This window comes from Rutidosis leptorrhynchoides, chromosome 2, assembly GCF_046630445.1.
Source record: "Rutidosis leptorrhynchoides isolate AG116_Rl617_1_P2 chromosome 2, CSIRO_AGI_Rlap_v1, whole genome shotgun sequence".
Taxonomy (NCBI): Eukaryota; Viridiplantae; Streptophyta; class Magnoliopsida; order Asterales; family Asteraceae; genus Rutidosis; species Rutidosis leptorrhynchoides.
The window spans coordinates 26204926-26277014 of NC_092334.1; the positions used below are offsets into that span (position 1 = coordinate 26204926).

General features: G+C 35.1%; 2 protein-coding genes and 1 non-coding gene across 3 annotated transcripts; 1 reads left to right on the forward strand and 2 right to left on the reverse strand.

Moving 5' to 3' along the window:
- Positions 1-25915: 25915 nt before the first annotated feature.
- Positions 25916-30834, forward strand: LOC139890645 (diacylglycerol kinase 4-like). Its single transcript, XM_071873549.1, has 12 exons — positions 25916-26414; positions 27251-27373; positions 27577-27714; positions 27942-28027; positions 28194-28281; positions 28389-28464; positions 28606-28688; positions 29114-29184; positions 29372-29449; positions 29765-29852; positions 30013-30129; positions 30505-30834. The coding sequence occupies exons 1-12, from the start codon at positions 26085-26087 to the stop codon at positions 30661-30663; spliced, it is 1437 nt and encodes a 478-aa protein (XP_071729650.1). The 5' UTR covers positions 25916-26084; the 3' UTR covers positions 30664-30834.
- A 1453-nt stretch (positions 30835-32287) lies between these two features.
- LOC139887722 (glutamate receptor 3.1-like) lies at positions 32288-35901 on the reverse strand. Its single transcript, XM_071870784.1, has 7 exons — positions 35772-35901; positions 35556-35572; positions 35104-35442; positions 34702-35017; positions 33216-33595; positions 32452-32769; positions 32288-32350 (listed from the first exon to the last, which is right to left on the reverse strand). The coding sequence occupies exons 1-7, from the start codon at positions 35899-35901 to the stop codon at positions 32288-32290; spliced, it is 1563 nt and encodes a 520-aa protein (XP_071726885.1).
- A 6788-nt stretch (positions 35902-42689) lies between these two features.
- On the reverse strand, positions 42690-42795 carry LOC139895299 (small nucleolar RNA R71). Its single transcript, XR_011775757.1, has one exon. It is a non-coding gene; the product is annotated as a small nucleolar RNA R71 (small nucleolar RNA).
- Between the last annotated feature and the right edge of the window lie 29294 nt (positions 42796-72089).

Below are 72089 nucleotides of genomic sequence, written 5' to 3' on the forward strand. Positions count from 1 at the left end.
AAAATATGCCATGAATGACTCCAAGTAATATCCTTAAAATGAGCTAATGCACAGCGGAAGATTTCTTTAATACCTGAGAATAAACATGCTTTAAAGTGTCAACCAAAAGGTTGGTGAGTTCATAGGTTTATCATAACAATCATTTCAATATATTAATAGACCACAAGATTTCCGTTTATAAATATATGTACACTCGCAAGTGTATAAAAGTATTCTATAAGTTGTAGGCACCCGGTAACAAGCCTTAACGTTCATGTTTTACCCTCTGAAGTACACCAGATCAGGTGTGTTTAAAATAACCTCGAAGTACTAAAGCATCCCATAGTCAGGATGGGGTTTGTCAGGCCCAATAGATCTATCTTTAGGATTCGCGCCTACCGTACATAGACAAGTAGTTTAATGTTACCAAGCTAAGGGTATATTTCTGGTTTAAACCCACGTAGAATTAGTTTTAGTACTTGTGCCTATTTCGTAAAACATTTATAAAAAACAGCGCATGTATTCTCAGTCCCAAAAATATATATATATAAGGGAGCAAATGAAACTCACCATACTGTATTTCGTAGTAAAAATACATATAACGTCATTTAACAAGTGCAAGGTTGGTCTCGGATTCACGAACCTATATTAATTATATATATTTATATGTTGGTCAATATTTGTCTAACAATTTTTGGTCAAGTCATAGTGTACCACAATCCTAATGCTCGAGACTAATATGCAAAAGTCAACAAAAGTCAACTTGACCCAAAATGACTTCTAAAATTTATATGTGTTTATTATATAACTTAACTATAGTCGTTTTATATATTTAAATATATTTATTAGATTTTATAATAATAAAAGTCATTTATTAATAAAAATTTATATTAACGTTTATATATGATAAAATATACTTTTATATATCTTAAGTAGTAAAATTTATAAAGTTCACTTAATATCGTAAAACTATAGTGGTATGTATTATTAATGTAATTATATTACGCGTGGTGAAAAATATCTTTGTATCCCCTATTTATTTGATAAAATAATATTGATCATAATAATAATAAGTAAAAGTTGTATTATTTTGTAATAATAATTATTATTATTCTATAAAAAAAATAACAATATTTATATTTACTAAAAATGTTATTATGATAAAATGATAATACTAACATAATAGTAATAATGATATTTTATAATAACAATGATATTTCTATTAAAATAATAACGACGATAGTAATAATAATCATTTTAACAATAATACTAAAATTCAGTTGACTATAACTTCAAATCCGTTCATCGAAACCATTCGATATCTAAATGAAAAGTTCTTAATTTTTCGCTAGCTTTCCAATGACATGCATATCATATACCCTATCTCAGTAGCATATGTATCTAATTCAGGATTCAACAAACCTATCTAAGGACAATATCGAATGTACAAGCATGCATAATCCTATATACTCGAGCACTAGTCAGGGATACACTATTGATATATAAAAGTTAAGTTATGAGTGCTCACGTATCAATACTGAGATTCAATATTGCAGGAAAGTACGTAGACGCAACGGAGATGATAAACACTAGATTGACCTCACGAGCATACCCATGAACCATACCCATCACCTCCATAGCTATAACCCATAATTTCCTTAGCTTCGACTCATTCAAAAAAACTATTTTGAAATCACTCGGACATCACTCCATCGTAATATTTTATGTATACTAATAATATCTTGAAATAATACAGAGCAAATATAGATATATATATATATATATGTAAATCGATTGAGAGAGTTTAGAGAAATATATTTTCAAGTTTCTATGAAATAATGAAACCTATTGAATTCTATTTATAATAGATTTTTGAATTATTAAAGTGAATTATTAAAGTATGAATTATTAAAGTGAATTATTAAAGTATGAATTATTAAAGTGAATTATTAAAGTATGAATTATTAAAGTGAATTATTAAAGTATGAATTATTAAAGTGAATTATTAAAGTATGAATTATTAAAGTGAATTATTAAAGTATGAGTTATTAAAGTGAATTATTAAAGTATAAATTATTAAAGTGAATTATTAAAGTTAAAGTAAAGTAAAAGTAAAGTAAATGTAAAGTTAAAGTATAGTAAAAGTATAAAAACTATGTATGTATAATACGCGTATAAATATATATAATATTAATTTAAATCGTTATATATATTTAATGAAATAAAATATAAATATCGTTATATTTATTATACTGGTTAAGTAATGAGTTGTCAAAAGTGATTCTAGATATTTATAAAAGTTATATACGTTTTAATAATAAAGTTCTTTTTAAACTGAAAACGTTTTTGTACGTTTGAAAATAGATTAATAGAATATTATGGAAACCAATTCTCCACTAGCTTTTGTCTAACTTTCGTAAATGACACTTTTTATTTTTATTTAAAAATAGCTTTACAAATTATTCCGAATATCGTTAAGAGAAATAGATTTTCTCAAATTATAGTGGACCTCTCAACAGAGACTTGTAATCATAATTCAATGTTTCTGATAATTCAATCATTTAATATTTTTTTTTTAATTTCGTCGATAATCATATTGAAACAAATACGTTCATATAAAGCATTATACGTTTAAATACTTTGTGGACATTTTCAATTTATAACATATACACATATACATACATATTCATATATGTTCATTTAATGGTTCGTGAATCATTGGAATTTGGTCGAGGTTTAAATGAATGTATAAATATAGTTTAAAATCCTTGAGATTTAACTTAACAAACATTGCTTATCGTGTCAGAATAATATAAAGATAAAGTTTAAATTTAGTCAAAAATTTCCGGGTCGTCACAGTACCTACCCGTTAAAGAAATTTCGTCCCCGAAATTTGATAGAGGTCGTTATGGCTAACAATGAGAATGTTATTATGACGATTATGAAGTTTTATCATGTCTACGAAGTATGGATAAAATAATTCGATTACTCAAAGCGTATGAGGGAAGTTATCATAAATGAAGGAAATAAGATTATAGTGATTCGTCATATCTTTTGACGTCATCACAATTAATCTCCGAATTTAAAGAAAATCTTTGTAATCTATATTGGATTTGATGCTTCGGTGATTAAGGAGATTATGATTCTCTTCGAATTAATACGATAATCCATCTTGATTTCTCTGTCGGGTATTTCACTATAAATCCACCTCCTTCGTTTCCTTACAACTCACACCTTCTATTCTTTCTCCCTCAACTCATATTTTAAAGTATTTGTCAATATGCTTCATCCAGTACTGATTCTCGATATACTCCTCACTTTCATATCTGTCGTTCTTCTTTTTCATCTGTCTCCGGAAGAATCTATTTACTTCTACTATACTCTCGGTTTTATAGTGTTTTTAGTTCTTCCGTGTCTTTATATTGCTATATGCATCGATATATACGGTTTATAATTTTTGGGTGGTTGTTGGGTTTTATATCTTCCCTTATATTTCAAAGCCCCTGCTTTTGTCTTCTATAATCATTGACATCCACAGTTAATGCTCACTTCTATTTGCTGCGATTTATACTCCAATTTCTATTTTGGAGCTTTGTCCTTTCGTTTCTTCTTCTTGCGATTAAGTACCGCTTGTAATGGTCCAGAATTCGCAGATATAAATTTCGGATGAACATTGTTAATGTTCTAGGAAGGAAATTGTAATGGCACGATCTTGACTTGTCAACTTACCAGAATACCTCGGAAAAGGCCGAATCATCAAGAAATATTTTCTTGATATTTAGAGATCAAAGAGAATACAAGAGTCGTGTAACATAGCACATGATGATGTTATGATCTGTGAATTATCATGTTCCATTTAGAAACTCAGCATGAATTACTGTAATATAATCACGTTGATCAAGTGTCATTATATTATACTAACTTATGCTTCAGCTCCCAACACTTCTTCAAGAATATTCCTATTTTAAACTCGAATGTTTCAGAATTTAGAAACTAAAATAGTTTCTTTTATGATATAATACAGATAGCGCGAAGAGGTAAATGATTTCATATAAGAATAATTATAAAAATATCTTCAGAAGTATGGATGATACTTATAATGAAAGATACGATGATATCTTAGAATGTCTAATATCAGAGGATGATGAAGGATATGGTCAGCAGGGGTTTAGAGTCAGGAGCAAGGTATTCGTTAATGACTTCAGTAAGTACTGAATCATTTGAATTCTTTGAAGGCAGGTTCAGCCTTTGTGATTTGTCCACAGCCTCCTTCATACTTTGCTCAATCCGTTTTTTCCAGTTCCAAAGCTTCTCTTTTTCTGAGCTTTGCCAATATACTATCATTTATTATCCAATTTTTTACTGTTAAGGTCGTTTACAGTTTTTGCTGCTACATCAGCATTTTTCAAAATTTCGAGAACTAGTTCGCAGTTTAGGGTGTTTTTCAGAAATTTCTCATTCAAAGAATGTAAGTCTTGGAGGTAGACGTTGTGTGTATATGTAATTGTTGATGTAGACATGCTGCGAGGTTTCAAAATACTGATTGCTGATTCTCAATAATTGGTATGGCCATTCTTGTTATAAGGTACGAATGAGTATATGATAGGGTTTCGATAATTATAATGATTTTTTTTTTTTTTTGAAAGTCAAAGATCAGTGAAGTTGTTGGTAAGTTTATTGCTAATGTGGTGAATATAAACGATTCCCCGGTAACGTTGGCGAAAGGGCAATGTATCTATCGAGGTTATAATAAGACTGTTTTGATTGAGAAGTCGAAGTTGACTTGCTGGAGCTGTGACAAAACTGTCTATTTTGAAACGAAATTGAAAAGTTATTTTAGCTAGTAAATGCCAAAGGGTCTAACACGGATACGTGTTGAACTATGACTTGGGTTTTGAGAGTTTTTCAGGTGTATAACTGTGGGTAACATGTGGTTGGATCATCATCTCGATTGTTCCTTAGTTGAAGTGTCTCCAGGAATTTCGAAGGCTTTGAGCACATATTGTAATCGTTAATACATATGATGTTCTAACATAGTTTTGAAGTCAAAGTATAGCTTTGAAAGATATAAGAATCTAAGAGTGATGATACTGGTTATATTTCGAATTGAATTATGCGATTTCAAAATCAGAATATGTAATTGAATTTGAATGAGTATGATTGTTTTGATTTATATAAAAGAATGGATATTGTTGTGAAAGTAGGGAGTATAGTTGATGATTGCTGAATCAGTTTCGAAAAATGTAATATATTAATTGTGAATTTATATATCTCTCGGGTATTACCTACCCGTTAAAAAAAATTTCACAATTAATATTTTGTACAAAAGAAGTTTATTACAGTCTTTATGAAAATATATGTGTATATTTTCTTTAGATGTAATATAGATTTAATGAGTTAATATTAAATTAAACTCATTTGTTTTATGGTTGGAACTAGAATTGAGTAATCCCTAAAACTTTATAAATTGCATAAGTATTTCTTCAATAATATTGAAATTATGAATCATTACTTTGTTATTTGTTGGTTTTCGTGAAATTCTTGTGAACTTCGCAAGGTACGAATGATGTTATTTGAAAAGTTTCGAGTACATCGATGATGAAAGTGTAAAATCAAACATATATTCGAATAATACACTTGATTTATTATGAATTGGATTTTTATTGAATTGAGACAGAGATTGTAATTAACGATGGTTAAGTTGCGGACGAAGGACGTACATCATTGCATATTTGTAATATGAATTAACTGAGTAGTTAAGATTCACACATAATAGCTTAGTACGGGAAGATTTATTATGGTTTAAAAATTTATACATATAAAATATACATATAAATCTTTCGATTGAAAATGAGTTAATACTTCATAACTCGTTGATACAATATATTTGTTGTTGATTCGTAATGATGTCCACAACGATTCTTGAACTGACAGAGTTTGTGATGTTACAGGTGCTGTTGATTCTGACGATACTGACTGCACTGACTGTGTTGATGATGCTACGGTCCTGTTGATGCTGTTGGTAAAACAATTATAGCTTGTAAATCGTTCACCATTTTCGATCAAAGTTTCTACTCTACCATCTCCGTTCACTCATCCGATTTACGGTCAGAATTAAATAATCTCTAAGATTTTGGAGATTACATAACTGCCGCAGAGATATCTCTTCAATGAAGTTTATGAATTAATACTTCATCGTTTGTTGTTGCTGATATTCCTGGATATTTACAGGGTGTATGACGTTGATGTTTGAGATACAGATTGTGATGTTGCGGTGTGGGATGTGGATGTTGTTGTTGGTGGTGGTGATGGTACTGTTTATGCTGCTGGTGCTGCTGCTGGTGTTTGTAACCTTTGCACCATATTCTCCAAAGCCACTACCCGAGCGTGAAGCTCGTTGACTTCTTCTATTACACCGGGGTGATTGTCGGTTCGGACGAGCGGATAAATAAAATCTAGAATTTGGTGTAGTATGTAATCGTGACGAGATACTCTAGAAATAAGAGAGAAAATAGTGTTTCGGATAGGTTCACCGGTAAGTGCTTCAGGTTCTTCGCCAAGAGGGCAATGTGGTGGATGGAAGGGATCACCTTCTTCTTGTCTCCAATGATTAAGGAGGCTACGAACCCATCCCCAATTCATCCATAATAGATGATGACTAATTGGTTGATCCATTCCGGTCACACTGCTTTCGGAACTTGAGTGGGATTCCATTTCGGAATCCGAGGGACTTGAACTAATGACAAATTCCATTTCATTCGATTGAATAAAGGATTTTTCGATATGAAATGATTTTTCGGCTATCGGGTGGTATTCTAATTACATAGAATATCTATATATATAGCGCAAAAGATTTCATAGATTACGGAGGAAATTACGGGATATGTCAGGCAAAGTTTACAGTAACAGATACGCTAAGATATGAATTAGCAGATACGCTAAGATATGAATTTTGTCTATACACTATTCATGCAATCAATGCAATAAGATGTGTCTAGACTTAGAATGATAAGCAGGTAATTTCCGACAAAAATGATAAGCAAAACTTTTGACATGCAGACACGGTCGAAGTCCAGACTCACTAATGCATCCTAACGACTATCAGTTAGACACACTAATGCAGACCTGGTTCGCTAAGACCACCGCTCTGATACCAACTGAAAGGACCCGTTCATATACATTATAAACGATTCACAATAGTTGATTACATCGCGAGGTATTTGACCTCTATATGATACATTTTACAAACATTGCATTCGTTTTTAAAAGACAAACTTTATTTACAACGAAAGTTGATGGCATGTGTAGTGACCCGAACTTTTCCATGTTTATATATATTAATTGAGATTGATATTTACATGATTAAATGTTTCCAACATGTTAAGCAATCAAACTTGTTAAGACTTGATTAATTGAAATATGTTTCATATAGACAATTGACCACCCAAGTTGATCGGTGATTCACGAACGTTAAAACTTGTAAAAACTATATGATGACATATATATGGATATATATATATATAGTTAACATGATACTATGATAAGAAAACATATCATAAAGTATATTAACAATGAACTACATATGTAAAAACAAGACTACTAACTTAATGATTTTTAAACGAGACATATATGTAATGATTATCGTTGTAAAGACATTTAATGTATATATATCATATTAAGAGATATTCATACATGATAATATCATGATAATATAATAATTTAAAATCTCATTTGATATTATAAACATTGGGTTAACAACATTTAACAAGATCGTTAACCTAAAGGTTTCAAAACAACACTTACATGTAACGACTAACGATGACTTAACGACTCAGTTAAAATGTATATACATGTAGTGTTTTAATATGTATTTATACACTTTTGAAAGACTTCAATACACTTATCAAAATACTTCTACTTAACAAAAATGCTTACAATTACATCCTCGTTCAGTTTCATCAACAATTCTACTCGTATGCACCCGTATTCGTACTCGTACAATACACAGCTTTTAGATGTATGTACTATTGGTATATACACTCCAATGATCAGCTCTTAGCAGCCCATGTGAGTCACCTAACACATGTGGGAACCATCATTTGGCAACTAGCATGAAATATCTCATAAAATTACAAAAATATGAGTAATCATTCATGACTTATTTACATGAAAACAAAATTACATATCCTTTATATCTAATCCATACACCAACGACCAAAAACACCTACAAACACTTTCATTCTTCAATTTTCTTCATCTAATTGATCTCTCTCAAGTTCTATCTTCAAGTTCTAAGTGTTCTTCATAAATTCCAAAAGTTCTAGTTTCATAAAATCAAGAATACTTTCAAGTTTGCTAGCTCACTTCCAATCTTGTAAGGTGATCATCCAACCTCAAGAAATCTTTGTTTCTTACAGTAGGTTATCATTCTAATACAAGGTAATAATCATATTCAAACTTTGGTTCAATTTCTATAACTATAACAATCTTATTTCAAGTGATGATCTTACTTGAACTTGTTTTCGTGTCATGATTCTGCTTCAAGAACTTCGAGCCATCCAAGGATCCATTGAAGCTAGATCCATTTTTCTCTTTTCCAGTAGGTTTATCCAAGGAAATTAAGGTAGTAATGATGCTCATAACATCATTTGATTCATACATATAAAGCTATCTTATTCGAAGGTTTAAACTAGTAATCACTAGAACATAGTTTAGTTAATTCTAAACTTGTTCGCAAACAAAAGTTAATCCTTCTAACTTGACTTTTAAAATCAACTAAACACATGTTCTATATCTATATGATATGCTAACTTAATGATTTAAAACCTGGAAACACGAAAAACACCGTAAAACCGGATTTACGCCGTCGTAGTAACACCGCGGGCTGTTTTGGGTTAGTTAATTAAAAACTATGATAAACTTTGATTTAAAAGTTGTTATTCTGAGAAAATGATTTTTATTATGAACATGAAACTATATCCAAAAATTATGGTTAAACTCAAAGTGGAAGTATGTTTTCTAAAATGGTCATCTAGACGTCGTTCTTTCGACTGAAATGACTACCTTTACAAAAACGACTTGTAACTTATTTTTCTGACTATAAACCTATACTTTTTCTGTTTAGATTCATAAAATAGAGTTCAATATGAAATCATAGCAATTTGATTCACTCAAAACGGATTTAAAATGAAGAAGTTATGGGTAAAACAAGATTGGATAATTTTTCTCATTTTAGCTACGTGAAAATTGGTAACAAATCTATTCCAACCATAACTTAATCAACTTGTATTGTATATTATGTAATCTTGAGATACCATAGACACGTATACAATGTTTCGACCTATCATGTCGACACATCTATATATATTTCGGAACAACCATAGACACTCTATATGTGAATGTTGGAGTTAGCTATACAGGGTTGAGGTTGATTCCAAAATATATATAGTTTGAGTTGTGATCAATACTGAGATACGTATACACTGGGTCGTGGATTGATTCAAGATAATATTTATCGATTTATTTCTGTACATCTAACTGTGGACAACTAGTTATAGGTTACTAACGAGGACAGCTGACTTAATAAACTTAAAACATCAAAATATATTAAAAGTGTTGTAAATATATTTTGAACATACTTTAATATATATGTATATATTGTTATAGGTTCGTGAATCAACAGTGGCCAAGTCTTACTTCCCGACGAAGTAAAAATCTGTGAAAGTGAGTTATAGTCCCACTTTTAAAATCTAATATTTTTGGGATGAGAATACATGCAGGTTTTATAAATGATTTACAAAATAGACACAAGTACGTGAAACTACATTCTATGGTTGAATTATCGAAATCGAATATGCCCCTTTTTATTAAGTCTGGTAATCTAAGAATTAGGGAACAGACACCCTAATTGACGCGAATCCTAAAGATAGATCTATTGGGCCTAACAAACCCCATCCAAAGTACCGGATGCTTTAGTACTTCGAAATTTATATCATATCCGAAGGGTGTCCCGGAATGATGGGGATATTCTTATATATGCATCTTGTTATTGTCGGTTACCATGTGTTCACCATATGAATGATTTTTATCTCTATGTATGGGATGTGTATTGAAATATGAAATCTTGTGGTCTATTGTTACGATTTGATATATATAGGTTAAACCTATAACTCACCAACATTTTTGTTGACGTTTAAAGCATGTTTATTCTCAGGTGAATATTAAGAGCTTCCGCTGTTGCATACTAAAATAAGGACAAGATTTGGAGTCCATGTTTGTATGATATTGTGTAAAAACTGCATTCAAGAAACTGATTTCGATGTAACATATTTGTATTGTAAACCATTATGTAATGGTCGTGTGTAAACAGGATATTTTAGATTATCATTATTTGATAATCTACGTAAAGTTTTTTAAACCTTTATTTATGAAATAAAGGTTATGGTTTGTTTTAAAAAGGAATGCAGTCTTTGAAAAATGTCTCATATAGAGGTCAAAACCTCGCAACGAAATCAATTAATATGGAACGTTTTTAATCAATAAGAACGGGACATTTCAGTTGGTATCCGAGCGTTGGTCTTAGAGAACCAGAAAATTTGCATTAGTGTGTCTTATCGAGTTTGTTAGGATGCATTAGTGAGTCTGGACTTCGACCGTGTTTTCTTTAAAAATGATTGCTTAACATTTTTGTTGGAAACTATATATTTTTAACATATGAATATTATGTGATATATTAATCTCTTAACGTGTTTGATATTATGTGATAGATGTCTACCTCTAGAACAAGTCCCATTGACTCACCTAATAATAATGAAGAGTCAAATGTAAATTGGAATGATTTGTGGACTGATTCACAAGTTCCCGAAGAGGAACCGGAAGAAGAGTCGGAACCGGAAGAAGAATCGGAACCGGAAGAAGAATCGGAACCGGATGAAGAAATAGAACCGGTGGGGGAAATAATAAAACGGTTAAGTAAAAGAAAATCCTCAACCAACCGACCAAAGTTAATTATGGTCAATGGTGTTTCCGCCAAGGAAGCAAAATATTGGGAGGATTATCAATTCTCCGATGAATCGGATTCCGACGAGAATTCCGATGATGTTATAGAAATTACCCCAACTGAATTTAAAAAGGCAAAAGAAAATAATAAGGGAAAGGGCATAAAAATAGAGAAATCTAATTCCAACCCCGATGAACTTTATATGTATCGTCAACCCCCGAAGTCCTTAAGTTGTAACAATGACCCGGGAACCTCTAAACCACCAGGTTTTTCTAAACCAATGTGGACAACGACGGCTCGTATTAGGGGAACATCATATATCCCTAGAAACTTGGCAAAACGAACCAAAACCGAAGAAGAAGAAACGAGCGAGTCGGAATAAGATAGTTGTATTCGTGTGGTGTAATATATGTAATATAGTGTTCTTATGCTTTATGATATATGTAAAAATTGCTTGTATTAATAAGTATTTTTTTTTTTATGAAACTAACTCTTGTCTATTTTACAGTTTAAAAACACAAAATGGATAGACAACCCAATATTTTAAGAGACCTACCCGGAGACATGATTGATGAAATCTTGTCTAGAGTCGGCCAGAATTCTTCGGCACAACTATTTAAGGCGAGATCAGTTTGTAAGACATTCGAAGAACGTTCCAAGAATGTCTTGGTTTATAAGAGACTTTCGTTTGAAAGATGGGGGATATCACATTGGGAAACCCATAAGTTACGATGTGTTTACTTTGACGCATATATTGCGGGGAACCCAAATGCTATTTTACGCAACGGGTTAAGAAATTATTTTGACTCAATATATCCGAATATTGGACTTCGTGATTTAGAAAAAGCGGCTAACATGCAACATAAAGAAGCATGTTATGCTTACGGATTAGTAATGTTCGCTTCTCACCAAAGTGAGAACAAGAACATCGGGCTACAACTATTAAACAAAACGTTTCCACAAGTGACGGAGTCGGTAATTGGGGTAAGAAATGAGGTTTTTAGATTATTACGGGACTGTTGGACATTACGTAACCCTCGTCCCTTTGATGACGTTACAACACGTTGTCTTATCAACGGCCATAACGGTTATGTTGCACAAGACCAAGGATGGGAAGTAGTCCTAGTAAAACCAGAATGCATGACTTGTTTCTGGACGTATGAATTACGTGTCTTTATTGCCTTTGCCGAACGACTTGTGTACTAGCTAGAATTGTCTTCACAACTATCTTGTATCAAAGTTATTGTGTGCTATATTTCATGCTTTATGTAAAATAAGCGGTATTGTAAGTTTGTAAAATATTGTATAAAAGTTTGAACGCGAAATATTATTACAATCAGTTTTTCATATAGAATTGTAGTAGTTGAATTGTATATTAGCTACTAAGTATGAACTTAACGGGTAGGTACTACCCGAATTTAAACTTATAAAACGCTAATATGAAGAAAAAGCTTTTATAAATGAGTTCATATTATGCTACGAAATACTATTAACTACTCTTAATATTCTGTATGATTAACTTGTTCCATTTAACTATTTTGAAGGAAATGGCACCGACTACTCGACACACCGTGAATATGAATGAAGAGGAATTCCGTACTTTTCTAGCTTCAAACATAGCCGCAGTACAGGCTGCGCTACATACCAACAATAACCTTGGATCTAGCAGTACAGGAAATCGTGTAGGATGCACCTACAAAGAATTCACTGCCTGCAAACCTTTGGAATTTGATGGAACCGAAGGACCGATCGGATTGAAACGGTGGACCGAGAAGGTTGAATCGGTGTTTGCCATAAGTAAGTGTACTGAAGAGGACAAAGTGAAGTACGCTACGCATACCTTCACAGGTTCTGCGTTAACATGGTGGAATACCTATCTAGAGCAAGTGGGACAAGATGATGCGTACGCACTACCGTGGTCAGCATTCAAGCACTTGATGAACGAGAAGTACCGTCCCAGAACCGAGGTCAATAAGCTCAAGACAGAACTTAGAGGGTTACGAACCCAAGGATTTGATATTACCACGTACGAAAGACGATTCACAGAATTGTGCCTATTGTGTCCGGGAGCATTCGAAGATGAGGAAGAGAAGATCGACGCGTTTGTGAAAGGATTACCGGAAAGAATCCAAGAAGATATAAGTTCACACGAGCCCGCCTCCATACAACAGGCATGTAGAATGGCTCACAAACTAGTGAACCAGATTGAAGAAAGAATTAAAGAACAGACTGCTGAAGAGGCCAATGTGAAGCAAGTCAAAAGAAAGTGGGAGGAAAATGGTGATAAGAATCACCAATACAACAACAACAGCAATTACAACAATAATCGCAACAATTATCCCAACAATCGCAACATCAATCGCAACTACAACAAACGGCCCAACAACAACAACAACAACAACAACAACAGCAACTACAACAATCATCCCAACAACAATAATAACCGCAACAATAACAACAATCAGAAGCAGCTGTGCCAAAGGTGTGAAAAGAATCACTCGGGGTTCTGCACCAAATTTTGCAACAAGTGTAAAAGAAATGGTCATAGCGCGGCGAAGTGTGAGGTCTACGGACCAGGGGTTAATAGAACGAAAGGAACAAATGGTGTCGGAACGAGTAATGGCGGAGCAAGTAGTGTCGGAGCAAGTTATGCCAATGTAGTTTGTTATAAATGTGGAAAACCAGGCCACATTATTAGAAATTGCCCGAACCAGGAGAACACGAATGGACAAGGCCGTGGAAGAGTTTTCAATATTAATGCGGTAGAGGCACAGGAAGACCCGGAGCTTGTTACGGGTACGTTTCTTATTGACAATAAATCTGCTTACGTTTTATTTGATTCGGGTGCGGATAGAAGCTATATGAGTAGAGATTTTTGTGCTAAATTAAGTTGTCCATTGACGCCTTTGGATAGTAAATTTTTACTCGAATTAGCAAATGGTAAATTAATTTCAGCAGATAATATATGTCGGAATCGAGAAATTAAACTGGTTAGCGAAACATTTAAGATTGATTTGATACCAGTAGAGTTAGGGAGTTTTGATGTGATAATCGGTATGGACTGGTTGAAAGAAGTGAAAGCGGAGATCGTTTGTTACAAAAATGCAATTCGCATTATACGAGAAAAAGGAAAACCCTTAATGGTGTACGGAGAAAAGGGCAACACGAAGCTACATCTTATTAGTAATTTGAAGGCACAAAAACTAATAAGAAAAGGTTGCTATGCTGTTCTAGCACACGTCGAGAAAGTACAAACTGAAGAAAAGAACATCAATGATGTTCCCATTGCAAAAGAATTTCCCGATGTATTTCCGAAAGAATTACCGGGATTACCCCCACATCGATCCGTTGAATTTCAAATAGATCTTGTACCAGGAGCTGCACCAATAGCTCGTGCTCCTTACAGACTCGCACCCAGCGAGATGAAAGAACTGCAAAGCCAATTACAAGAACTTTTAGAGCGTGGTTTCATTCGACCAAGCACATCACCGTGGGGAGCTCCTGTTTTGTTTGTCAAGAAGAAAGATGGCACATTCAGGTTGTGTATCTACTACCGAGAGTTGAACAAACTTACCATCAAGAACCGCTACCCACTACCGAGAATCGACGACTTATTTGATCAACTACAAGGCTCGTCTGTTTATTCAAAGATTGACTTACGTTCCGGGTATCATCAAATGCGGGTGAAAGAAGATGATATTCCAAAGACTGCTTTCAGAACACGTTACGGTCATTACGAGTTTATGGTCATGCCGTTTGGTTTAACTAATGCACCAGCTGTGTTCATGGACCTTATGAACCGAGTGTGTGGACCATACCTTGACAAGTTTGTCATTGTTTTCATTGATGACATACTTATTTACTCAAAGAATGACCAAGAACATGGTGAACATTTGAGAAAGGTGTTAGAAGTATTGAGGAAGGAAGAATTGTACGCTAAGTTTTCAAAGTGTGCATTTTGGTTGGAAGAAGTTCAATTCCTCGGTCACATAGTGAACAATGAAGGTATTAAGGTGGATCCGGCAAAGATAGAAACTGTTGAAAAGTGGGAAACCCCGAAAACTCCGAAACACATACGCCAGTTTTTAGGACTAGCTGGTTACTACAGAAGGTTCATCCAAGACTTTTCCAGAATAGCAAAACCCTTGACTGCATTAACGCATAAAGGGAAGAAATTTGAATGGAATGATGAACAAGAGAAAGCGTTTCAGTTATTGAAGAAAAAGCTAACTACGGCACCTATATTGTCATTGCCTGAAGGGAATGATGATTTTGTGATTTATTGTGATGCATCAAAGCAAGGTCTCGGTTGTGTATTATTGCAACGAACGAAGGTGATTGCTTATGCGTCTAGACAATTGAAGATTCACGAACAAAATTATACGACGCATGATTTGGAATTAGGCGCGGTTGTTTTTGCATTAAAGACTTGGAGGCACTACTTATATGGGGTCAAAAGTATTATATATACCGACCACAAAAGTCTTCAACACATATTTAATCAGAAACAACTGAATATGAGGCAGCGTAGGTGGATTGAATTATTGAATGATTACGACTTTGAGATTCGTTACCACCCGGGGAAGGCAAATGTGGTAGCCGATGCCTTGAGCAGGAAGGACAGAGAACCCATTCGAGTAAAATCTATGAATATAATGATTCATAATAACATTACTACTCAAATAAAGGAGGCGCAACAAGGAGTTTTAAAAGAGGGAAATTTAAAGGATGAAATACCCAAAGGATCGGAGAAGCATCTTAATATTCGGGAAGACGGAACCCGGTATAGGGCTGAAAGGATTTGGGTACCAAAATTTGGAGATATGAGAGAAATGGTACTTAGAGAAGCTCATAAAACCAGATACTCAATACATCCTGGAACGGGGAAGATGTACAAGGATCTCAAGAAACATTTTTGGTGGCCGGGTATGAAAGCCGATGTTGCTAAATACGTAGGAGAATGTTTGACGTGTTCTAAGGTCAAAGCTGAGCATCAGAAACCATCAGGTCTACTTCAACAACCCGAAATCCCGGAATGGAAATGGGAAAACATTACCATGGATTTCATCACTAAATTGCCAAGGACTGCAAGTGGTTTTGATACTATTTGGGTAATAGTTGATCGTCTCACCAAATCAGCACACTTCCTACCAATAAGAGAAGATGACAAGATGGAGAAGTTAGCACGACTGTATTTGAAGGAAGTCGTCTCCAGACATGGAATACCAATCTCTATTATCTCTGATAGGGATGGCAGATTTATTTCAAGATTCTGGCAGACATTACAGCAAGCATTAGGAACTCGTCTAGACATGAGTACTGCCTATCATCCACAAACTGATGGGCAGAGCGAAAGGACGATACAAACGCTTGAAGACATGCTACGAGCATGTGTTATTGATTTCGGAAACAGTTGGGATCGACATCTACCGTTAGCAGAATTTTCCTACAACAACAGCTACCATTCAAGCATTGAGATGGCGCCGTTTGAAGCACTTTATGGTAGAAAGTGCAGGTCTCCGATTTGTTGGAGTGAAGTGGGGGATAGACAGATTACGTGTCCCGAGATTATACAAGAAACTACCGAGAAGATCATCCAAATTCAACAACGGTTGAAAACCGCCCAAAGTCGACAAAAGAGCTACGCTGACATTAAAAGAAAATATATAGAATTTGAAATTGGAGAGATGGTCATGCTTAAAGTTGCACCTTGGAAAGGCGTTTTTCGATTTGGTAAACGAGGGAAATTAAATCCAAGGTATATTGGACCATTCAAGATTATTGATCGTGTCGGACCAGTAGCTTACCGACTAGAGTTACCTCAACAACTCGCGGCTGTACATAACACTTTCCACGTCTCGAATTTAAAGAAATGTTTTGCTAAAGAAGATCTCACTATTCCGTTAGATGAAATCCAAATCAACGAAAAACTTCAATTCATCGAAGAACCCGTCGAAATAATGGATCGTGAGGTTAAAAGACTTAAGCAAAACAAGATACCAATTGTTAAGGTTCGATGGAATGCTCGTAGAGGACCCGAGTTCACCTGGGAGCGTGAAGATCAGATGAAGAAGAAATACCCGCATCTATTTCCAGAAGATTCGTCAACACCTTCAACAGCTTAAAATTTCGGGACGAAATTTATTTAACGGGTAGGTACTGTAGTGACCCGAACTTTTCCATGTTTATATATATTAATTGAGATTGATATTTACATGATTAAATGTTTCCAACATGTTAAGCAATCAAACTTGTTAAGACTTGATTAATTGAAATATGTTTCATATAGACAATTGACCACCCAAGTTGATCGGTGATTCACGAACGTTAAAACTTGTAAAAACTATATGATGACATATATATGGATATATATATATATATATAGTTAACATGATACTATGATAAGAAAACATATCATAAAGTATATTAACAATGAACTACATATGTAAAAACAAGACTACTAACTTAATGATTTTTAAACGAGACATATATGTAACGATTATCGTTGTAAAGACATTTAATGTATATATATCATATTAAGAGATATTCATACATGATAATATCATGATAATATAATAATTTAAAATCTCATTTGATATTATAAACATTGGGTTAACAACATTTAACAAGATCGTTAACCTAAAGGTTTCAAAACAACACTTACATGTAACGACTAACGATGACTTAACGACTCAGTTAAAATGTATATACATGTAGTGTTTTAATATGTATTTATACACTTTTGAAAGACTTCAATACACTTATCAAAATACTTCTACTTAACAAAAATGCTTACAATTACATCCTCGTTCAGTTTCATCAACAATTCTACTCGTATGCACCCGTATTCGTACTCGTACAATACACAGCTTTTAGATGTATGTACTATTGGTATATACACTCCAATGATCAGCTCTTAGCAGCCCATGTGAGTCACCTAACACATGTGGGAACCATCATTTGGCAACTAGCATGAAATATCTCATAAAATTACAAAAATATGAGTAATCATTCATGACTTATTTACATGAAAACAAAATTACATATCCTTTATATCTAATCCATACACCAACGACCAAAAACACCTACAAACACTTTCATTCTTCAATTTTCTTCATCTAATTGATCTCTCTCAAGTTCTATCTTCAAGTTCTAAGTGTTCTTCATAAATTCCAAAAGTTCTAGTTTTATAAAATCAAGAATACTTTCAAGTTTGCTAGCTCACTTCCAATCTTGTAAGGTGATCATCCAACCTCAAGAAATCTTTGTTTCTTACAGTAGTTTATCATTCTAATACAAGGTAATAATCATATTCAAACTTTGGTTCAATTTCTATAACTATAACAATCTTATTTCAAGTGATGATCTTACTTGAACTTGTTTTCGTGTCATGATTCTGCTTCAAGAACTTCGAGCCATCCAAGGATCCATTGAAGCTAGATCCATTTTTCTCTTTTCCAGTAGGTTTATCCAAGGAAATTAAGGTAGTAATGATGTTCATAACATCATTTGATTCATACATATAAAGCTATCTTATTCGAAGGTTTAAACTAGTAATCACTAGAACATAGTTTAGTTAATTCTAAACTTGTTCGCAAACAAAAGTTAATCCTTCTAACTTGACTTTTAAAATCAACTAAACACATGTTCTATATCTATATGATATGCTAACTTAATGATTTAAAACCTGGAAACACGAAAAACACCGTAAAACCGGATTTACGCCGTCGTAGTAACACCGCGGGCTGTTTTGGGTTAGTTAATTAAAAACTATGATAAACTTTGATTTAAAAGTTGTTATTCTGAGAAAATGATTTTTATTATGAACATGAAACTATATCAAAAAATTATGGTTAAACTCAAAGTGGAAGTATGTTTTCTAAAATGGTCATCTAGACGTCGTTCTTTCGACTGAAATGACTACCTTTACAAAAACGACTTGTAACTTATTTTTCTGACTATAAACCTATACTTTTTCTGTTTAGATTCATAAAATAGAGTTCAATATGAAATCATAGCAATTTGATTCACTCAAAACGGATTTAAAATGAAGAAGTTATGGGTAAAACAAGATTGGATAATTTTTCTCATTTTAGCTACGTGAAAATTGGTAACAAATCTATTCCAACCATAACTTAATCAACTTGTATTGTATATTATGTAATCTTGAGATACCATAGACACGTATACAATGTTTCGACCTATCATGTCGACACATCTATATATATTTCGGAACAACCATAGACACTCTATATGTGAATGTTGGAGTTAGCTATACAGGGTTGAGGTTGATTCCAAAATATATATAGTTTGAGTTGTGATCAATACTGAGATACGTATACACTGGGTCGTGGATTGATTCAAGATAATATTTATCGATTTATTTCTGTACATCTAACTGTGGACAACTAGTTATAGGTTACTAACGAGGACAGCTGACTTAATAAACTTAAAATATCAAAATATATTAAAAGTGTTGTAAATATATTTTGAACATACTTTAATATATATGTATATATTGTTATAGGTTCGTGAATCAACAGTGGCCAAGTCTTACTTCCCGACGAAGTAAAAATCTGTGAAAGTGAGTTATAGTCCCACTTTTAAAATCTAATATTTTTGGGATGAGAATACATGCAGGTTTTATAAATGATTTACAAAATAGACACAAGTACGTGAAACTACATTCTATGGTTGAATTATCGAAATCGAATATGCCCCTTTTTATTAAGTCTGGTAATCTAAGAATTATGGAACAGACACCCTAATTGACGCGAATCCTAAAGATAGATCTATTGGGCCTAACAAACTCCATCCAAAGTACCGGATGCTTTAGTACTTCGAAATTTATATCATATCTGAAGGGTGTCCCGGAATGATGGGGATATTCTTATATATGCATCTTGTTATTGTCGGTTACCAGGTGTTCACCATATGAATGATTTTTATCTCTATGTATGGGATGTGTATTGAAATATGAAATCTTGTGGTCTATTGTTACGATTTGATATATATAGGTTAAACCTATAACTCACCAACATTTTTGTTGACGTTTAAAGCATGTTTATTCTCAGGTGAATATTAAGAGCTTCCGCTGTTGCATACTAAAATAAGGACAAGATTTGGAGTCCATGTTTGTATGATATTGTGTAAAAACTGCATTCAAGAAACTGATTTCGATGTAACATATTTGTATTGTAAACCATTATGTAATGGTCGTGTGTAAACAGGATATTTTAGATTATCATTATTTGATAATCTACGTAAAGTTTTTTAAACCTTTATTTATGAAATAAAGGTTATGGTTTGTTTTAAAAAGGAATGCAGTCTTTGAAAAACGTCTCATATAGAGGTCAAAACCTCGCAACGAAATCAATTAATATGGAACGTTTTTAATCAATAAGAACGGGACATTTCAGCATGCAAACCATTTCATAATACATCCAACTATAATTGGCTTAATAATAATCTTGATGAACTCAATGACTCGAATGCAACGTCTTTCAAAATATGCCATGAATGACTCCAAGTAATATCCTTAAAATGAGCTAATGCACAGCGGAAGATTTCTTTAATACCTGAGAATAAACATGCTTTAAAGTGTCAACCAAAAGGTTGGTGAGTTCATAGGTTTATCATAACAATCATTTCAATATATTAATAGACCACAAGATTTCCGTTTATAAATATATGTACACTCGCAAGTGTATAAAAGTATTCTATAAGTTGTAGGCACCCGGTAACAAGCCTTAACGTTCATGTTTTACCCTCTGAAGTACACCAGATCAGGTGTGTTTAAAATAACCTCGAAGTACTAAAGCATCCCATAGTCAGGATGGGGTTTGTCAGGCCCAATAGATCTATCTTTAGGATTCGCGCCTACCGTACATAGACAAGTAGTTTAATGTTACCAAGCTAAGGGTATATTTCTGGTTTAAACCCACGTAGAATTAGTTTTAGTACTTGTGCCTATTTCGTAAAACATTTATAAAAAACAGCGCATGTATTCTCAGTCCCAAAAATATATATATAAGGGAGCAAATGAAACTCACCATACTGTATTTCGTAGTAAAAATACATATAACGTCATTTAACAAGTGCAAGGTTGGTCTCGGATTCACGAACCTATATTAATTATATATATTTATATGTTGGTCAATATTTGTCTAACAATTTTTGGTCAAGTCATAGTGTACCACAATCCTAATGCTCGAGACTAATATGCAAAAGTCAACAAAAGTCAACTTGACCCAAAATGACTTCTAAAATTTATATGTGTTTATTATATAACTTAACTATAGTCGTTTTATATATTTAAATATATTTATTAGATTTTATAATAATAAAAGTCATTTATTAATAAAAATTTATATTAACGTTTATATATGATAAAATATACTTTTATATATCTTAAGTAGTAAAATTTATAAAGTTCATTTAATATCGTAAAACTATAGTGGTATGTATTATTAATGTAATTATATTACGCGTGGTGAAAAATATCTTTGTATCCCCTATTTATTTGATAAAATAATATTGATCATAATAATAATAAGTAAAAGTTGTATTATTTTGTAATAATAATTATTATTATTCTATAAAAAAAATAACAATATTTATATTTACTAAAAATGTTATTATGATAAAATGATAATACTAACATAATAGTAATAATGATATTTTATAATAACAATGATATTTCTATTAAAATAATAACGACGATAGTAATAATAATCATTTTAACAATAATACTAAAATTCAGTTGACTATAACTTCAAATCCGTTCATCGAAACCATTCGATATCTAAATGAAAAGTTCTTAATTTTTCGCTAGCTTTCCAATGACATGCATATCATATACCCTATCTCAGTAGCATATGTATCTAATTCAGGATTCAACAAACCTATCTAAGGACAATATCGAATGTACAAGCATGCATAATCCTATATACTCGAGCACTAGTCAGGGATACACTATTGATATATAAAAGTTAAGTTATGAGTGCTCACATATCAATATTGAGATTCAATATTGCAGGAAAGTACGTAGACGCAACGGAGATGATAAACACTAGATTGACCTCACGAGCATACCCATGAACCATACCCATCACCTCCATAGCTATAACCCATAATTTCCTTAGCTTCGACTCATTCAAAAAAACTATTTTAAAATCACTCGGACATCACTCCATCGTAATATTTTATGTATACTAATAATATCTTGAAATAATACAGAGCAAATATAGATATATATATACATGTAAATCGATTGAGAGAGTTTAGAGAAATATATTTTCAAGTTTCTATGAAATAATGAAACCTATTGAATTCTATTTATAATAGATTTTTGAATTATTAAAGTGAATTATTAAAGTATGAATTATTAAAGTGAATTATTAAAGTATGAATTATTAAAGTGAATTATTAAAGTATGAATTATTAAAGTGAATTATTAAAGTATGAATTATTAAAGTGAATTATTAAAGTATGAATTATTAAAGTGAATTATTAAAGTATGAGTTATTAAAGTGAATTATTAAAGTATAAATTATTAAAGTGAATTATTAAAGTTAAAGTAAAGTAAAAGTAAAGTAAAAGTAAAGTTAAAGTTTAGTAAAAGTATAAAAACTATGTATGTATAATACGCGTATAAATATATATAATATTAATTTAAATCGTTATATATATTTAATGAAATAAAATATAAATATCGTTATATTTATTATACTAGTTAAGTAATGAGTTGTCAAAAGTGATTCTAGATATTTATAAAAGTTATATACGTTTTAATAATAAAGTTCTTTTTAAACTGAAAACGTTTTTGTACGTTTGAAAATAGATTAATAGAATATTATGGAAACCAATTCTCCACTAGCTTTTGTCTAACTTTCGTAAATGACACTTTTTATTTTTATTTAAAAATAGCTTTACAAATTATTCCGAATATCGTTAAGAGAAATAGATTTTCTCAAATTATAGTGGACCTCTCAACAGAGACTTGTAATCATAATTCAATGTTTCTGATAATTCAATCATTTAATATTTTTTTTTTTAATTTCGTCGATAATCATATTGAAACAAATACGTTCATATAAAGCATTATACGTTTAAATACTTTGTTGACATTTTCAATTTATAACATATACACATATACATACATATTCATATATGTTCATTTAATGGTTCGTGAATCATTGGAATTTGGTCGAGGTTTAAATGAATGTATAAACATAGTTTAAAATCCTTGAGATTTAACTTAACAAACATTGCTTATCGTGTCAGAATAATATAAAGATAAAGTTTAAATTTAGTCGAAAATTTCCGGGTCGTCACAGTTTGTGATGGTGAAGTTGTGTTGGGTTGGGTTTGATTCGAGATGAAACAGAATCGTATGCAGCAGTCACAATATGTCGCAGAAAGTGAGATGGGTTTGGTGGGTTTTGAATTAAAACATAAAAGTTTTAGAGGAATAGTAGCTTTAATGGATGACTTTGTTTTGGGTAGTTTACGTGAGTTGTTTGCACGAAGGTTTATCACAGGAAACATAAACATAAGTTGCAACAAAAGTGTTGGGTCTCGATCAATTCAAATGGGTTTGATTGTGAAGGTTATTAGTTGTAGACTGTGATGGTGGAAGGTGTCGTGGTTGTCTTTGAACAACTTTAGGAGAGAGAGTAGTGTGAGAGTGGCGGTTTGTTATGGTGGTGACTAAGGTGATTGGTGATGGTTCTTGATGATCAAGTTGTAGATGGTGGCGGGTATGGGTTGCAAGGGAACATCTTCTTGTGGTGGTGATGATTCATAATTAAGAATTGTAGAGAGAAAGAGGAGAGAAATAGAGATATAGTAGTGGTGGCGATTGTAAAGAATGATGGTGGTTCTCCGGTGATTGAGCTTGATCGGGTGTTGTATAGTTTTATAGATGCCCTCAAGTATTTGTATATATATTCATATATTTAAAGGAGAAGAAAGATAGTAGCAACAGTAATTAATCATAATTCTCAATTATAACACAGTAAACTTTATAATAAACATATAATTCAAACACAGGAAACAATTTATAATTCAATTATATACAGTGAGTAGTCGAGTGTTTTGTTTTTAATCTACCGACAGTTTCCAGGGACTGTGTAACGTGCGAAACCAGTGGCGGATAAAAGTGTTCAGAAAAATTCCATATTTTTAAATTAACTATATTTATTTATTTTGGTCATTATGGTATAAAATTTGGTCACTAACTATTAAATAAAAATTACATTAATTATTCACTCCTAACCCCCAAGTAAAATAAAAAAAATTTAAAATTTGACAAACAACTTCTAAATATATTATTAATAAGCCTAAAATTTATAAAACTCATTTTCGAACCACCGTTTATTTTAAAATCACATAAGTTCCTTTTTAACTCATTTACTATTCATTTAATAACAATTGAGCGTTACCATCATTTACGAAATAAATTCGAAATCACAAAATATATATTTAATATACTTTATTTATGTACATAGATATGTTTTAAATATTAATTATCATAATATCATATTTTTATTTTATTTTATATACTTAGCTTTAATAACAACAATATATAATACTTCAAATATTATTTCGAATTATTATTTATATATACATACACACATATCTATTTACAATTAATTGTTCGTGAATCATCGAGAATGGTCAAAGGTTAACTGAATCCATCTAAATAGTTCAAAAATTTTGAGATTCAACATTACAGACTTTGCCTTATCGTGTCAAAATCATAAAAGAATAAAGTTTAAATTTGATCGAAAATTTCCGGGTCGTCACAAAGTGATTCGGAAATAACTAAACCTTTATTACCCACCAAAAAAGAAGAGTCTTTTAACACTATATGAGGAGTAGCCACAACACAATCAACCACAAGAACGTTATCCAAATCCTCAACCGTGGAACACATATGAATGGTTCTAACAAGCAATTTACTAACCGGTGACTTCGAAGCTAACAATGAAACGCTAGGAGCCGAATCAGAGTTTAAAAAAGGACTACCAACATGAGTAGAAACCAAAACTTGTGTTTTACAACCGTTGAAACAAAATTTACCACAAAACAACAACTATTGTCAAATGGACCGGAGTTACCTGTCTTCGCCAAACACTCGAACGCAACCTTATGATCTAGAGCGAACCTCCAAACACGTGAGCATTTCTTTTCGCATTCTTTATCTTTACACGGAAAAGATGAACGATTAACTTCCGGAGAGCAAACGGATTGATGATCAACAGATGTCTTTTCGCAAGGTAAATAAGAAGCTAAAATCAAAGGTTCCGATCACCATCTAAAACAGGAAAATCAGAAGGTGTAACAAGCTGTTCATCAGTCGATCTTTGGCCAGGCTGAACATTACTCGAATCATTAATCTTTAAACCATCCCGATGGACAAACATAAACCCAAGCCCCAGACACAAGGTGTGGGAATACCACTGAGACAAGCCTGTAATGGTTAATATCATATTTTAATCTCAAAGTAATTACTAACATAACGAAGGCTGCGTTTGTTAAAATATATTGATTAAGCGTTAGATTATTTAAAATTGTAATAATTTAATGGTTTTAATTAAACTTGATTTTAAATGACAATAGCTAATTTGATAATCATTTTAATTTACATTTTAAATGATACTGAATTGACATAATAACATTTTAAGGATAAAAATACAGTTGTTTGATAGTTTTTTATGAAGATTTGAATGGTTAAAGAGTATTTTAATTATATACGATTCTCTTCAATTTTAGTTATCATCATTTCTTATATAAAAGTTACAAACAAGCACAATATACGTCTTCTTTTTTGAATTTATTGTATATAGGCGTTTGTAACTTTATATTCTTTTTTTTACAAAATACATAAAGAAAGAAAATAAAAAAGTTTCAAACTATACCCCCTGACTAAAATCTACAAAACCCCGCATTCAATCTCGCCGGCCCAATTTCCACTTCACTAATAGTCACTACAACAAAACCCAACAACAGTTTCTTGCATTCTTTGTAACCATCGTTAAAAAAAATCAAATCTTTACTCGAAACAATCAATCAAACCCCAGAAAAAAAAGTAATTAAAGAAATGGGTTCATCATCACCGTCACCGGAAGAGACGGTCAACACGGTGGCAGTACGGTTACCGGTGATGGATTCAATAAAACGGTTTTCATTATCCGGTATAAGTATTCCTAAAGAGGAGTTACGAAAGAAAATTACGATGGCTGAGTATTTACGTTTTGCAATACGTGATTGTATTGCGAATAAAGATATTGATGCCGGAAAACGTCATGCTGACGTCAGTAGTGATGGTGGTGGTGAATGTCCGGTTGTGGTGTTTGTGAATTCTAAAAGTGGTGGAAGGCATGGAACTGAACTTAAAGCAAGATTGCAGGATTTAATGGGTCAAGAACAGGTTTTTTAAATGTTTTTTTTTAGTTTAGTAATTTTAACTAATTTTATAATGAAATATAATTATATAATATATTTATATTTATTGTTTCTGTTCTTTGTTATTTTTAATTGGTTGATGTTTGATTTTTACATGAATATAGTTGCAAGAGTTCTGTAATGTTATTATTATAATTTATAAATATAAATAAATATAAATGTTAGCTGAAGTATTAGGAACTGGTGATTTCTTATGATCAAAAAATATTTTTATTTATTGTATATTCCTTAAATGGTTGAAGTTAGTTTTTCATATGAATGTACCTGCAGTTGTGTACTGTAACTATTAAAATTTAGTTAAAGCCAAACTTTATGAGTCCTCTCAGATAAACTTAGATATCTCTTCTATTTATTTATTTATTTATTTTTATTATTATAATTTTTTACTAGTTGATGTTTGATTTGATGATTTGTTTTGTACTCCGTATATGTGAATAGCATTCAAGAATTGTAATAATGTTAAATCGTTCTAGTTGAACTAGACCAAGGTTTTAAAAATGTACGAGTTGTAATAATGAGAGTTATTAACTTAGTGACAAAGCACAACTATGAGATTGAAAAAGGTTTGTGATTTAGGGGATGTTCATAGGAAAATTGCAAAGTTTTATTAGATTTGTTTAATCATGAATGCTTCAGGAATTGTTTTATTTAAATTTTGTTAGCTGAAGCATTAGGAATTGATCTTGACCCTTTCCGTAGAATAAAATTGATACACCGTAAAATAATTTCTTATTCCGTCATTTACCTTTTCTAGTTGCATAATTATTTTTCTCATAAAGTTAATTTATTTTCATGCGTCAGGTGTTTGACCTTCAAAATGTGAAGCCACATGAGTTTGTTGAGTATGGTTTGGGTTGTTTGGAGAAGTTTACTAGTCTTGGAGACAATTGTGCCAAACAAACCAGAGAACGATTGAGGATTGTGGTATGTGTATAACGACCTTAAGTGCATACTCATAGTTTTTTTTGTTTTTTTTTTTTTTTTTTTTTCTCATACTCATAGTTTAATATGTCATATATATTATATATGATATGAAACTATTAGCCTCTCCATCGATCAAAAGAATGCAACTTTTGATTGTGCACATGTTCAGTTAAACCATGGATTGATTATTGCTCATTTGTTAGGTTGCAGGAGGTGATGGAACCGTTGGTTGGGTTCTTGGATGCCTTGGGGAGCTTCACAAGCAGGGTCGAAACCCCATTCCGCCAACCGCAATTATACCTCTCGGTACAGGAAATGATCTCTCCAGGAGTTTTGGTTGGGTAAGGTTTTTCTAGTGGTGGCAAGATGGCCGGGTCGGGCAGGCTGGTTAAGTCAATCATGTTTCTGATTTTAGTAACGATTGAAAATTGAAATGGAATTGTGAAAGATATTTAGTAGATATTGTTTATTTTAATGTTTTTGATTGACTTAGTTTGAAATAAAAGACAACTCATAACGACCTATTTATATGTAAATGGTCTGAAATTGCCACCTTTATGTTTTTCAGGGTGGTTCGTTTCCTTTTAGCTGGAGAGCGGCCATAAAAAGAACTCTTGACAAGGCCACATATAGTCCAACTAACCGTCTCGATAGGTTGGTTATGATTTTTAGATGTATGTACAGATAAATTTATTTGCACAGTTATTAATGGGGGTGATGTCACTTATGGTTTATAATAATATAATACTATATATACTATATATGTCAATATAATACTATATATACTATATATGTCATTACTTGAATCTTATATGTTTAGTTGGAGTCTTTCGATATCAATGCCATCTGGTGTTGATTTGGACGCTCCGCATTCTATGAAGCAAACAGAGGAGGTTGTTCTTGCTCAGGTTTGTAATATTATGATTGTTGTTGGAAATATGTAATTTAGTTTACAGATGTTTAAGAAAATTAAATATTATGATTGTTGACCAAAGTTATTAGGTATTCTTTGTAGGATGTTGAAGTTCTAGGGAAGTTGCCTGAGAAGGTTTCATGCTATCAAGGAGTGTTCTATAATTATTTCAGCATAGGTATTCTATTCTTCTTTTTCTATTTCAGCATAGGTATTATTATTTATTATTTATTATTAAATATTAATTATAATTGTTATTATATAATTTTATTTTATTTTGTCTTTTTACTACCTTGACAATTAAGTTTTCTTGATAAAGGAATGGATGCTCAAGTGGCTTATGGTTTCCATCATTTACGGAATGAGAAACCTTACCTTGCTCAAGGTCCTATTTCTAACAAGGTCTGAACTTTAAATAGCATTATTTTCATTAGAGGTTTCATTGATGGACTGGTCGAGTAACCTTTTATACAGTCGGGTCTACTACTCGATACTTTCTTGTCCTTTGAGTTTTATAAAATGAAAGTGTAAATTGATAATACGATTATAAACATGTGGTGTTACAATCATAATCTAGGTTTTTTAAATAATTATGAGTAATAAGGTTCTATTCATTTTAAAAGAAATTGGGTGACTTTTGACTTTTCAAACCAATTAACTCCTTTTCATGTTCGTTATTGTTCAGAAGTTTACCCTTATTAACCAATATTTTAGGTGCATGGGTTGAAATTACCACATCTATGATTTGTTAACATATTTGAGGATTATGAATTTGTTATACGGTTATAAGTTACCTAGTTGATTAGTTTATTGTTCTGTTGTCACAGATGATCTACTCTGGATACAGTTGTAAACAAGGGTGGTTTTTCACACCTTGCATGGCTGATCCTGGTTTAAGGTAATAAAAAAAATTGTCACATTGAAGTACTCCTTCACCTGATATAATTGTTATGTTTTACTTTATGTCTTTGCACATGTGTTAATATGCTCATGGGCCATACTATTCGAACATATTAAAATCTATTTGTAAGCATGAAATTTACTAGTAAATAACTAGTTAAGGGGAAAAATTTTGATGAATGCAGGGGACTAAAGAATATCTTGAGGTTACATGTTAAGAGACTAAACAGTTCTGAGTGGGAACATGTTCCTATCCCATCAAGGTAAAGTTACTAATTTAGAATGTTGTCGTTATTACACATTTGGGTATGCTTTGGTCGAATTGGGTTAAGTTTTATTTCAAATGGGTCATCTATTCTTATCTAGCTAATTGGAATTGGGTAAAATGGGTTGACGGATCAAAGTGGTTGTAAGTCAGCCGATGTCTCTTTAGAATCCATAAATTCTTCTTAATACGTTTCTTTTAAAATATTTATACCATATTATTTTTGTAATCATAATTAGCTAGTGACTTATTATTTTATGACGGCAAAAAGATCTTATTTCATACTGTTGCTTGACAATATATCACCTTCCAGTGTTAGGTCTATTGTTGCCTTGAATCTTCATAACTACGCAAGTGGAAGAAACCCTTGGGGTAAATTAAAACCAGAATATATGGACAAGGTAAAATATTATTAATATTTATATGGATGATTGCAGTTATAAATTGACACTTAGTTTTGGGATAATGTTTTTTAGTACATATCAAATAATATATAACTCTCCAATGAAAGACTTTTATTTAAAGTTATTTTGTTTTGTTTGTTATTTGGTCAAAATGCAGAAAGGCTTTGTTGAGGCGAATGCAGATGATGGTCTCCTAGAAGTATTTGGGTTGAAGCACGGATGGCATGCATCATTTGTGATGGTCGAGCTTATTTCAGCCAAACACATTGCACAGGTATTATATTATATGAATATTCAACATGTAATTTTTTTTTTACAAATGTGACATTTTAGTACTATGTTTTTTGGACACACAGATTATGTTTTGAAACCATTCAGGCTTGCCTGAGTGGCCACCGAGTTGCCCAATGAAGCACACCACCCGGGTTCAATTCCTGGCTATGCCAAATTGTTCAAAAAGGGAGTGTGACTAGAGGGTGCGCATAATGCGCAATTCACCCGGTACCAGGTCTCGCTCTCGGGAGGCTTGATTACCCGAGGTTTTACCTTCTATGGGGGAGCCAATGTGCTCGTTCATAGGAGGGTTTCCTTGCTTACCAAAAAAAAAAAAGATTATGTTTTGAAATTGGGTGTATTGTATGTTCCTCAGGCTGCGGCAATCCGATTGGAGTTGAGGGGTGGAGCATGGAAGCAAGCTTATTTGCAGATGGACGGAGAACCATGGAAGCAACCATTGAAAAATGAGTTTTCAACTTTTGTCGACATTGTAAGGGTACCATTTCACTCAGTTATGATAAATGGAGGGTAAGAGGGTAATTAAGAGATTAATACCGTATTGTCTGGGATTTAGTGTAAATCAGTTCTATCATTTAACTACTGCACAAATATATTAGTGGTTCCTTTAAACTACTTGTCATACCATTTGTTCAATTACGTGCTTAGCGTGCGCCTTGTTTGTATAATCCTGTAATGATGTAATGATTCAAGTTGATTGGTAAATTGTGAAAAGTTTTTAATCAATTAACAGTTGTTCCTTCAAGCCATATTGTTTGTATAATCTGGTTTTCGTTTTCAGTATTATGATGTGCTAGTTATCATTAACCACTCTGGCTGTTTATTTTTTTATTTTTATTTTTTTAAATTTGTCTTTGTTTTCATTTGTCTCTTATTTTGAAGGGTTGTCTGATTCTATGTATCATGAATACTGACCAATTATGATATTAAGTGGCAGATTAAGTGACAGACAAACAATAATTTAACTTACTCAATTACGAGTTAAAAAAAAGATTATTTTATTATTAAATTAAATGGGGGAAATTGATGAAAATACACTTTTTTAAGGCTTCAAACAAAATACAATTTTTTTTTAAAAAAAATTGCCTTTTTACACCATTCGGTAGACGGGATTTCTGTCTACCATCTTTATCTGTCGTCTACTACCATTTTTACAAAGTAGTAGACAGTGACAACAAGGTAGTAGACAGTGAGAACAAAGCAGTAGACAGCCAGCTGACCGTATACTGCCTTGTTGTTACTGTCTACTACCTTGTTGTAGGTGTCGACTGATATGTATTATTGGTGTCGACACCTACAACAAGGTAGTAGACAATAATAACAATGCAGTAGACGGTCAGCTACCTTGTAATTGGCTGTCTACTGCTTTGTTCTCACTGTCTACTACCTTGTTGTTACTGTCTACTACTTTCTAAAAATGGTAGTAGACGATAGATAAAGGTGGTAGACAGAAATTCCGTCTACCGAATGGTGTAAAAAGGCAATTTTTAAAAAAAAATGTATTTTGTTTGAATCCTTAAAAAAAAAAAAAAAAATGTATTTTGAACAATTTTTCGTTAAATGAAAAGTAAAGAAGCCCTTAGATTGTGGCCTACATTTTTCGTTAAATGAAAAGTAAAGAAGCCCTTAGATTGTGGCCTACTCTCATTGACTGGCTTTGTTAATCGACAACCCTTAGAGGGCCGAGTTTATTAGGCATGTCCCACCTTGACATATTGGAATTCTACGCTACTTAGTGCGTGGTGGACTACTCTTAATGGACTATCCTCAATGGGCTTGACCCATCTACTTATATGTAAGAATGATCTTAGACAAGACATAGAGGTAGAGCTATGTTGGTTAGAATACTTAATACTATGACTTGTATTCCTCTTAGGAATGACATTAAAATTGTCATAACGAATTTCACAGAAGACAAACAATCAAAATCATACGCTTATATTACATTACCAAAATATTCAAATATTTACAAGTATATTTGTCACAATTACTAACCGAAACTTTTCAAACTTACTATATTTTACAAGAAAGTCTATCATAAAGTATAAGAACTCAAGCATACAAACATCACAAAGTACTATTGAACAAGAAGTGGTTGCCAAGCCAAATTCATTCTTTTAACTTTTAGCTTCACCTAATCACCAGATCGATCTTCCCTTCCGGTCAATATTGAGTGGTCGGCGGATCGATGGAAGACGTTCCTACAACATTGAATGAATGCATAACTTACAACAATGTTAAATAATACTGTAATATATATTCAAATACGGAGTATATGTTCATGATAATCAGGGATGTTTACCTGAAGTTGTCTAGATACATCCACATGATTAGTAGTATTTAGCTTTTCTTTTTGACCAACTCCGACTTTATCATTTCCATCCCTAAGCAAAATTTCTGACACGACAACAGCAAAAATAGTTACAATGGCCATTAAAGTGAATAATCCAATAAAAGACGTAACGCCAAGACTTTGTGGAGGGGCTTGATTTGATTGTGTTTGATCATGCATAGAAAACCCGAGATACTTTGTCTTCATTCTTATCATATTTACACTTTCGGTCACATTAATCACCGCCCTAGAGAACATTTCTAAATACGGAGTATTCAGAGGGAATGCCTGTAAATTAAATCATTAGACACAAATTAGGAAGAGTAGAGTGAACATAATTAACGCGCTAATGATAAATCAACCCTACAATTGATAAATCCACTCACTTTATACTTTGATGAGTTGTACTGTACAATACATCAATGCATAAAGTGAGTGGATTTATCAATTTTGAAGTTGGATTAATCAGTTCCCATTAATTAAGGTTGTTATATACCCAACTAGGTATAAAATCAATATATCTTTGAGTTCCTATTACTATAAGAAAATTTGAACGTTGGAAAATGAACTTTGACTTGTTTTTTAACCAATGATGTATTGGTTCGATACACAACCTGAATGTATAAGAGCCACATATTCTTCGTCTTGAATTAGGAAAACACTCTTTAAAAATTCTAGTCATCTGTTCTTCAGCAATTTGAATTAACAGAAGTGCTAAATTCATAAAATCTTACAAAAGCAATGCCAGATTCCTCGTTTACTGGTCCGATTTCCATGAAGTCGTCAGACCCGTACTTGGAAAGAAAGAGATCTATATGCGGGAGTATGTCAAAAATAGCATCTACGCGACCACTGGTCAATGCATTTTTGTATTCTTGGTAGCTGCTGAGAGGCTGTAGATTCTTGCCACTAGAATTATATCGTTGGGTTATAAAATTATCTATAAAGGACCCGGTTTGGTAGCCAACGTTTTCAAAGCTCGTAGGGATTTTGGGATTGAGTTGATTTAATGTCAACCATGACGACAAAGTAGCAGTGTAGATCTGCAGTACTATGAATATCATGCATAGCCACATAATGAGCAAAACCTTAGAGCACCTGTTTAGTATCTTTCCTGCAAAACACATCAACACATAATTTTAAATCTTAACTAGTTACACCGTCAGATAAACGGATAAGGTTTTTCCTTGTTCAGGAAAAAGGCGAGAGCAGGGTATTTTTACTGTGTGGTATTGAGTTAATCAGTTTAATATAAGTTTAAGTTTAATATTTGATTTAGTGTTACTATTGTTTAATTAATTAAGTCAATTAGGTGTTGTAGTCGGTATTTTATGTTGACCGGATATAAGGTGTCATGTCGTGTCATGTTGAGTTAGTTACCAACAAATTAGAGAAGATTTGGTCAAGTCTCAAGTTGAGTATTAATAGGAAGTAGTTTATCTTACGTAGGCTATAGTTATATATTTTTTTCCATATATCTCTTATCACTACAGGAAGTATTTCCTTAACAGGAATATATTCACATTTGCACACCAAATCGTTTAAACAAAGTTGTGTTCTTTATTCTTTGTGTGTTGATACACATATTATATTTTGTTCCAACACGTGACCTAACCGCTTTATGACCCTTTTCCCTCGCAACCCGTTTCTATGCTGTCAATGAGGTTTAAACCTGAGATGACCGAGTATATTAGGACTACAACCATTAGACTATCTTGGGATGATTCTATAGTATGCATGCAAAGTATTTATTGGAGACATATTCATATTTGCACACCAAATCATTTAAATAAAGTTGTGTTCTTTATTACTCCATCCGTCCCTAATTTATTGTCGTGTTTTAACTTTGGAGGTCTTTTACTAACAAATTTGACTTTAAATAGTTTTGTTTGTATTATATATTATTCGATGATATCTATATGAATGGATTCATTTTTGATTATATGTTCTATGGTATAGTGTTGATTAAGTATTATATAATACATAAAAGATTATTTGAAGTCAAAGTTGTAGAGAAATGACCCTTAAAGTCAACACGTGGCCTAACCGCTTTACAACCCTTTTCCCTGGCAACCCCCTTATATGCTGCCGGTGAAGTTTAAACCCGAGATCGAGTGAGTATATCATGACTACAACCATTAGGCTATTTTGAGATGATTCTATAGTATATATACACGCAAATTATTTATCGAAGAGATTCAAGTATCTTAAAATTAGTACCGTCCTGGAAGAAGAATGTCGAAATAGGAAACCACACGATCATGATAAGTTGACTATATATTGGGCCCAAAAATTTGGGGTTCTCAGCACGATATTCTAATATAGCGAGCCCAATTCCAACGAAGAGACATGCACAAACTATTGAGATCCATAGATTAGTCGTAAATGGCTTCAAGAAAGCCCAAAGGTTTTGCTTCCATTCTTGTGTAGAAAGCACCAACATATAAACATCAGCCTTTAGATACGGAATCGTAAAGGACACATATTGAGCTCTACTACCCGTGATCGTAATATCTCCTGCGACAGCCTGGCAAGTCTGCATAATAACAAATTAAAAAAAAAAAAAAAAAAAACCAACTTTTGAAGCTTAGACACATTACTGTTATATTATGAAAATGGTACCTGGCCTTCAATGTGCCTAAGAAGTTGATCATATGTACCGTTCATCTGCCCAGTACTATTGATGAAAGGTTTAAATATAGGTCGAACGTTGAAGGGTAGTTCTTGCAAGGCATAACAAAATATGGCTATTGAGAATCCTCCTTTGACTTGGTTATCTTTATTGAGTTTAACGAACTCAGCAAAGCTAGCTGCCTTTTTTGGCACCCATACAACTAATGTTGGGCATGGACTCATCCAAGGCTTTGTTATGTTCCATGTTGGCCCTACAATGTCTGGTATACGCAAATCGTATACCAAACCCCCCCTTGTATCAATATCGAATACTAAACGAACCATTACCTTTATATATAAATATAATCTAAATCTAAACTTAATTTTGTTGAAATAAATGACTTCACTAAATTCCAAAACATATTAATGAATAACAATAAAGAGATCAAAACACAAAACACCAGTATATACGTGGAAACTGCAGAACCGAATAAAAAACAGATGATTATATGACAAATTGTTACAATCAAATAGACGACTTGAAAACATATGCCTATTTAGGAAATATAACTAAATATCTAACCAATTTATCTCACATATAAATATATCTACTTATATCTTTGCAAAAATTTTCGGCAATTTCACTCTAGAATATTTGTTGAATAGTAATGTCTTACCTGCACAAACGTCTAAAGGTATAATATCACCTTCCTCTTGGACGTACTTCTCTTGGTTGGAGGCGTTCACCGAAACACAAAGCAACGCATGAAACCATACAAAGAAAACAATACGGACGTTATGCTTCATGATACGTATATTATACGATCAATTATCGTATATATGCTATATATAGATCGATAGATATTGATCGAGTACTGTAGCTCGAAACTGGTTGAATTGTTGTTAGATATATTTACTTGGAGTAAACAAAAGACCTGATAGAATTGATGTAAATTATGATTATTATTTTTTTGCTGTACGTTTGAATGCATTGTTCAACTGAAAATCGTGTCAGCTTACAATAAACTATTCTTATTGACTAAAACAGGTTAATTAATTAATTATTGCCGGCAGATCGAGATTACCTCATTGCACTAGGTTGATGTCGTCCGGTTTAACCGATCTACGTATGCGTATGTGAGATACATCTGGTAACTTAAAATCATCACATTATTTGAGGGTAATGAACGAGGCTTAATTACCCCATAAACATTATGAGGTTTTATTATTTCAAGTTGGAATTTTAAATAATCATTTTACTTTCCGGCTTTAGCTACTATCAAATGTATGCGGCACTATACTAAAAAGGTAAAACTACTAAAAATTAATCCTCATAAATACCAAATAAGTTATCATTGTTTTTGAGATTCCTTAATTAAAATAAAGTATGATGTGGAGTAATTTGTGCCGAAAGAAGAATTTTTTATGGTTATAAGCTTTTTTTTTTTTTTTTTTTTGTCATACTCATACCAATAGCAAAACAAATATATATATATAAAAGATTTTAAAAATTTAGGTTTTATTCGAAATTTGAGTCCTGTCGATAATCTATCTGTCAACAGACAAAAATGCACTGATTAAGAAATTTGTTACACTAAAATTTTTGTTAATAATATTGGTTTACCCTTTTTATCTACTTTTCTGTCTTATATCTATAAATTAGCTATGGGTATAAAAGAACTTACATTATTCTTATATATTTATAAATATGATTTGTCAATATAGTCGTAAAGGCTATACTTAATTTTTTTTTTTGGCATGCATGATTCTTTGTACATTTAGGTGGTGGGGAGGTGGTTAACAAAAGTCAATGGGAAGTTATTATTAGAATACAACTGAAAGATGCGTGTTTGAAGATTAAGGATAGCCTTTAGGACTTTAAAAAGAAAATCTTATAAATATGGACTACTAGTTTAGCATAATTATAAATATGGACTACTAGTTTAGCATAATTTGAAATAGAATAATAATGAGAATAAATAAATATGAGAGGGAGTATATTACTTATTATTACTAGTAATAAACTTAGCTAGTTGAAACCTCTTTACAGGGCCCAAAATTTAAAATCAAGCACGTGTTATAGGAGTCCAAATCTAAAGACGGTTCAGTACCAGGCCCAGCCTCTCAAGCTCGTGTTACGACACTATGGGAGTACTTAGTTCGGGTTAAACCCTAACGGGCTAACGGGGAAAACTCTTTCACAAATGACTTCACTTCAGTTCATCAAAAAGAAATATTTTGCAAAATTTTCTTGCAGGTACGTGTGGTTAATTTGACATACAATTGTGTATGTGTGTGTATATGTTATGTATGTTATCTCTGTGGGTGGATGAATTAAATGCATGCGCATCAGGCGTTTGATGAAATTCTATATACAAATTACTCCATTCCCTTTGTAATTATTACAATAATAGAGTTAATGTTAGTGCATAATGGAATCCCTAGTTTTGTATTCGTTAACTTTCACTTCGGTCATGTAATATTGAATCTTATGTCGTTTATTGTTATGGTTGTTTGTAATAATATTCGATATCGTGTGTAAAATTAATAAACAATATTGAAACTGACTTGACATTCGATGGACTAACTGAGGCAATCGATTTGTCGGTCGACAATGTAAGGTCAGTGTAATCTGATCATTAGTTATAATAGCAGACAGTCGATCGACTGACAGAGTCAGTCGACCGACTTTGTCTGATGACAGTATATATAGAGATAACGGGTTTAATTGTTAGGTTACACACCATATACGAACCCGGCCTAACCGTCTCTGGTCGATTGCATACGTCCCTATACCTTAATACCACCGAATAACAACTTCTAGGCGTCGTTTTAATCTAGATTTAGGTCTATGTTTCATTAATACGATCCCGCGAACTCACCGTTATTCAATTAAAGTCTCTTTCTATTGTTTTCCGCCTTTAGATCGAGTCAAGATATGTTCTAAGATCCTTTAGTACGTCTACAGTTAATTTATTAGAAGTTACAATTTCAGTTATAATATAAAGAACTGATTTGATGTGGAACATGTTCACATAAATGTGTTTGAACTATTATAAGTATTTCGATTAAACAAAATCACCGTGTTTTATAAAGGAGCAATTGTTCTCTAGGGTTTCCTGGTATTAACATCCAGACAAACTTGTAGGAGTGTATGTTTATATCATGCGGGCAAGACAACTATTTTTGCAAACATTTCAGTTCCTATGGAATAAGCAGTTTGGATATTCACATTCGAATTAGCTTACCATTTATGCTCATAATAGTCAGTGTCAATTTGAGATTCTATTATATGATGTAGATACAGAATATTAGTTTTTTTTAACATGTCCATAGTCTATTTCGTATTGCTGCTATGTTATATGGTTAAGATTTTTATACGGAGTAATAAATAGATGGTTATATGGTTAAGATTTTTATACTAAATAGATTTTGTGTTGTGTTTGTGGTAGTAAAATACGCAAGCACATTTAGGATTTATTGTACGTTGGCTGTACACATCTTCACTTAGGGTGCGTTTGTTTGCCTCTTAATGGAATGGTTCAGCACTGAATGCTGAATCATTCAGCATTCAGTGCGTTTGTTTCTGACCTCTAAATGACATATGGTGCTGAATGGTTCAGAATTCAGCTCTGAACCATTCAGAGATGAAACATTCTCTTAACCATTAAGAGCCTAAGTTATCTATAATATTCTCCTCAAATCATATCCTGATCACCTAACTAACAAGTATAGTGAATTTTTTATTCATGTCACACGTTAATAAGGTAGTTTTAGTCAGTTCATATCATTAATTCTAAATGATTATCAAACAGCTTATTTTCATTCAGAGCAAACCTTATTCAGAGGCTCTGGACCATTCAGATTCTAAATCATTCAGCACTAAATCATTCAGTTTTATCAAACTCACCCTTAGTTGTTAAACCCATAGAGTCGATCATGAGTTAACTCGTATGAGTCGAGTCAAGATACTAAAATGAACTGAATTGGTCTCTGATGTTAGGATATAAGGGCCCAAAACAACACAAGTGATTCTACAAGATCACTCACCCACTTAATGAACCAAAGATAATAAATGCGAAAATGTAAATCGACACAAGATATAACGTCGTTATATGCAATCGTTTGTGATTGCTTTAGTCCACGGATTAACTATAGAGTGTTTATTAATTGAATGAGGTACATAACAATGAGTTACAAGGTGACAATTTATAGGAGAACAAGAAACACTAGTGTAGCTTCAACTTGTTCTTCATGATAGCTTCAAGGAATCATCATGGCCACTAGGATGGATTACAACATGTTAAAGTATGATCACAACTCATAAACATGTTGTCAAGTAGTCCATTATGCACCTAAAGTGCGAACTTGGCCAATCAATCCCGGATTCCATGTGTGCAACTTGTGCAAGCAGCCTGCTGCCACTTGCAGGGGAAGTGCGCTCCGTGCACTCTTAAAGTGCGCTTCGTGCACTTAGTGCGCTCCGTGCACTCCGGTGTGCACTGCCAATTTTTCAGCAAGCCTTCTGATATTGCTCTAAACATACATATATTTCAACGCAATATCATTTATATTTCATAGGCTTTTACCGTTTACGAAGACATTCAATTGCATATTTCACGAGAAAAAACGACTAAAGTAAACACGAGAGTAAAGATCGAAGAAAAGAGAATAAACGTCGATTTAAACCAAATATTTATCGAGAAAACGTTTATCCGAATGCAAGAACGAAGAAGACCGAAGAAAAAGAGTTAAAACAAATCGTCCAAGATAGTACACGTCTACAATGGGTCAACAGAGAACAAAAATTAAAAAAACTGTTGTTTTACTCTTACGCGGATCGCGTATATATCCACGCAAAACGCGTAATGTTGTGACACATTTCCAGATTCCATTTTACTCCTACGCGAAACGTGTGGACCCCTACGCGAAACGCGTAATGTTATGGCCATTATCAGATTCGAAATACACATGGGCCGGTTGCTTTTTAATATAATAAGTATACTTTGTCCAGGCTTTACAGAGGAATCCACCAATACAAAGCATGCGTATATCCTCACCTACCACTACTCAGTTTTCTAATATATACGAGTACTACTGTTACAAGAAAGAGAGAAGAGAAAGACACAAGAATAGAGAGAGATTAGTTTAAAAAAAAAGAATAGTCAAACATTTGAATACTCTCACTGTTTCATTTACAAATATTTCAAAGTACTCCGTATCAGTTTATTTAGTTTTTAGTACTGTTCCGTATTAATTTCAAGTTTGAAGATTTAAGATAGTTTCAATATTAAGGGTGTATTGTTCGTGATTAAGGGTATTATTGTTCGAGTGCAAGAGTGTTGTTATTGTAATTTTCTACCATTTGAAGTTAATGAAAGTGAAGATTTTCGTAAGTTTGTTCTACTAAAATTATTGTTATCATCTTTTATCATTATCATTATTGTTATTATTATGTTTACATATTTATATTTTTATGTTTACCCTAGTATAATGAGTAGCTAATTACCTATATTGTTTGCTTAGATGTAGAGCCCTAGTGAAATGGATAGTTATCATTTGTAAATATTAAAATGTAACTTGAGTATTTTTAACATTGTGCCTAGCTAAAAGAACCATGGTTATACGATTAGATATTTAATCCTTATCACTTAATTTGTTAGATATAAATAGCGAAGGTTATTTCTATTAATATAAATTAAGCTTTAACACTAAAAGTGGTTTAGACGAACTTATGGATAAGTTATTAACACCAATTTAGAAATAAGGTTCGGTGGTTTGGGTAGCATCATTAGTTATATAATAGTGAAATTGTAAAAAGGGAAACCGTTACGATTTAAGGTTTTGGCGAAAGTCAAAACTAGGTTAGGTCTCAATTTAAATACTTGGGGTATAGTTAACTATCTAAATAGGATCCGATGAAAATTAGATTTAATTTAGTTAGTTAAAACTTTATAATTTCGAAAGAAAATATAAGTTATATATAAAAACATTTTAATCGGGCTTAATCTCAAAAACAATCTATGAATCTAGAGGCAAAACATTTAAGTAAACACTCTCATTTATTTATATTACAAAATTATTATTATTATTTTTCTTATTATTATTCATAAAAATTAAATATTAAATCAAGTTTTATCAAGTTTAAATAAGCATTGTTTTGTCACATCAATTATAACTTACACGGATCGTGTATAATTCCACACGAAATGCGTAGTTCCAATATATATGTGGAACGCGTATATATACACGCGAAACGTGTAAGAATAAATCCAGTACTGTTACATTTTTGTTTAATTCCAAGTTTTTATTAAATCCTTTTAAATTTACTTTTAATTAGTTTAAGTCATAAATTTTACAATACTGTAATTTCATTTATTTCACTTTTAATTAATTTTAATATTGTATTTTTATTAATTTAGTTTATATTTTAGTTAGTTTAATTAAGTTGTATTATATTATGTTTTATAACAAATTCCTAATCCAAAACCCCCTTTAAATTAGTTTAACTTCAAAGACTATTAAAAACCATTAAACACTCCATCTCCCTGTGGAACTAATCGGATTTACCTATAAAACTAAACTACGCGGATAGGACTAGTTGCCTATATATGTGTGAAATCAACCCGAATTCATTAAAACACCATATATACAATAAATCAATTCGTGTAACAAAACAACTCAAATCCGTTTAAAATAAAGGTTACGATGCAGCACATCAACTTTTTGGCGCCGCTGCCGGGGAGTTGGCAGTTAAATAAATAGATAATTTTTCTGATTCGTAGTAGTAGTTGGATTTGTACGTGGACTGGGTTATTGGAGCCAAAAAGTACCCAATTATATTGGGACCAAACGAATCCTGTCCCTCTGCTGCATCTTTTGGCTATTCGAAACGTGGGAAAAATCAGAAGGAAAATCTGTTTGTTTAAAGGTTTTTATCATTGTTTTTATGTTATTCGATCCTTTTGTAGGAATTCAATTCTTAGAAAAGCTTTTGGTGTTGTGATTGCATAATAGAAATTAATGCATGAATTTACGTTCTTCCAACACTGATTTAACTCCTTCATATCCTGAACCCGAAAGGGAATTGCACGAACGCTTAAGAGCTCAAGAAGTAGAGTCTCTCGCTGAGGGTTTAGAATCACTTTCATTGGATTCTAACTCTGAACCAGTTATTCAACCAGTAATAGAGCCAGTTATTAAAGAAGAGGAAGAGATGGCTGCTACAAATCAAACGATGGATGCATTAATGAGGGCAACAAGAACAGGTCAAGGCCACGCAATTATTCAGCCTACGATGTCTGACGGCTTTGAAATAAAGGGTCAATTTCTCCACATGGTGACTAATATATGCCAATTCGGTGGAGCTCCGAATGAGGATGCTAACGAGCATCTTCGTAAGTTTGTAAGCATTTTCAAGCTATTCAAGATCAAAGATGTCTCCGATGATGTCGCATGTTTAAAAATCTTTCCATGGTCGTTAAAGGATGATGCAAGAGATTGGTTAGACTCGTTACCAGAAGGTTATATCGAAGATTGGAATGATATGATGGACAAGTTTTTGTCAGAGTTCTTCCCTGCTTCAAAAGCAGCAAAGTTACAAAGTGACATAAATCACTTTAAACAAAAGACTAATGAGACTCTTTATGAAGCTTGGACCCGATTTAATAAAATGCTTAGAATATGTCCTCAACACGGGTTGAATACATTCCAAAAGGTCCAAATATTCTATAAAGGAGTCAATGTGGCTACTCGAAAAGATATTGATGTTACATCAGGAGGTTCAATCATGAAGAAAACACCCGAAGAAGCTCACACAATCATTGCCGATATAGCAGCACATTCTCATAATTGGCATCAAGAGATGGAGTTCTCTAGATCAACAATTGTTGCTAGTATTGAAAGCAACGATGAAATCGCTGCTTTAAAAGTTCAATTGGCAAATCAAGGAAGGCAAATTGAGAAGGTGACCAAGGAAATGCATGCTATTAGGATAGGGTGTGAATTGTGCCAAGGTCCTCACCTTACTAGAGATTGTGATCAAACAACAATGGAAGAGCAAGCGAATTTCTTAGGTTACTTGCGAAAAGGTGAAATGAATTTCAACGATTTTCTGGCGGTTGAAGCAATGAACAGAAAATATCCTCCAATCAACAGTTATCAAATAGGAGGACCTTCGGGTTCAAACAATAAAACTTACCAAGGAGGAAATCCGATTTACCAAAATAACCGAAATTTCTCAAATCAAAATCAAAGAAATGCACCACCAGGTTACAATCACCTAAACAACCGAAATCAACCTCAACGAAATTACCAAAATAATTTCCAACATAATCAACCACAACCACAAGCACCTATACAACCACAACCCGAGAAGAAATCCGGTTTAGAAGATCTTTTGAGAGATTTTATGGTTAAGCACGAGCAAACCGCGGAACTTCAAACTCAGCAAATTCAAAATCAACAAGCTACGATACAGAATTTAGAAAGAGATGTTGGAAGGATCTCACAGTTACTAGCAGAGAGACCACCAGGCGCTCTCCCCTCAAATACTCAAGTGAATCCCAACAACAGTCAAACAAGGAATTAGCAAGTAAATTCCATAACTACGAGAAGTGGGTTAACGGTTAACCTAGATCTTCCAAAGCCTCATGTTCCTATTTCTATTCCAATTCCAAATGAAAAAGATTCTTCCGTGGAAGAGGATAAAGTGCCAACCACAAGTGCACCTAAAACTCAACCGCTATTAAAAGAATACAAACATCCAATTCCATATCCACAAAGTTTGAAGAAAGATAAATTACAAGCACAGTACAACAAGTTTGCCGAAATGATTAAGCAAATTTGTATCAATGTACCACTTGTAGATGTTCTTGCGGGTATGCCAAATTATGGAAGGTTTATCAAGGATCTCATAGCCGATAAAGGTAAATATGAAGAAGTTTCAACCACATTCCTTTATCATGCATATTTTAACCATAGAAGTAATATACCCGTTCAACGCGTAAAGTGAGGTTTAAGGATCTTAGAACAAGGCTCTCCGGTCCGGCTACCGTGAATAACCCTGGCCGACATGATGATGTCGGCAGGGTGGCCAAGTGATTAAGTCCACCTTCAATGATGGTCATCGATTGGAAGGCCCCAAGTAAGGTCGTAGGTACCAGTTAACGAGAAACTAACCTGTTAACCTTGAGAGGATGCTAGATGATGCTGGTTACGTAAGATGTGTAGCAGGGGATGGTTACGTAACGTGATGATGTTTAGAATGATAGTTAGGGTTTGTATATATAGGCAAACCCTAATTCTAGAACCATCCTAGATAATGGCAATCCTTTCCATAACGAACTCCCCCGAATCACGGATGTAATTATGGAAAAGATATTTACTTGATAGCCAAGTAATCGCTGTACCGTGAACAAAGGCATTAGATACGAATCCGCATACCGCATAACGCACATGAGTACACGCATACGCACACTAGTGGGTGCCCGCATACATATGGGGTGCGCATGCGGGCTGCGGTATCATTATGTCCCCCCAGTTTGATGTTATATGGTGCAAGACATATGATATCAAACTATTAAGCGGAAAAAATAAGAAAACGGCTAGCATTCAATGTTCCGCGTGTGTTTCGAGGTCATTTAATGCCTGTCACTATCGCAGAAGCCCATTCGGCTGACAAGACGTAACGTGGCAATTGGCAGGCGCGTGTCAGCCACGCGCTCATAGGTAACAATACCCAACTGACATCCACGCGCGCACTGAGAATGCAACCCGTTGATCGCGTAACACATGTACAGCCACGATCACACAATTCCACCCCACGACTCCAAATCTTCACTATAAATAGCCCTAATTCACACACATTTCCATTTTTCTGCTTCAATCTTCCCCAATACGCTGCTATATTCAATTCCGATCAAATCCTAAATACTCCGGCCACCGTCTAAAGGTTAGTAATTCTCCAATCACTCTATAGAAAATGACTAAGGCTAACGAGACCTATGTAGATAGTGTTAGATCGATTATAGAGCAGAAACACATTGATCACTTAGTTAAACAATACCCACCGTTAGCAAAGTACAATCTGGTGCCACCCCTGCCCAATCAACGTGCTCACGAGCCACCGGAGAAGAAGGTGGCCATCTACGAATATGCGTTCAAGCATGGCAACTTTAGGGTTCCCCCCTTCGACTTCTTCCTAGGCGTACTAGATCACTTCAGAGTGGGATTAGGGCAACTACACCCTTATGCAATAGGTAAAATAGTACTGTTTGAGATGTGGTGCGCCGCACTCAACAAGGTACCGTTGGTGAAAGTTTTCTGTCATCTATACCGCTTAGCCAATCACCACAAATCCTGGTTCACCTTCTTCGCCCGACAAAATTTCACCAAGACCCCAAAGTCGAATGCGGGTAACTGGAAAGAAACTTTCTTTTACATTGACCAAACTGTAGTTGGTATCAATTTTCCGTAAACGCTTATATGGTGCGAGAAGGTGGAGAAGGATGTGAACAAAACTCCAGTCCTCAATGACGAGGAAACAAAACTATTGGCGGAGTGCGCTAGTGCACCGGTCATACGGGAACGTGATGTTGCGGTTAGGGAAGATATCCGCACACTGGCCATGGGAAGATGTACGTCCAGCCATAGTCGGACCGGATGGAAAGGGTAGGGATAGTATAATCACGTACTAATATAACAGTTTGCTACTTATATGAGCTAACGCATGCGTGCATGTTTACAGAGATGAAGATGAAGAAAGTATTGACTGCGGAGGAGATCGCGGGCATCTCCTTCCGCAAGCAGAATGTCAACCAGCAGTTGGAGCAGGAGAAAACTGGCGAGAATGCACCTGCCACCTCCGGTAATAAGCGCAAGGCCGCCGAAGCCTCCCAACCTCAACAGAAGAAGAAGAAACTCACTCCCAAACAGAGGGAGGACAAGCGGAATGAGAACTTCGTTCCCATCGAACCCCGTTCTGCGGATCTACCTCCCCCATCTTCTGGTAAGCGTTCCCCCTTCGCGCATACCGCATACTTAAGTTTGCATGTATGTAACCATTTACTGATACGCAGAGCATGTTGAAGAGACGCATCACACCCCATCGCGGATCAATCCGGACCTTGAAGCTACCGTCGAGTCAAAGGACAAGACGATACACCTGGACTCCGAATCCACACCAACCCCGCCACACGATAGCTTCCGATTGGCGAACCTGGCGCAACTCACCCAATCATCGGCGAAAAACGTCGCAGAGCAATCCGCCTTCCTCCAACAAATCATCCCGGCCGAGTTTCGTAACCAACTAGCCGCACTGCCCTTTAATCAGGCGCTCAACACCTTCATCCAAAACGGCCTTGTCTTTTTTGGCATGGTTGCGGATCAAGCCCGCCGTTCTACTAACTTGTATCAAGTGGCCGTGCGGAAAGAAACTGAACTATGGCTAGTGCAAGCGGGGGTTGATCAGGTTAAGAAAGACAGGGATGCCGCAGAGGAGGCGCGCAAAGCGGCGGAGGCGACTGCGGCCGAAACAAAAACCGCTCTTATTGAAGTAAGGAAGAAAAACCGCGAGCTGGTTGGTGCGGTTGACCAAGCTAAGGGGGAGACTGAGCGTCTGTGGGTGGAGCTGGAAAGGGTGAACAGGGAGAAGGATGACGCGGTGACTTACCGCGAACTGGCAGAGGCAGACTTATCAAAGCTTCGCACCGCCCTTCCTACCATTGCGCAGAAGGTGATGGATTACGGGCCCGTATCCGAAAAGTTTAACGCCTACGTTGAAGCGGTGAAGGACCAAAAAATCAACAAGGCAGTGCTGGAGGTGATCCAAGCTTGCGGTTTGACACCGCCGTACCCTGACATCGTACAAAAGAAGCTAAAGGAGGGTACGGCTGCGGTGGTAATGGAGGCGGAAGAAGCCATCACAGCCATCCCAATCCCCCTGATCAATGCTTTTGCTGCGGACCCGAATATGTCGGTTGACGGGTTCCTCAAGGAGGATTATTAGTGTTAGCTTGTAATCGTTTGCGCCGTAAGTCCTATGTTCAGGCAGGCAATTTGAAACAGATGTCATGTGATATCTTGATTTTGTATATGTGATATTATTTTGTGCATGCGTTGTATATTAATTGTTTATATATCGCAAATCAAAACAAAGGCTTAACCCCATGCCCATGCGCATAGTTAACCAAAACTTATGCGTATGCGCGGGTACTGCGTAAAATAAACCAATACTTTAGCAATTTTACCTTTAACAATTTAGATTCAAAAGCTACTGCGTTATTACTTTGTCATGTGCTAGAGGTGCACTTTAGCTGTATGGTAAGCAACGCAACTAAAAAAAACCAATGCTTTTATACTGTTGAGTTCCTCAAGCAAACCAATGCGAGAGTAATTACGCACAAGCAAACCAATGCTTGTAGTTTTAAGTCGACTTGCCAGCCATCTAGTCTGCGTGGAGCTTGGCTAGGGGAAAAACAATTCCCTTCGCCTGCCGTTAATGTCTAGCCTTGTAACCAAACAGGCTTCTGCCGCACGGGGGCTAGAGGACACCCCTTAAGTACGCAGGAACCGCATACAAAAAAGTAAGGAATACACAACAAAAGTATGCGCGAGTAAGTATTTAATTGGCATTAATCATGATTACAACCGCGACACATCCAAACGGACGGAAAATACATAGAAAAAATAATGCGCTAAAATAAATTGGAGTGATCAAGTCCATCCAGCTACATATAACATTTTTTCAACAATGTCGCGTGCCAAGTGCGTTTTACCGGTTTTCCATCTAATGTCTCGAGATGGTATGCCCCGGTGTTGCTTGCTTTTGCTACCCTATAAGGACCTTCCCAGCGGGGGCCCAATTTCCCAGTATCCTCCGCATGACTTGCGTCATTCTGACGCCAAACTAAGTCCCCGCACTTATAAGAGCGCGAACGCACACGCTGATTGTAGTACTTTGCAATTTTCTGCTTGTTATTGGCTTCGTTTACCGCCGCAGAGAGTCTGCGTTCTTCAAGCAGATTAAGATTTTCCCGCAAAGCTTCTGAGTTATTTTGTTCATCAAAATTCTGTATGCAGAACGTTGGTACCCCAATCTCTGCGGGCACAACAGCTTCTGACCCGTAAAACAAACTGAACAGAGTTTCGCCAGTGCTTGCTTTCGGTGTTGTGCTATGTGCCCACAAAACTTTTGGTAGTTCATCCACCCAACCAACTCTGCCATGGCCCAATCTAGCTTTGATTCCGGCCACTATATCCCGGTTGGTGACTTCGCACTGGCCATTTGCCTGCGGATGCACAACGGAAGTAAAAGTTTGCTTAATATTAAGCTCTGTGCACCAACTACGAAAAGGATCTCCCGCAAACTGTGCACCGTTATCACTAACGATTTTGTTTGGTATGCCGAATCGACAAACAATGTCTTCCCATACAAAGTTTCGCACCCTTTTTCCCAAAATTGTTGCCAGTGGTCGCGCTTCAACCCACTTGGTAAAATAGTCGATTGCAACAATCAAGAATTTGATGTTTCCTGCGTGTGCAGAGTATGCGTAAGATACTGACGTAAATAGCATATGATATAAAATAAATGATAATATTACCTCGGCCTTTTGGAAATGGTCCGACTATGTCAATTGCCCATTTGCAGAATGGCCATGGTGAGGAGACTGGTATCATTGGATGTGCAGGTGCCCTGCTGATAGGTGCATGTATTTGGCAGGATTCGCATTGCTTAACTATTCGCGCAGTATCTGCGTACATAGTGGGCCAATAATAACCTAGCCGCATAATTTTTGACACAATAGACCTGTGCCCAGAATAAAGAGCACATGCACCCTCATGCACCTCGTGTATAACCTCCTCTGCCTCTTTCGGACCAATACATCTTAAGTGCGGCCCTAAATAATTTTTTCGATATAGGACATCACCCTCAAGGGCATACAGTGGTGCCTTGATGCAGACCTTCTTCGCATCAACGGAATCCGCAGGTGATGTGCCGTCCCGCAGGAAAGCAATAATAGGTGTCATCCATGTTGAGCTGGATTCCTCAACAGGTGCTACCAAAGGCATCATAACAATGGATTTCGCATGCAGTTCTTCTATAAGAACTTTCTTCCCCAGATGATCAAAAGCCAAAGCAGCCAATTTGCTAAGCGCATCCGCTTTCTTATTTTGCCCCCGCATCACGTGGGAGATTTGAAAAGCTTCGAATTGGTCAGCGAGGTTATGAACAAGCGATAAATATTGCTGCATGGCAATGTCGTGCGCTTCAAAGTCCCCGCTGACTTGACTACATACCAGTTTTGAATCCACATAAGTGTGCAGGATTTTAACATTCAACTTATGCGCAATGCGCATACCCGCTAACAGAGCCTCATATTCTGATTCGTTATTCGTAATGGCAAAATTAAACCATAGCTCATATGTATGCTCTTCGCCATCTGGACCAGTTAAAATTACTCTCGCACCCGCGCCAGCTGCGCTGCAGGCACCATCAGTATATAACTCCCATGGTGACAAAGTTGGTGCGTGCGTATCTTGATGTTCTGCTGATGCCTCGACATCCGCAGGTAACTCTGCGAGGTAATCCGCAAGTATTTGACCCTTAACCGCGCTTCGCGAAGAAAAATTTATTTCATGCTCCCCTAACTCAACAGCCCATTTAGCCATTCGGCCAGAGATTTCAGGTTTATAAAGTACCTGAAACATAATATGATTGCGTTAGTCAATGCGGTATTCCCGGTCATTGCCGCAAATTAGGTTTTTACCAACCTGCTTGATTGGCTGATCAGTTAGAACCACAACTGGGTGTGCTTGAAAATATCGGCGCAAACACCGCGCCGTGTGGACTAGCGCATACACTAGCTTTTCTATTGGTGCATAATTTACTTCACTTGCTGTCAGCGTCTTGCTTACAAAGTAGATCGGCATTTGCGTCTGAGAAAACCTCAGCATTAATTGTATACGAAATAAATAATTCACTAGTAAAAGGGAATGGATTACCTTTCCGCGATCTGCGATAAGAACAGAGCTGATTGCTTCTTTTGATGCCGCAAGGTACAGCGTAAGCGTTTCTCCTGTTACTGGCGCGGTGAGTGTTGGTAATTCAGCGAGCACCTTCTTCATCTCCTGAAAGGCTGATTCTGCCTCCTGAGTCCATACAAAGTCTTTTTTCTTTAAGCAATTCTTCAAAGTATTGAAGAATGGCAATTGTCGCTCTGCGGCCTTCGACAAAAACCGCGTGATCGCCGCAAGCTTCCCGGTTAGACTCTGCACATCTTTCTTTGTTTTCGGAGATGGCAAACTATCAATGGCTTCAATCTTTTTGGGATTTGCCTTGATTCCCTGCGCTATCACCACATGACCTAGAAACTTGCCTTCCTCTTCCCCAAAACTACATTTGAGCCGGTTAAGCTTCATGTTTATTCTGCGTAGAGAAACAAACGTTTCTAGGATGCCCGCGAGCATTTCTTCTTCAGTGTTGCTCTTAATTACCAAGTCGTCAACGTACGCTTCAAGATTCCTACCAATTTGGTGTTTGAATGCCGCATCAATTACGCGCTGATAGGTTGTGCCTGCATTTTTTAATCCGAAGGGCATCTTCTTATAACAGTAGATACCTTGCAGCGTATGAAAAGCAGTTTTGTCCTCATCTTCCGCAGCCATTAAGATTTGGTGATAACCCTTGTATGCATCTAGAAAACACTTGTACCGAAAACCTGACAGTGATTCCACCTTCTAATCTATCTCCGGAAGAGGATAGTTGTCCTTGGGACATGCTTTATTAATATCCTTAAAATCAACACACATCCGCCAGTTACCGTCAGCCTTTTTCACCAACACAGGATTAGCAACCCATGTCTGATAGCGCACTTCCCGTAGAATGTTTGCTTTGACTAGGTTATCCACTTCTGCGCACAACCAATCACTGCGTTCAAGATCCATATGCCACTTCTTTTGTCTAACGGGCGTGAGTAATGGATTAACATTCAATTTATGTTCCGCAATATCTCGCGGAACCCCAGTCATGTCTGATTCGCGCCAAGCGAAAACATCTGCGTTTGCGGATAATATTCCATGTAGCTTAGCCTTGGTTTCAGCTGACAAACCTGCGCCGATTTTAATTCGCTTATCCGGATGTAAACGATTCGCTATGACCGCACAGTTTGTGAAATGTCCCGTTCTTATTGATTAAAAACGTTTCATATTAATTGATTTCGTTTGCGAGGTTTTGACCTCTATATGAGACATTTTTCAAAGACTGCATTCATTTTTAAAACAAACCATAACCTTTATTTCATAAATAAAGGTTTAAAAAGCTTTACGTAGATTATCAAATAATGATAATCTAAAATATCCTGTTTACACACGACCATTACATAATGGTTTACAATACAAATATGTTACATCGAAATCAGTTTCTTGAATGCAGTTTTTACACAATATCATACAATCGTGGACTCCAAATCTTGTCCTTATTTTAGTATGCAATAGCGGAAGCTGTTGGTATTCACCTGAGAATAAACATGCTTTAAACGTCAACAAAAATATTGGTGAGTTATAGGTTTAACCTATATATATCAAATCGTAACAATAGACCACAAGATTTCATATTTCAATACACATCCCATACATAGAGATAAAAATCATTCATATGGTGAACACCTGGTAACCGACATTAACAAGATGCATATATAAGAATATCCCCATCATTCCGGGACACCCTTCGGATATGATATAAATTTCGAAGTACTAAAGCATCCGGTACTTTGGATGGGGTTTGTTAGGCCCAATAGATCTATATTTAGGATTCACGTCAATTAGGGTGTCTGTTCCCTAATTCTTAGATTACCAGACTTAATAAAAAGGGGCATATTCGATTTCGATAATTCAACCATAGAATGTAGTTTCACGTACTTGTGTCTATTTTGTAAATCATTTATAAAACCTGCATGTATTCTCATCCTAAAAATATTAGATTTTAAAAGTGGGACTATAACTCACTTTCACAGATTTTTACTTCGTCGGGAAGTAAGACTTGGCCACTGGTTGATTCACGAACCTATAACAATATATACATATATATCAAAGTATGTTCGAAATATATTTACAACACTTTTAATATATTTTGATGTTTTAAGTTTATTAAGTCAGCTGTCCTCGTTAGTAACCTACAACTAGTTGTCCACAGTTAGATGTACAGAAATAAATCGATAAATATTATCTTGAATCAATCCACGACCCAGTGTATACGTATCTCAGTATTGATCACAACTCAAACTATATATATTTTGGAATCAACCTCAACCTTGTATAGCTAACTCCAACATTCACATATAGAGTGTCTATTGTTGTTCCGAAATATATATAGATGTGTCGACATGATAGGTCGAAACATTGTATACGTGTCTATGGTATCTCAAGATTACATAATATACAATACAAGTTGATTAAGTTATGGTTGGAATAGATTTGTTACCAATTTTCACGTAGCTAAAATGAGAAAAATTATCCAATCTTGTTTTACCCATAACTTCTTCATTTTAAATCCGTTTTGAGTGAATCAAATTGCTATGGTTTCATATTGAAATCTATTTTATCAATATAAATAGAAAAAGTATAGGTTTATAGTCGGAAAAATAAGTTACAAATCGTTTTTGTAAAGGTAGTCATTTCAGTCGAAAGAACGACGTCTAGATGACCATTTTAGAAAACATACTTCCACTTTGAGTTTAACCATAATTTTTGGATTTAGTTTCATGTTCATAATAAAAATCATTTTCCCAGAATAACAACTTTTAAATCAAAGTTTATCATAATTTTTAATTAACTAACCCAAAACAACCCGCGGTGTTACTACGACGGCGTAAATCCGATTTTACGGTGTTTTTCGTGTTTCCAGGTTTTAAATCATTAAGTTAGCATATCATATAGATATAGAATATGTGTTTAGTTGATTTTAAAAGTCAAGTTAGAAGGATTAACTTTTATTTGCGAACAAGTTTAGAATTAACTAAACTATGTTCTAGTGATTACAAGTTTAAACCTTCGAATAAGATAGCTTTATATGTATGAATCGAATGATGTTATGAACATAATTACTACCTCAAGTTCCTTGGATAAACCTACTGGAAATGAGAAAAATAGATCTAGCTTCAAAGGATCCTTGGATGGCTTGAAAGTTCTTGAAGCAGAATCATGACACGAAAACAATTTCAAGTAAGATTTCCACTCGAAATAAGATTGTTATAGTTATAGAAATTGAATTAAAGTTTGAATATGATTATTACCTTGTATTAGAAAGATAATCTACTGTAAGTAACAAAGGTTTCTTGATCTTGGATGATTACTTGGAATGGATTTAGAAAACTTGGAAGTAAACTTGCAATCTTGGAAGTATTCTTGATTTTATGAAACTAGAACTTTTGGAATTTATGAAGAACACTTAGAACTTGAAGATAGAACTTGAGAGAGATCAATTAGATGAAGAAAATTGAAGAATGAAAGTGTTTGTAGGTGTTTTTGGTCGTTGGTGTATGGATTAGATATAAAGGATATGTAATTTTGTTTTCATGTAAATAAGTCAATGATTACTCATATTTTTGTAATTTTATGAGATATTTCATGCTAGTTGCCAAATGATGGTTCCCACATATGTTAGGTGACTCACATGGGCTGCTAAGAGCTGATCATTGGAGTGTATATACCAATAGTACATACATCTAAAAGCTGTGTATTGTACGAGTACGAATACGGGTGCATATGAGTAGAATTGTTGATGAAACAGAACGAGGATGTAATTGTAAGCATTTTTGTTAAGTAGAAGTATTTTGATAAGTGTCTTGAAGTCTTTCAATAGTGTATGAATACATATTAAAACACTACATGTATATACATTTTAACAGAGTCGTTAAGTCATCGTTAGTCGTTACATGTAAATGTTGTTTTGAAACCTTTAGGTTAACGATCTTGTTGAATGTTGTTAACCCATTGTTTATTATAACAAATGAGATGTTAAATTGTTATATTATCATGATATTATGATATATAATATATCTTATTATGATATATATACAGTTAAATGTCGTTACAACGATAATCGTTACATATATGTCTCGTTTCGAAATCAGTAAGTTAGTAGTCTTATTTTTACATATGTATTTCATTGTGAATACACTTAATAATATATTTACTTATCATTTAACATAATTAACCAAGTGTATCAATATCTTAATATGATTCATATGTACCTAGTAAGACGTTGTTATAACGATAATCGTTATATATATCGTTTTCGAGTTTCTTAAATTAATAGTCTCATTTTTATGTATATAACTCATTGTTAAAATGCCTAATGAGATACATACTTATAATAAAATCATGTTAACTATATATATAACCATATATATGTCATCGTATAGTTTTTACAAGTTTTAACGTTCGTGAATCACCGGTCAACTTGGGTGGTCAATTGTCTATATGAAACCTATTTCAATTAATCAAGTCTTAACAAGTTTGATTGCTTAACATGATGGAAACACTTAATCATGTAATTAACAATTTCATTTAATATATATATAAACATGGAAAAGTTCGGGTCACTACAGTACCTACCCGTTAAATAAATTTCATCCCGAAATTTTAAGCAGCTGGAGGTGTTGACGTATCTTCTGGAAATAAATGCGGGTATTTCTTCTTCATCTGATCTTTATGCTCCCAGGTGAACTCGGGTCCTCTACGAGCATTCCATCGAACCTTAACAATCGGTATCTTGTTTTTTTTAAGTCTCTTAACCTCACGATCCATTATTTTGACGGGTTCTTCAATGAATTGAAGTTTTTCATTGATTTGGATTTCGTCCAACAGAATAGTGAGATCTTCTTTAGCAAAACATTTCTTCAAATTTGAGACGTGGAAAGTGTTATGTACAGCCGCGAGTTGTTGAGGTAGCTCTAGTTGGTAAGCTACTGGTCCGACACGATCTATAATCTTGAATGGTCCAATGTACCTTGGATTTAGTTTCCCCCGTTTACCAAATCGAACAATGCCTTTCCAAGGTGAAACCTTAAGCATGACCATTTTTCTAATTTCAAACTCTATATCTTTTCTTTTACTGTCCGCGTAGCTCTTTTGTCGACTCTGGGCGGTTTTCAATCTTTGTTGAATTTGGATGATTTTCTCGGTAGTTTCTTGTATTATCTCCGGACCCGTAATCTGTCTATCCCCTACTTCACTCCAACAAATCGGAGACCTGCACTTTCTACCATAAAGTGCTTCAAACGGCGCCATCTCAATGCTTGAATGGTAGCTGTTGTTGTAGGAAAATTCTGCTAACGGTAGATGTCGATCCCAAATGTTTCCGAAATCAATAACACAAGCTCGTAGCATGTCTTCAAGCGTTTGTATCGTCCTTTCGCTCTGCCCATCAGTTTGTGGATGATAGGCAGTACTCATGTCTAGACGAGTTCCCAATGCTTGCTGTAATGTCTGCCAGAATCTTGAAATAAATCTGCCATCCCTATCAGAGATAATAGAGGTTGGTATTCCATGTCTAGAGATGACTTCCTTCAAATACAGTCGTGCTAAATTCTCCATCTTGTCATCTTCTCTTATTGGCAGGAAGTGTGCTGACTTGGTGAGACGATCAACTATTACCCAAATAGTATCATAACCACTTGCAGTCCTTGGCAATTTAGTAATGAAATCCATGGTAATGTTTTCCCATTTCCATTCCGGGATTTCAGGTTGTTGTAGTAGACCTGATGGTTTCTGATGTTCAGCTTTGACCTTAGAACACGTCAAACATTCTCCTACATATTTAGCAATATCGGCTTTCATACCTGGTCACCAAAAATGTTTCTTAAGATCCTTGTACATCTTCCCCGTTCCAGGATGTATTGAGTATCTGGTTTTATGAGCTTCTCTAAGTACCATTTCTCTCATATCTCCAAATTTTGGTACCCAAATTCTTTCAGCCCTATACCGGGTTCCGTCTTCCCGAATATTAAGATGCTTCTCCGATCCTTTGGGTATTTCATCCTTTAAATTTCCCTCTTTTAAAACTCCTTGTTGCGCCTCCTTTATTTGAGTAGTAAGGTTAGTGTGAATCATTATATTCATAGATTTTACTCGAATGGGTTCTCTGTCCTTTCTGCTCAAGGCGTCGGCTACCACATTTGCCTTCCCCGGGTGGTAACGAATCTCAAAGTCATAATCATTCAACAATTCAATCCACCTACGCTGCCTCATATTCAGTTGTTTCTGATTAAATATGTGTTGAAGGCTTTTGTGGTCGGTATATATAATACTTTTGACCCCATATAAGTAGTGCCTCCAAGTCTTTAATGCAAAAACAACCGCGCCTAATTCCAAATCATGCGTCGTATAATTTTGCTCGTGAATCTTCAATTGTCTAGACGCATAAGCAATCACCTTCGTCCGTTGCATTAATACACAACTGAGACCTTGCTTTGATGCGTCACAATAAATCACAAAATCATCATTCCCTTCAGGCAATGACAATATAGGTGCCGTAGTTAGCTTTTTCTTCAATAATTGAAACGCCTTCTCTTGTTCATCCTTCCATTCAAATTTATTCCCTTTATGCGTTAATGCAGTCAAGGGTTTTGCTATTTTAGAGAAATCTTGGATGAATCTTCTGTAGCAACCAGCCAATCCTAAAAATTGACGTATATGCTTCGGAGTTTTTGGGGTTTCCCACTTTTCAACGGTTTCGATCTTTGCCGAGTCCACCTGGATACCTTCTTTGTTCACTATGTGACCGAGGAATTGAACTTCTTCCAACCAAAATGCACACTTTGAAAACTTAGCGTACAGTTTTTCTTTCCTCAATACTTCTAGCACTTTTCTCAAATGTTCTTCGTGCTCTTGATCATTCTTTGAGTAAATAAGTATGTCATCGACGAAAACAATGACAAACTTGTCAAGATATGGCCCACACACTCGGTTCATAAGGTCCATGAACACAGCTGGTGCGTTAGTCAATCCAAACGGCATAACCATAAACTCGTAATGACCATAACGCGTCCTAAAAGCAGTTTTTGGAATATCATCCTCATTTACTCGCATTTGATGATATCCAGAACGTAAATTGATCTTCGAATAAACCGACGAGCCTTGTAGTTGATCAAATAAGTCATCAATTCTCGGCAGTGGATAACGGTTTTTGATGGTAAGTTTGTTCAACTCTCTGTAGTCAATACACAACCTAAATGTACCATCCTTCTTCTTGACAAACAAAACAGGAGCTCCCCATGGTGATGTGCTTGGTCGAATGAAACCACGTTCTAATAGTTCTTGCAGTTGGCTTTGCAGTTCTTTCATCTCGCTGGGTGCGATTCTATAAGGAGCACGAGCTATTAGTGCAGCTCCTGGTACAAGATCTGTTTGAAATTCAACAGATCGATGTGGAGGTAGTCCCGGTAATTCTTTCGGAAATACATCGGGAAATTCTTTTGCGACGGGAACATCATTGATGCTCTTTTCTTCAGTTTGTACTTTCTCGACGTGTGCTAGAACAGCATAGCAACCTTTTCTTATTAGTTTTTGTGCCTTTAAATTACTAATAAGATGTAGCTTCATGTTGCCCTTTTCTCCGTACACCATTAAGGGTTCTCCTTCTTCTCGTACAATGCGAATTGCATTTTTATAACGTACGATCTCTGCTTTCACCTTCTTCAGCCAGTCCATGCCAACTATTACATCAAAACTCCCTAACTCTACTGGTATCAAATCAATCTTAAATATTTCGCTACCCAGTTTAATTTCTCGATTCCGGCATATATTATCTGCTGAAATTAATTTACCGTTTGCTAATTCGAGTAAAAATTTACTATCCAACGGCATCAATGGACAACTTAATTTAGCACAAAAATCTCTACTCATATAGCTTCTATCCTTACCCGAATCAAATAAAACGTAAGCAGATTTATTGTCAATAAGAAATGTACCTGTAACAAGCTCCGGGTCTTCCTGTGCCTCTTCCGCATTAATATTGGAAACTCTTCCGCGGCCTTGTCCATTCGTGTTCTCCTGGTTCGGGAAATTTCTAATAATGTGGCCCGGTTTTCCACATTTATAACAAACTACATTGGCATAACTTGCTCCGACACTACTTGCTCCGCCATTACTCGTTCTGACACCACTTGTTCCTTTCATTCTGTTAACCCCTGGTCTGTAGACCTCACACTTCACCGCGCTATGACCATTTCTTTTACACTTGTTGCAAAATTTGGTGCAGAACCCCGAGTGATACTTTTCACACCTTTGGCATAGCTGCTTCTGATTGTTGTTGTTGTTGCGGTTGTTCTTATTGTTGGGATGATTGTTGTAGTTGCTGTTGTTGTTGTTGTTGTTGTTGGGCCATTTGTTGTAGTTGCGATTGATGTTGCGATTTTTGGGATAATTGTTGCGATTATTATTGTAATTGCTGTTGTTGTATTGGTGATTCTTATCACCGTTTTCCTCCCACTTTCTTTTGACTTGCTTCACATTGGCCTCTTCAGCCGTCTGTTCTTTAATTCTTTCCTTAATCTGGTTCACTAGTTTGTGAGCCATTCTACATGCCTGTTGTATGGAGGCGGGCTCGTGTGAACTTATATCTTCTTGGATTCTTTCCGGTAATCCTTTCACAAACGTGTCGATCTTCTCTTCCTCATCTTCGAACGCTCTCGGACACAATAGGCACAATTCTGTGAATCGTCTTTCGTACGTGGTAATATCAAATCCTTGGGTTCGTAACCCTCTAAGTTCTGTCTTGAGCTTATTGACCTCGGTTCTGGGACGGTACTTCTCGTTCATCAAGTGCTTGAATGCTGACCACAGTGGTGCGTACGCATCATCTTGTCCCACTTGCTCTAGATAGGTATTCCACCATGTTAACGCAGAACCTGTGAAGGTATGCGTAGCGTACTTCACTTTGTCCTCTTCAGTACACTTACTTATGGCAAACACCGATTCGACCTTCTCGGTCCACCGTTTCAATCCGATCAGTCCTTCGGTTCCATCAAATTCCAAAGGTTTGCAGGCAGAGAATTCTTTGTAGGTGCATCCTACACGATTTCCTGTACTGCTAGATCCAAGGTTATTGTTGGTATGTAGCGCAGCCTGTACTGCGGCTATGTTTGAAGCTAGAAAAGTACGGAATTCCTCTTCATTCATATTCACGGTGTGTCGAGTAGTCGGTGCCATTTCCTTCAAAATAGTCAAATGGAACAAGTTAATCATACAGAATATTAAGAGTAGTTAATAGTATTTCGTAGCATAATATGAACTCATTTATAAAAGCTTTTTCTTCATATTAGCGTTTTATAAGTTTAAATTCGGGTAGTACCTACCTGTTAAGTTCATACTTAGTAGCTAATATACAATTCAACTACTACAATTCTATATAAAAAACTGATTATAATAATATTTCGCGTTCAAACTTTTATACAATATTTTACAAACTTACAATACCGCTTATTTTACATAAAGCATGAAATATAGCACATAATAACTTTGATACAAGATAGTTGTGAAGATAATTCTAGCTAGTACACAAGTCGTTCAGCAAAGGCAATAAAGACACGTAATTCATACGTCCAGAAACAAGTCATGCATTCCGGTTTTACTAGGACTACTTCCCATCCTTGGTCTTGTGGAACATAACCGTTATGGCCGTTGATAAGACAGCGTGTTGTAACGTCGTCAAAGGGACGAGGGTTACGTAATGACCAACAGTCTCGTAATAACCTAAAAACCTCATTTCTTACCCCAATTACCGACTCCGTCACTTGTGGGAACGTTTTGTTTAATAGTTGTAGCCCGATGTTCTTTTTCTCACTTTGGTGAGAAGCGAACATTACTAACCCGTAAGCATAGCATGCTTCTTTATGTTGCATGTTAGCCGCTTTTTCTAAATCATGAAGTCCTATATTCGGATACATTGAGTCAAAATAATTTCTTAACCCGTTGCGTAAAATAGCATTTGGGTTCCCCGCAATATATGCGTCAAAGTAAACACATCGTAACTTATGGGTTTCCCAATGTGATATCCCCCATCTTTCAAACGAAAGTCTCTTATAAACCAAGACATTCTTGGAACGTTCTTCGAATGTCTTACAAACTGATTTCGCCGTAAATAGTTGTGCCGAAGAATTCTGACCGACTCTAGACAAGATTTCATCAATCATGTCTCCGGGTAGGTCTCTTAAAATATTGGGTTGTCTATCCATTTTGTGTTTTTATATACTGTAAAATAGACAAGAGTTAGATTCATAAAAAAAATACTTATTAATACAAGCAATTTTTACATATATCATAAAGCATAAGCACACTATATTACATATATTACACCACACGAATACAACTATCTTATTCGGACTCGCTCGTTTCTTCTTCTTCGGTTTTGGTTCGTTTTGCCAAGTTTCTAGGGATATATGATGTTCCCCTAATACGAGCTGTCGTTTTCCACAACGGTTTAGAAAACCTGGTGGTTTAGAGGTTCCCGGGTCATTGTTACAACTTAAGGGCTTCAGGGGTTGACGATACATATAAAGTTCATCGGGGTTGGAATTAGATTTCTCTATTTTTATGCCCTTTCCCTTATTATTTTCTTTTGCCTTTTTAAATTCAGTTGGGGTAATTTCTATAACATCATCGGAATTCTCATCGGAATCCGATTCATCGGAGAATTGGTAATCCTCCCAATATTTTGCTTCCTTGGCGGAAACACCATTGACCATAATTAACCTTGGTCGGTTGGTTGAGGATTTTATTTTACTTAACCATTTTATTATTTCCTCCACCGGTTCTATTTCCTCCTCCGGTTCCTCCTCTTCCGGTTCTGATTCTTCTTCCGGTTCTTCTTCGGGAACTTGTGAATCAGTCCAATATATATTCGACTCTTCGTTATTATTAGGTGAGTCAATGGGATTTGTGCTAGAGGTAGACATCTATCACACAATATCAAACATGTTAAGAGATTAATATATCACATAATATATACATGTTAATAATATATAGTTTACAACAAAAATGTTAAGCAATCATTTTTAAAGAAAACACGGTCGAAGTCCAGACTTACTAATGCATCCTAACAAACTCGATAAGACACACTAATGCAAATTTTCTGGTTCTCTAAGACCAACGCTCGGATACCAACTAAAATACAGTTGGGGACAACCACCGTCCCATCCAGTGACTTCCCAGCTAACCGCCTGGTGACCACTGAGTGTACCTCAGATACTGATTTTAGGGCCTGCCACTCGGCTATTGCCAACCCTCGTAAGGGATCGCAAGGAGTAAGAGCCAATGCTTCGTCACAGGTAACACTGTGAGAACCTCCTTTACGACTAACCCGCCACACATGGACGGCGTTATACCAGCTCCGATGCCAACTGAAATGTCCCGTTCTTATTGATTAAAAACGTTCCATATTAATTGATTTCGTTGCGAGGTTTTGACCTCTATATGAGACGTTTTTCAAAGACTGCATTCATTTTTAAAACAAACCATAACCTTTATTTCATAAATAAAGGTTTAAAAAGCTTTACGTAGATTATCAAATAATGATAATCTAAAATATCCTGTTTACACACGACCATTACATAATGGTTTACAATACAAATATGTTACATCGAAATCAGTTTCTTGAATGCAGTTTTTACACAATATCATACAAACATGGACTCCAAATCTTGTCTTTATTTTAGTATGCAACAGCGGAAGCTCTTAGTATTCACCTGAGAATAAACATGCTTTAAACGTCAACAAAAATGTTGGCGAGTTATAGGTTTAACCTATATATATCAAATCGTAACAATAGACCACAAGATTTCATATTTCAATACACATCCCATACATAGAGATAAAAATCATTCATATGGTGAACACCTGGTAACCGACATTAACAAGATGCATATATAAGAATATCCCCATCATTCTGGGACACCCTTCGGATATGATATAAATTTCGAAGTACTAAAGCATCCGGTACTTTGGATGGGGTTTGTTAGGCCCAATAGATCTATCTTTAGGATTCGCGTCAATTAGGGTGTCTGTTCCCTAATTCTTAGATTACCAGACTTAATAAAAAGGGGCATATTCGATTTCAATAATTCAACCATAGAATGTAGTTTCACGTACTTGTGTCTATTTTTTAAATCATTTATAAAACCTGCATGTATTCTCATCCCAAAAATATTAGATTTTAAAAGTGGGACTATAACTCACTTTCACAGATTTTTACTTCGTCGGGAAGTAAGACTTGGCCACTGGTTGATTCACGAACCTATAACAATATATACATATATATCAAAGTATGTTCAAAATATATTTACAATACTTTTAATATATTTTGATGTTTTAAGTTTATTAAGTCAGCTGTCCTCGTTAGTAACCTACAACTAGTTGTCCACAGTTAGATGTGCAGAAATAAATTGATAAATATTATCTTAAATCAATCCACGACCCAGTGTATACGTATCTCAGTATTGATCACAACTCAAACTATATATATTTTGGAATCAACCTCAACCCTGTATAGCTAACTCCAACATTCACATATAGAGTGTCTATGGTTGTTCCGAAATATATATAGATGTGTCGACATGATAGGTCGAAACATTGTATACGTGTCTATGGTATCTCAAGATTACATAATATACAATACAAGTTGATTAAGTTATGGTTGGAATAGATTTGTTACCAATTTTCACGTAGCTAAAATGAGAAAAATTTTCCAATCTTGTTTTACCCATAACTTCTTCATTTTAAATCCATTTTGAGTGAATCAAATTGCTATGGTTTCATATTGAACTCTATTTTATGAATATAAACAGAAAAATTATAGTTTTATAGTCAGAAAAACAAGTTACAAGTCATTTTTGTAAAGGTAGTCATTTCAGTCGAAAGAACGACGTCTAGATGACCATTTTAGAAAACATACTTCCACTTTGAGTTTAACCATAATTTTTGGATATAGTTTCATGTTCATAATAAAAATCATTTTCCCAGAATAACAACTTTTAAATCAAAGTTTATCATAGTTTTTAATTAACTAACCCAAAACAGCCCGCGGTGTTACTACGACGGCGTAAATCCGATTTTACGGTATTTTTCGTGTTTCCAGGTTTTAAATAATTAAGTTAGCATATCATATAGATATAGAATATGTGTTTAGTTGATTTTAAAAGTCAAGTTATAAGGATTAACTTTTATTTGCGAACAAGTTTAGAATTAACTAAACTATGTTCTAGTGATTACAAGTTTAAACCTTCGAATAAGATAGCTTTATATGTATGAATCGAATGATGTTATGAACATCACTACTACCTCAAGTTCCTTGGATAATCCTACTAGAAATGAGAAAAATAGATCTAGCTTCAAAGGATCCTTGGATGGCTTGAAAGTTCTTGAAGCAGAATCATGACACGAAAACAATTTCAAGTAAGATTTCCACTCGAAATAAGATTGTTATAGTTATAGAAATTGAATTAAAGTTTGAATATGATTATTACCTTGTATTAGAAAGATAACCTACTGTAAGTAACAAAGGTTTATTGATCTTGGATGATTATTTGGAATGGATTTAGAAAACTTGGAAGTAAACTTGCAATCTTGGAAGTATTCTTGATTTTATGAAACTAGAACTTTTGGAATTTATGAAGAACACTTAGAAATTGAAGATAGAACTTGAGAGAGATCAATTAGATGAAGAAAATTGAAGAATAAAAGTGTTTGTAGGTGTTTTTGGTCGTTGGTGCATGGATTAGATATAAAGGATATGTAATTTTGTTTTCATGTAAATAAGTCATGAATGATTACTCATATTTTTGTAATTTTATGAGATATTTCATGCTAGTTGCCAAATGATGGTTCCTACATGTGTTAGGTGACTCACATGAGCTGCTAAGAGCTGATCATTGGAGTGTATATACCAATATTACATACATCTAAAAGCTGTGTATTGTACGAGTACGAATACGGGTGCATACGAGTAGAATTGTTGATGAAACAGAACGAGGGTGTAATTGTAAGCATTTTTGTTAAGTAGAAGTATTTTGATAAGTGTCTTGAAGTCTTTCAAAAGTGTATGAATACATATTAAAACACTACATGTATATACATTTTAACTGAGTCGTTAAGTCATCGTTAGTCGTTACATGTAAATGTTGTTTTGAAACCTTTAGGTTAACGATCTTATTGAATGTTGTTAACCCATTGTTTATTATAACAAATGAGATGTTAAATTGTTATATTATCATGATATTATGATATATAATATATCTTAGTATGATATATATACAGTTAAATGTCGTTACAACGATAATCGTTACATATATGTCTCGTTTCGAAATCAGTAAGTTAGTAGTCTTATTTTTACATATGTATTTCATTGTGAATACACTTAATAATATATTTACTTATCATTTAACATAATTAACCAAGTGTATCAATATCTTAATATGATTCATATGTACCTAGTAAGACGTTGTTATAACGATAATCGTTATATATATCGTTTTCGAGTTTCTTAAATTAATAGTCTCATTTTTATGTATATAACTCATTGTTAAAATGCCTAATGAGATACATACTTATAATAAAATCATGTTAACTATATATATAACCATATATATGTCATCGTATAGTTTTTACAAGTTTTAACGTTCGTGAATCACCGGTCAACTTGGGTGGTCAATTGTCTATATGAAACCTATTTCAATTAATCAAGTCTTAACAAGTTTGATTGCTTAACATGTTGGAAACACTTAATCATGTAAATAACAATTTCATTTAATATATATATAAACATGGAAAAGTTCGGGTCACTACAGTTTGCGAGTTGTTCCCCCACGCTGGGAGTGCTTATAGGCACAACTGAGCCACACAACTCAGTTGTTTGATGTGACGCAATCATGGCAACGCCTCCCACTGTAGGAAACTTAATCAAGCCATGCACCACTGATGGTATAATGTTAAAACGCCGTATGAAGTTTCTTCCTAGCAGCGCGTTATAACGCGAAGTCAATCGGACCACATAAAAATCAATCAACTCATGTCTGACCATCTGTGGATTCCTGTCATCCGCAAGCTCTACCATCAGCTCTATCCGCCCTATCGGCCATGAGCTTTCTCTGGAGAACCCAGATAACGTAACATCAGACTGGCGTAGCTGCGTCTTAACTTCTGTAGGAAGGAAATGATAGCAATGTTCGTGCATAAAGTCAACGCCACTCCCGGTGTCAACATGCATGCGTTTAATTTGTATTCCGCAAGTAGGGATACGACACTTGATGATAATGGGCTCGTTAACTGTGTCAATTGACATTACAGGAGGAAACGTGATTGGGAGAAGTTCCCAGTCATGATGATCATTGTACTTTCTCCGCTGGCTAACTTTCTCTGCGTCAACCATATTAATGGTTAAGTCAGCGTTTTTTGCTTTATCAACTTTTTGCCATGCGAAAGTTGTAGCCTTCGAACCTTCCTCTGCGAATTTTCCCTTGTCCTTCTTAGGTGGTTTTAGGTGATCCAATTTACCTGCGCGTAGTGCCTCGAGCACTCGTTCCATCAAGTTTTTGCATCGATTAGTGTCATGCCCATAATCGTCATGGAATTCGCAATACTTTGTTTTATCCCGCTTACCAAATTCTGTAAGCGGAGTTGGAACCGCAAAGGTTGCGCATACTGGTTCGGTTGCCAAAATTTCTTTTGGCATTTTAGACAAACTTTTAAGCAGCGCATAGTTCTGATTATTGATGCCGCGCTGATTATTGTTTCGATAATTGCCACTTGATTTCCCTTTATCATTCCTGATAGGACCACCGCTAGGATACCTTCCGCGAGAGTTGTTACCACGATTTTGATCGCGCGAACAATCATCGTCGTCTTTCCTCTTGTTGCGTGAGCTAGCTGTTGGGATATCATTATCTTCGCCACTCCGCATATAGTCGTGGCATTCATTAAGTGCTTCAGCATAAGTTGTTGGGACTGTATGGCGCAGACGCCTTACCAGTGTTGGATGACGTTATGAGTTTATACCATGTATGAGTCCGGAAATCTGTTGCTCTGGTTTGAGATCTGGTATGCGTAGACACTCATTAGTATATCTTTTGAGAAATTCACCCAAAGATTCCTTGGATTTCTGCACAATATCATGACATTCAATATGAGTGTGTTTGCGTAGCCTCTGAATCTGATATTGCAGCAAGAATTTCGTCCGCAGATCCATAAACCCGGCTATACTACCCGCCGGCAGTTTATTAAACCATTCACGAGCAATACCCTGCAGTGTCATTGGAAATATCTGACACGCAACCGGATCCACCCAACCTTGAGTGCGCATTGCGCCTTCAAAACACTGTAAGAAGTCATCTGGATCAGTTAAGCCATTATAAGTACCCAACGTATGAGGTATCTTTGGCGCAGATGGAAACGAATATGTAGCTATATGCGGAGGAAACTTATCAAAAGTAGTTGGTAGCTCAAAAGGTGGTTTAACAGGGTCACCTTTGAGCCCTGCGAAGAAACGCCTCATCATATCCTGAACAAAATCAGGTTGTGAAAATAGGTGGACCATGTCAGGAGGTGTTGCCTGCATAAATTGGCTTGCGAGATTCGCCTGCCCCTGAATATTTTGCCAGGGCTGCCCTGGCGTCTGCGGATACAGCCAAGGCTGATTTGGAAAAGAAGGCAGGCTTGCCGGTGCAGAGTATACCGGTATCTGAAATGGTGCCGAAACCTGAGGCGCAGATGCCTGCGAGACCTGCGGATATGCTACTATAAGCCCAATCGTATGCGCAGTGCTTTGCTGTTCTGCAGTTATCGGTGTCCAATGAGAATTGGCATCCGGAATGACGCCGAACCCCCAACTATTAAGTAATGCCTACGCATCCGCAGGAGTCAAAAACTGTGAAATTGGACGCGGTGGTTGCCAAGGTTGCAACGGTGTAAACGATGAATTCTGCTGAACACTCTGCGTCTGCAGAGGTATTGAAACCGTGGTACTATAAATAGGTACCTGGCTGCAGCATACTATGTGCGGGCCTACTGTTTCACCGCTAGTACCTACCAAGATGACCCTTGGGTCCACTGCAGAAAAATCCAACCGCCTGGTGGTAACTGGCGAGTTTGCCCTTGGCGGTGTAATCCCATCTGGATATATCGGCTTATACCTCTGAAAAGGCTCGCCGGATACAGGTGGAAGATATGGCGCGTATCTCGCCCCCGTAGTCATCGCTTGCGTTCGCTGATTACCAGACGGCTTGTTTTGATTATCTGTTTGAGTACGTTCCGATGATTCCCCGGAAGTCATGATACTGTTAAAGAAAAAATTCAAAAAATTTTGTGAACAATAAGCCTTATAATTCAAAACTTTAAAAGAAAAAAAACAAATAAACATGTCTTGAATTAGTTCGTCTCTCAATGAAAGCACCAATTGATCATGCATATTTTAACCATAGAAGTAATATGCCTGTTCAACGCATAAAGTGAGGTTTAAGGATCTTAGAACAAGGCTCTCCGGTCCGGCTACCATGAATAACCCTGGCCAACATGATGATGTCGGCATGGTGGCCAAGTGATTAAGTCCACCTTCAATGACGGTCGTCGATTGGAAGGCCCCAAGTAAGGTTGTAGGTACCAGTTAACGAGAAACTAACTTGTTAACCTTGAGAGGATGCTAGATGATGCTGGTTACGTAAGATGTGTAGCAGGGGATGGTTACGTAACGTGATGATGTTTAGAATGATAGTTAGGATTTGTATATATAGGCAAACAATAATTCTAGAACCATCCGAGATAATGGCAATCCTTTCCATAACGAACTCCCCCGAATCACGGATGTAATTATGGAAAAGATATTTACTTGATAGCCAAGTAATCGTTGTACCGGGAACAAAGGCATTGGATACGAATCCACATACCGCATAACGTACATGAGTATACGCATACGCACACTAGTGGGTGCCCGCATACATATGAGGTGCGCATACGGGCTGCGGTATCATTATTCCTTAATGAGGAATGCTCAGAAATTTTGCAAAAGCAAAAGATGCCACCAAACTTGGAGATCCTGGTAGTTTCATTATTCCCTGTGTCTGATGGGAGATTTAGTAATGTACGATGCATTAGCGACTTAGGCGCAAGTATCAATCTTATGCCACACTCCTTGTACTTAAAACTAAACCTAGGTGATCTAAAACCAACTAGGATGTGTATACACCTAGCCGATAGAACTTTTAACTATCCTATTGGTATTGCCGAAAACCTACCAGTTAAAGTTAATCATTTAATCTTTCCTGCCGATTTCGTTGTCCTTGAAATGGAAGAAGATAGCAAGGTTCCCTAAATTCTAGGGCGACCTTTTCTAAATACCGCTGACGCGATTGTGCGTGTTAAAGATAAAAAACTTAGTCTAGGTGTAGGGAAAGATAGAGTTACCTTAAACATAGATAAAGCTATGAAACAACCTATCTCCTTCAATGACGAATGTTATAAGGTAGACATTGTTGATTGTTGTGTTGAAGAAGAATTACAAGAATTACAAAATGTCGACACCTTGAACTTCACCCCAATGAGTGAAAGTAATGAATTTGATGTCGAGGTTGAACTTGAAAAATTGTTGAAAGTAGTCATCGATGAAGATGACGTTGAGGAAGAAATTCTCAAGGAAGATGAACCTTTTGAAGAAATTACCGATGGTAATAGGTTCCGGATAAAATCTTCCTTGGAAGAACCACCAACCTTGGAACTTAAAGAACTCCCGGAACATTTGGAGTATGCTTATCTCCAAGGTACGTCACAATTACCCGTTATAATTTCATCAAAACTCTCCGATGACGAAAAGGGTAGGTTAATGTCCGTTCTAAAAGCTCACAAAAGGGCAATTGCTTGGAAAACAACCGATATTCTAGGGATTAACCCCGCTTATTGTACTCATAAGATTCTAATGGAAGAAGATTTTAAACCTGTGGTACAAAGGCAACGAAGGTTAAACCCTAACATGAAAGAAGTTGTCAAGAAGGAGGTTATCAAGTTACTTGATGCCGGGTTAATATACCCTATATCCGATAGCCCATGAGTTAGTCCTGTTCAAGTTGTACCCAAGAAAGGGGGTACAACTATCATCCTTAATGATAAGAATGAACTCGTTCCTGCAAGAACAGTCACTGGTTGGAGAGTCTGTATAGACTACCATCGTTTAAACGATGCCACAAGGAAAGATCATTTTCCACTTCCTTATATTGACCAAATGCAAGAACGTTTAGCGGGAAAAGAGTACTATTATTTCCTTGATGGATTCTCCGATTATTTTCAAATTCCCATTGATCCAAAAGACCAAGACAAGACAACTTTTACTTGTCCGTTTGGTACCTTCGCATACCGACGAATGCCGTTCGGATTATGCAATGTGCCAGGCACCTTTTCAAAGGTGTATGATGGAAATCTTTCACGAAATGATAGAAGGAAGTATGGAAGTCTTTATGGACGATTTCTCTGTTTTTGGAGACTCCTTCGATTCATGCCTTTCAAACCTCGAGCGAATGTTAATTCGTTGTGAGGAATCAAATCTTGTTTTAAATTGGGAAAAATGCCACTTCATGGTGAAGGAAGGCATTGTTTTAGGACACAAGATTTCTCGAGATGGAATGGAAGTAGACAAAGCTAAGATTGATGTAATCTCAAAGCTTCCTCCTCCAGCTAACATTAAAGGAATTCGTAGTTTCTTAGGTCATGCGGGATTCTATCGACGATTCATAAAGGACTTATCCAAAATTGCTCGACCCGTGACTAAACTTCTTGAGAAAGACAGTACATTCGACTTCAATGACGAATGCTTACAAGCTTTCTCCATTCTAAAAGATAAACTTACGAATGCACCTATCATAGTATCTCCCGATTGGTCCAAACCATTTGAACTAATGTGTGATGCTAGTGATTTCACACTAGGAGCCGTTTTAGGACAACACCAAGATAACAAATTTCAACCAATATATTATGCAAGTAAAACACTAACAGGAGCACAATTCAACTATACAACTACCGAAAAAGAATTCCTTGCAATTGTATTTGCTTTTGATAAATTTAGATCATATCTTGTGTTATCCAAAATGATTGTTTTTACCGATTATTCAGCCCTAAAGTACTTGTTCAAGAAACACGATGCAAAACCTAGATTGATACGTTGGATTCTTCTCTTACAAGAATTTGATATAGAAATCAAGGATAAAAAGGGTGCTGAAAATCTCGCTGCTGATCGCTTGTCTCGTCTTGAGAATCCCGACCTAGAAAAACTAGATGAGTCAGTTATTCATGACACTTTTCCCGATGAGTTTCTAATGAGAATAGAAACCGAATTTAAAGTTCCATGGTTTGCGGATTTTGCAAACTATCTCGCTGTAGGCGTATTAATTAAAAACCAAACGTACCAGCAAAAGAAGAAATTCTTTACTGATTTAAAGTTTTACTTCTGGGAAAACCCTAATCTTTTTCGAATAGGAGCGGATCAAGTTATCCGCCGATGCGTATATGGTAAAGAAGCTCAACAAATATTAGAGCATTGTCATCAAGGCCCAGCTGGTGGTCATTTCGGACCTAGCTATACAGCTAAGAAGGTCTTTGACACAGGTTTTTATTGACCAACCATTTTCAAAGATGCACACCATATGGTTAAAACATGTGATGCATGTCAAAGATCCGGTAACATCTAAAAAAGGGATGAAATGCCACAAAAAGGCATTCTTGTATGTGAAGTATTTGACATTTGGGGTATTGACTTCATGTGTCCATTTCCCGCATCGAATAAATGCAAATACATCCTTGTGGCAGTTGACTACGTTTCTAAATGGGCCGAAGCAAAAGCTTTACCCACAAATGATGCCCGTGTTTTGTGTGAACTTCCTAAAAAAACTATTTTCACGTTTTGGGATTCCAAAAGCATTAATCAGTGATCGTGGAACTCATTTTACAAATTAATTACCCGAGAAAGTACTTAAAAAGTACGGAGTTAATCATTATTTCTCAACTTCTTACCACCCTCAAACGAGTGGCCAAGTTGAAAACACAAATCGAGGTCTTAAACGGATTTTAGAAAGAACGGTTAAAAATAATCCTAAAATCTGGCATCGAAAGTTAGATGATGCGCTTTGGGCATTTAGAACTGCATTCAAAACGCCCATTGGTACTACACCTTTCCGATTAATTTATGGTAAGGCGTGTCATCTTCCTGTCGAAGTTGAACACAAGGCATATTGGGCTCTAAGAGAATGTAACACTGACCTTGTGGAAGCCGGAGAAAACCGATTCTTACAACTTAATGAATTAGACGAATTATGACTACAAGCTTATGAAAACTTTAAAACATACAAAGAGAAAACTAAGAGATGGCACGATGCACGATTAAAAGAAAGGAAAGAATTCGAACAAGGGGATAAAGTATTAGTTTTCCAATCATGTTTTAAGTTTTCACCTGGGAAACTTAGATCCCGGTGGACTGGGCCATATATAATAAAACAAGTTTTTCCATCTGGATATGCAGAGTTATATAGCAAAGACGGTGAAACTTTCAAGGTGAACGGTCATCGACTCAAGTTATACTTTGACGGAATCAACACTACGGAAAGAGACGAAATCACCTTCTACCCTAAGGACAAGTAAATTTGGGGTAACTTTAAGGTTTTCAACTCCATTTTCGATCTTTAGTTTTATCCTTAAGAGTGGGGTTTGTTCGGTCTTTCCCTAGCAGACACTAAAGAACTAGTCTTCTCCCTCCATTCTACCTTTTTATTTTCTTTCGTTTTTATTTATTTTTTATTTTCAAAGATGCACAATCAATATGTCTACAACCATTTCTTTTTGATGTGCGATAATATTTTACCGAGGGATGTGGTATTAAATATAAAGAGTAGATGCGATCAGGCGAGAAAAGAAATAAGGCAAGAACTTAATGAGAAAAATTATGCAAAAGGCAAATCAAAATCAGCTAAGAA

Bases quoted from the DNA above. Each gene is read 5' to 3' on its own strand.
- LOC139890645 (XM_071873549.1), top strand. From the start codon at position 26,085: ATGGGTTCATCATCACCGTCACCGGAAGAGACGGTCAACACGGTGGCA. The intron at 28,028-28,193 runs GTTGGTTATGAT...TTATATGTTTAG, and splicing joins CCAACTAACCGTCTCGATAG to TTGGAGTCTTTCGATATCAA. The intron at 30,130-30,504 runs GTATTATATTAT...TATGTTCCTCAG, and splicing joins CAGCCAAACACATTGCACAG to GCTGCGGCAATCCGATTGGA.
- LOC139887722 (XM_071870784.1), bottom strand. From the start codon at position 35,901: ATGAAGCATAACGTCCGTATTGTTTTCTTTGTATGGTTTCATGCGTTG. The intron at 35,018-35,103 runs GTACCATTTTCA...GTTATTATGCAG, and splicing joins TTAGGCACATTGAAGGCCAG to ACTTGCCAGGCTGTCGCAGG. The intron at 32,770-33,215 runs GTAAGATTTTAT...TTTAATTTACAG, and splicing joins AGGAATCTGGCATTGCTTTT to GCATTCCCTCTGAATACTCC.